This window comes from Malus sylvestris, chromosome 10 (genome assembly GCF_916048215.2).
Source record: "Malus sylvestris chromosome 10, drMalSylv7.2, whole genome shotgun sequence".
NCBI classification, from domain to species: Eukaryota; Viridiplantae; Streptophyta; class Magnoliopsida; order Rosales; family Rosaceae; genus Malus; species Malus sylvestris.
In genome coordinates this window covers 19,468,715-19,529,662 of record NC_062269.1, presented here as the reverse complement: position 1 = coordinate 19,529,662, position 60,948 = coordinate 19,468,715, and the positions used below count along the sequence as shown (strand labels likewise).

The following is a 60,948-nucleotide window of genomic DNA, read 5'->3' as shown; positions in this document are numbered from 1 at the left end:
TGTTCATTGATTGATGACAGTACTAGATGCCGGTGTTTGTTTCCATGAACAACAACATTACGGACAAATGGATATAATTTGTATAAATGATACTTGATTAATAGCTCATTCCTCATATCTAATTCTTTCTCTCTGTGTTAAGTGATCTCTTCATTTCTCTCTGATAAGTTATCTGTTTCTCTCTCTCTCTCTCTCTCTCTCTCTCTCTCTCGCTATTCATTTATCTAGCTTTCTAGAGATGGAGATGGCTGACCAGAGAGCAGAAAATAACGTCGTCTCCGGCCAACCCCAGAATAGTATTGCAGACTTTGCTCCCCCAAAGGAACCCAAGACAAAGAAGTTCGCTGTTGCCTGTGCCGTTTTGGCTTCAATGACGTCTATCTTATTGGGTTATGGTAATTGTTCCTTAAAACTGATGGATATTGTTAGTGGTTGTGGTTCTCTAATGATACACTCATTCTCCACTCTTGTTCTTATTTGATTAAAAATATTCTCCACTCCTGTTCTTTATTTACAAATATTGGTGTAATGAGCGGAGCGTCTCTCTTCATCAAAGAAAACTTCAATATCAGCGATGTTCAAGTCAAAGTTCTAGTGGTACCTTGAACATATACTCTCTCATTGGCTCCGCCTTGACCGGTAAAACCTCTGACTGGATTGGACGCCGGTACACCATAGTACTTGCCGGAACAATCTTCTTTATTGGAGCTCTCCTCATGGGTTTTGCCCTGAACTACGCCTTCCTCATGTTCGGTAGATTCATTGCCGGAGCTGGAGTTGGCTATGCTCTTATGATAGCTCCTATCTACACCGCCGAGATCTCTCCGGCCTCGTTTCGTGGCTTCCTCACATCTTTCCCCGAGGTTTGTTTCATTACCACATTATATTATCATATAATACAGTAACTATTTTTGTCATTAGCCAAGGTAATATGTGTTGGTTATATGTCAACAATCTGTGATAAATTTATATATGCTAACAAGTAAACAGTGTATGAACAATAAACTAATTTAAACAGAAATATTGAAGATCGAGGCTTACGTACCACAATGTCCTTGAAACAGAAATTTCGCCCCCAGTAATAATGCTATGGATTATAGAAGGAGATTTATGTTTTCTGTGTTCTAAATGCCATGCAGACGGATGTATATATAGAGGGATTATGCATGTTCGCAACAGGTATAAGAATGGGATGTGGCTGTTGGGAGACATCTCTTCAGATCGGGTGCAGTGCTCTCTGCATTTTTATTGACTTCAGACTTCATCTGAAAAAATGGGTCTGTTCACATAGAAATTAATTTAATTAAATTCAAAATTAATTAAAAATAATTAATTAAAAAATTTAATTTTTAGAGCCCAAGGCCCATCTTTTGATAATTAATTATATATATATATATATATATATATATATATATATTAATTATCAATTAATTAGTGTACCCCAAAGCCCAATCTCAAGGGTGAGCCCAATTTTATTCTCCAATGCCTCTTACTCCAATCACTTTCTATAAAGGACAAAGCCTTATAAAGTGATGAAATATTTTGGGAATGGCCAATGTGAGACAAAGAAATTTCTTCTCAAACTACTTAAATTTCGAACAATACCCCACATTTGAGTTGAAATTTCATGCAAACTTCCAACAATTACCCCACATTTGAATGCAAATGTATGACTAGGCTGCCTAAAACTGAGAGAGAATAGGCATGATATATTAAACTAAACATGGTAAATACCGATATTAAACTAAATATGGTAAATACCAAAAATATATATGACAATATTTGGGAATTTCTTATGTATTCATTAATCTCCAAAGTGGAGTATATATAGGAGTTACAATTGGTATTACATATGTACTTCACCAATGTGAGACAATAAACTACTATTTACACTTTAACTAATATATAACTCGCAACACTCCCCCTCAAGTTGGCGCATAGATGTCACGCATGCCCAACTTGTCAAGCGAGTTGGAAAACACACTATTAGACACAGCCTTAGTAAGAGCATCAGCAAGTTGATCTTCAAATCCCACAAACAGAAACATAATAATTCCAGCATCCAATTTTTCCTTAATGAAATGTCGATCAATCTCCACATGTTTTGTTCGATCATGTTGCACTGGATTATGAGCAATGTCAATAGCAGCCTTGTTATCATAATGAAGTTTTATAGCACATTTGGGTTTAAACCCAAGATTTCTCAACTATTTTTTCAACCACAACAACTCATATACACCATGAGACATACCACGAAACTCAGCTTCTGCACTTGATCTAGCCACCACTTTTTGTTTCTTGCTTCTCCAAGTAACTAAATTACCATCCATAAATGTAAAGTATCCAGATGTAGATCGCCGATCAGTGATAGAACCTGCCCAATCTGCATCTGTATACCCTTTGACATTTAAATGACCATTCTTAGAGAAAACCAAGCCTCTGCTAGGAGCCATCTTCAAGTACCTCAAAATGCGAGTTATTGCATCCATATGAGCTTCACTAGGTGAGTGAATAAACTGACTTACTACACTAACTGCATAAGCAATGTTAGAGCGAGTGTGAGACAAATAAATTAATCTCCCCACAAGCCTCTGATACCGTTCCTTATGAGTAGGAACTTGATCTGGAAATAAGCTTAGACGATGATTCTGCTCAATCGGAGTATCAACAAGTTTGCAATCTAACATACCTATTTCAGCTAACAAATCAAGAACATACTTCCGTTGAGACAGAAAAATACCATGCTTGGATCGTGCAATCTCGATTCCAAGAAAATACTTCAATTCACCCAATTCTTTCATCTCAAACTCAGTAGCTAGGTACTTTTGAAGGTGTTGTATCTCCTTCTAATCATCATCAGTCACTATCATGTCATCAACATAAATAATCAATGCAGTTAGCTTACCATTTTGTCGCTTTAGAAACAAAGTATGATCTGAATGACTATGGATATACCCAAACTTCTTCATTGAACTTGTAAACCTCCCAAATCATGCTCTAGGAGATTGTTTCAAACCATACAAAGCCTTTCGTAACCTACATACAACACCTTTTCTAGGAGATGTTCCAATACCAGGTGGGAGATCCATATACACTTCCTCATTAAGATCACAATGAAGGAAAACATTCTTAACATCAAACTGCAACAGAGGCCAATCCTGGTTTGCTGCTAAGGACAGAAGAACACGTACATTATTAAGTTTGGCAACAGGAGCAAAGGTCTCCTGATAGTCCACCCCATAGGTTTGAGTATAACCCTTAGCAACTAATATGGCTTTATACCAATCAATAGAACCATCTGCTTTGTGCTTAATAGTAAACACTTATCTACATCCAACAGTTTTCTTCCTGCTTGGTAAAGGAACCAAATCCCAAGTAGAATTCTTTTCCAAAGCTTCCATCTCAACTTTCATGGCATTAACCCACTTAGGGTCTGACAAAGCATCTTGCAATTTTGTTAGAATTGATACACTAGATAGCTGACATATATAAGATACATATGGTTTGGACAAACGATGAGTAGACACATAATTATTGATAGGATATTTGACTTTGGCATGCATATTAGGCTCATATTGTACTTTAGGTTTTCCACGATTAGCTCGTGAAGGCAACTGATAAGTAGAAGAATGGTCAGAATTTACCTCATGTATGCCACCATCTTGTACCAAACTATTAGAAGAATCATCATTAGACGAACCATCATCAGGCAACTTGTTAGACATATCAGTAGTAGGCAACCGATCATTAGAAGGTAATTCGTCAGACATACTAACAGGTAACTCGTTGGGCACATCTGATCTGTCATCAGTAGAAATAGTTCCAGGAATGACAAGCGACCGATCACTATCTGTAGCCGGCTGATTAGTATCACACAACATAATAGGTTCTGTTCCCAACTCTACCTGTAACACATCATCAATACCATCTATTCGAATCTGCACTTCACTCCCATTCTCCCCATGAAGTGGAGAGTCGGAAGAAGGCTTCATAAAATACGAAGCTTCCTCATGGAAGTTGACATCCATGGTAATATAAGTTTTTTGAGTCGGAGGATGATAACACTTATAGCCTTTTTTATTGTTAGCATACCCAATAAAGACACACTGGAGACCACAAACATCAAGTTTACTTCGCTGATAAGAGTAGACATGCACATACGCAATACACCCAAACACTTTCGGAGGAAGCTTTGATACAAAAACAAAAGAAACATTTTTTTGTAGCATATCAAACGGTGTCTGAAAATCAAGAACCCTACTTGGAACACGATTAATCAAATACATAGCAACCAAAATAGCACGACCCCACAAATGATTAGGAACACATATCCAACGTCAAGGAGCGAGGAACCTCCATTATTTGACGATTCTTCTATTCAGACACACCATTTTGTTGTGGTGTAAATGGAGTAGTCGTTTGGTGAATAATACCATGATCACGAAAAAAACATGCCAAAATGTGATTCACATATTCTCCTCCGTTATCAGACTTGAAGACCTTAACTTTGGACTGAAACTGAGTAGACACCATTGTACAAAATTCTTGAAGAAGTAACGGAACATCACTCTTATTCTTCATCAAGAACACCTAAGTTAACCGAGTACAATCATCAATAAAAGTAACAAACCAACGGATGAAGTGTCTTTTGGACTTGAACTTACCCTAGTGAAAACATATCAGGTTTACTTGGTACCGCAGTAGATGTGGAAGATCTTGAACTGTTCATCGTAGTAGTAAACCGAAACAGTATGCTACACACATATCATGTCTGCCACACATCAATTCATATGCTTGTGTTCATTTCGGCCCTGAACATATCCCATATTTCGTAGGAGCTTTAGCCATGTCAATTCCCATAAATACGGCCCTATTTACTCCTATATAGGTGACTATGGACAACGAAATTTCGGTAAATAAATCTTACCAACGCATTAAAGTTTTGATGTGTCACAGCATACATGGGATATGCCACATGTCACACAATTGTACACATGGCATGTGACTCAACAAATTGGAAGAAATACCCTTGGAGGATTAAACAAGTTTTTCTTCTCATTTTTGGGCAATGACAAGGCAAGCACACTTCAATCCATTATGGATAAAAACAAGTTTTTCTTCTCATTTTGGGCAATGACAAGGTAAGCACATTTCAATCCGTTACGGATCAAAACAAGTTTTTCTCATTTGGGCAATGACAAAGTAAGCACATTTCAAGTTTAAAATTGTATCATGTGGGAAAAGTAGGCCATAAGTTAGACCACTTCAAGTTTAAAATGGTATTAAGTGGGAAATTAGGCCATATGTTAGACCATTTCAATTTTGAATATTGCATTAAGTGGGAAAATTAGGCAATGGTGCTTAAGTGGGAAACTTTTGTGGTGGTAATTCATTCTCAAAGCCTATAAATAGGTTTCTCCATCAAGGTATCAATCATCCTAAAATTCACAAATACATTTCTCTACTCCTAAAAAAAATGGAAGAGAATACTCCTCACACATCCAAAATCCTTGAAGCTTTGAAACCCTAAAGCTCTCAAACAAATCCCGAAGGATCAAGAAAGCCCTCTTCATTCTTCGTCAAATCCTCCTTCAAGATCAAGCCCCAACAGCCCTTGAAGAACTTCCACCAATTCAAGATCAAGCCTCGACGGCCCTTAAAGAAAGTGTTCATCGTTCATTAACCATTCATCCTAAGATCAAGCCCCAACGGCCCTTTGGATCAACAACATCAACAAATCCGCACAATCATTCTTCAAGATCAAGCCTGAAAGCCCTTGAAGATCTGTTCATCCGTCAACCTTCAAGATTAAGCTCAAAAGCCTTTGAAGAAATCCGCATAACCGTTCTTCAAGATCAAGCCCAAAAGCCTTTCGCAATATTTTTTCTGCATAATGGGATTGTGTAAGGACATACCCTTCACAATTTCTCTTAATTTGAATTCCTAAAATAACATTGGCTTGACCTAAGTCTTTCATGTCAAAACTTGAATTCAACATTTTCTTTGTTTTGTTTATTACATCTTTATCACTTCCCATTATGAACATATCATCCACATACAAGCAAACAATGACGCAAGTTTTATCATTACTCTTAATGTAGACACATTTATCAGATTCATTTATTTTGAACCCATGTGTCAACAAAGTGATAGGAGCATATTTATGCGACTTAGTTGGCTTGTTCTTGTGCATTTATGTCGTGTTTCCTTAGTTATTTTAATGTTTAAAGTCATTTTTGTGTGTTTTCAGATTTTATGTACAAAGTATGCAAGAAGATGCATTTTGGAGGCCTTTGGAGCATGTTTCGGGCTTGGAATGGATAGCAAATGCATGGGCCAAAGTGGATGGACGAATTTGAGAACTAAAGAGGCCAAGAATGTGAAGAATTAGTGTCCAAAAGATAAAGAATTCAGCCCAAAAATTTGTCACTCCAAGTTGCACACTCCTTGCCATGCAAAACACATAGAATTCCCTTTGGATTCCCATGCCATGCTTGATCATTCTTGTCCCCTACATAATTTATGATTTTATGCTTTAATTCATTTAATTATTTCACTCAATTGCTTGATACCTCTTGTTCCCTTCACCCATTAGATTTTAGACAACCTTTACATCCATTACATGCACCAATTGATGCTCCATCATTCACATTTGGAATCCAATGGCATGTGTCACACTGTTGTTGCACCTTTGACCCATTTGTTGACACATTTTCACCTCCCTTTCCATCTCTATGCAATGTACACAATCATTCATGCCCCCTAGCTACAAGACCACTCCATTTTACCCTTCACACTTTGCATCATCACTTCATTTTCACCCTTGGACCATTGCACACCACACACACAAATTGCCATGCATTTCATCCTTAACCTAACCTGATTTTCTAAGGTTTTTGGGGCCTATAAATACATGTTTACACCCCTTGGCCAAAGAATAATCCCCCATATTCATCATTTTATAACAGAAATTCGTCCATACACACCCTAGGAAGCAAAACACCCTAAAAACACCATTCTAGTGCCTAGAAAACATAACAGCCACTCCACCTTCTTCCACCCTCTTTGCCTAGTTCTCCACCACATTCCAACCATCAAACACTCTTCCACACTCACCCTAAACCCCTCCATATCATTCCCCATCCATTCTACACCATAAATCCACCCAAAAATCTGTCCACAAGCTTCATGCCGCAACAAGGAGGAAGGGAGATCCATTGATGCACTTGCTTTCCAAGTTGGAGCATTTTAGGTGTTTTCTTTCCTTTGATTTTAATGTCTAATTTTATGTATCTTTGTATTGCAAGAATGAGGAACTAAACCCCCTTAGTTGGGGGGTGATTCGAAACCATGTACATGCTTGCAATATGATTTGATTACATTCAGTTGTTATTTCATAAGTTGCGGATTCAATTCGTTCATCTACTTGATTGATAACTTATTTGTGTATGTTGATTGAGAGTGCACGCTTAGTTTTCATGCATGAATATGATGCTAGATTATGAGGGAGTTTCACCTAATAGTTACAATCTTATAATCACAAGTAGTGAAGGTCGCTTGAAAACGATCGCGTTGAATGAATTCTTGGCACTAGTTTCATGCTCATCATAGTAACGAATGCCTCGTCAACACTTATAGTTCTCATTGTGCTTCATGATTCTTGATTGTATCTTTATTGTGCTCATCACGTAAGGAACCTTTGAGGAATGCTTTGAATTGTTGTATGCGCTTTTCCATCCAATTCATTAACTTAAGGAGAACTTGAAGGTTAATTTAAGCGTATCTAATTAACTTGGGGTGTTGAGTTTCATAATTTATTGAAAGAACAACTGAAAATCATTTTGTTTGCAAGTGTGTCATGTGTGGAGAAGAACCTCCTAACTAGCCTTTTATCCATCCTTTTCATCCAAAAACGTTTTACAATTTGTTTTGTTTTAAAGTTTCTGTTTTGTTTTCAATTTTCGTCCAAAACAAATCCCCCTTTATTTTGAAGTCTTAGATTAGTTAGAAAGTGTTTTGATTTGTGTTTCTAAGTGTTTTGATTCAAGTTTTCATCCAACTTCGTCCAAGTTCTTGTTAGGTTCTCAAAACTGCCCAGAAAGTGGTTTTTAGGCAGTTTTGAGTCATTAGGTTGCTGTTTTGAGTTTTATGTTTGTTTAAGTATTTTAAAGTATAGTTTTGCATTCTTTGAGTCTAGTTTAGTGTTTTAAATTTTGTTTTTAAGTCAGTTTCAAGTGTTTAGCAATCCCTCCTAATCCCCGGCCTAGAACGATCCCTACTTACATACTTTACTACAATTGATAAAAAGAGGGTTTAATTTGTGTGTTTAGTTATTTTACGCATCACAAAGTATGATCAAATTTCTCGTGCCATTGTTTTGGTGCTTGTTTAAGTCCATATAATGACTTAACTAATTTGCACACTTTTCTTTCTTGTCCTTTAAGCACGAACCCTTCAGGTTGTTCCATGTATATTTCTTCATCTAGTTCTCCATTTAAAAAATGATGTTTTTACATCCAGTTGATGTGTATCAAAGTTGTATACAGCCGCAATTGCTATTAACGTCCTAATTGATGTTATGCGAGAAACTAGAGAATAGGTGTCGAAATAATCCGACCCTTCTTTTTGGCGATAACCTTTGGCTACTAAACGTGCCTTGAACTTATCAATGGTTCCATCCGCCTTAAGTTTCTTCTTGAAAATCCATGTACGACCAATTGGTTTACTACTGGGAGGTAAATCAACCAATTCGCATGTGTTATTTTCCATAATGGATTCCATTTCACTTTTAATTGCTTCCTTCCATAAAGGAGCCTCGGAACAAGACATTGCTTCTTTAAAAGTTCTAGGTTCATTGTCAGACAAGAAAGCAATGAAATATGGTCCAAAGTTTATAGAAACTTTGATTCTTTACCTCTTCTTTGTTCCACATCATTTCCTTGGACACCAGAAGAAGAGGTTTCATCATGACTATGATCATGAACCCTCTTTGTATTAGAACTAGATTCCTTTTCTTTGTAAGGAAATATATCCTCAAAGAATTATGCATCCGTTGATTCTAATATAGTGTTGACATGTATGTCAGAAATCAAAGATTTTACAACAAGGAACCTATAAGCAGCACTACTATTTGCATATCCAATGAATACGCAATCAATAGTTTTAGGTCCTAGTTTCGTTATTTTTGGTAATGGAACTTGCACCTTTGCTAAGCAACCCCACACTTTTAGGGTTTTATAAGTGGGTTTATGTCCTTTCCATAGTTCATAAGGTGACTTGTCAATCTTCTTTAGAGGAACCTTATTCAATATGGTATTTGCAGTAAGTAAAGCTTCACCCCACAAACTGTGTGGAAGCCCTAAACTATTTAACATGGAATTAATCATATCTTTGAATGTTTTATTTTTTTCTTTCGGCAACACCATTTTGTTGTGGTATGTATGGAGCCGTTGTTTGATGTATAATTCCATGTTGTGCACAAAAATCTGAGAAGGCAGTAGACTCATACTCTCATCCTCTATCGGATCTAAGTGCTTTGATTTTTCTCTCAAGTTGATTTTCTACTTTGGCTTTATATGTCTTAAACTTATTCAAAGCTTTGTCCTTGCTATGAATCAAATAAACATAGCAATACTTACTGCAATCATCAAATAAACATATTCAAAGCTTCGTCCAAGTAATTCATTTGATCTTTCCAGAATTGACTTTCTCGTTTGCCTAGCAAATTTCGATTCTGTAAATGTTTCACACTTATGATTAAAATCAATTTTGAATTTAGGTAATAATTCTAATTTAACCATTCTTTGCATGGAACAAAAATTAACATGTCCTAATCTAGCATGCCAAATATTAGAAGATTCAATAATATAAGTAGAAGCATTTATTTTATTAGCATCATCAATGGCAATTACATTGAGTTTTACGAGGCCATCAGCCATATAACCCTTTCCAACAAACATCATACCCTTGGTAAGTACAAATTTGCTGCATTCCATTGCAAGTTTAAGGCCCTTAGCAATCAGAATAGGTTCATAAACCAAGTTCCTCCTTATTTCACGATCATGCATCACATTCAACAAGGTGAGACTCTTTCCAGATGTGAATTTGAGTACCACTTTGCCTTTGCCCTCCATCACAGATGAGGCAAAATTGCCATATACAGCTTTTCTCCATGGGCATCAGGATGGTATTCAGTGAATAGATTTCTGTCAGCACAGATGTGCTTAGTAGCACCAGTATCCAACAACCATTCACTCACATTTGAGACCATGTTGACCTCGGACACAACAACAGCTAATTCTTCATTGGTGGTTGCCATGTTAGCATGGTTGTTGTTGTTTCCATTGGCATGATTTCCATCCTTGTGATGATAACAATCTTGTGCTTTGTGACCAGATTTGCCACACACATAGCATGTACCCTTAATCTTCTTCAGATTCTTGCCTTTGGGAGCAAGGGCAGATTGTACAAACTGCTTGGTTTTCGGAGCCTTATTCTTCTTCGGCTTGGCCTTGGAGTTTCCTCTCTCAACATAATTTGCATGGCTTCAATGGTAGAAAACCCTCCAGAACAGTTTGCCTTTCTGTGGTCTTCTTCCACTCATAGGCTCAGGATCAAATCCTCCATATTCATCTCACGACGCTTGTGCTTGAGATAAATTTTGAAGTCAGTCCACGAAGTTGGCAATTTTTCAATTATTGCCCCAACTTGGAAATGCTCATTGATTTCACATCCCTCGGAGTGTAGTTCATAGATCAATTTCTGGATTTCTTCGACCTGAGAGACAACAGATTTTGAATCCACCATTGTATATTTGAGAAACTTATTGATAACAAATTTCTTTGAACCGGCATCATCAATCTTATACTTCTTCTCCAGGGATTCCCACAACTCATTTGCTGTCTTGCATAGAGAATAAATGTCGTAGAGATTGTCATCTAAACTATTAAGAATATAATTCCTCCAACAAAACTCATAATGATTCCAAGCTTCAATTGCCATGATAGTTTCTTTCGTCATTGGATTCTCATTAGACTTTGGAGCTTCTTTCTTGACAACATAAGTGAGATTCATTGTTGTCAGGAAGAACAACATCTTCTGTTGCCATCTCTTGAAGTCCAGCCCTTTGAACTTCTTAGGCTTTTCAGAGTATTTTGGCACAGCGCCATTCACATTTACATATTGTTGATCCATAAATTTTCTGTTTCAAGATTGTTGGATATGTGTCAACAATCTGTGATAAATTTATATATGCTAACAAATAAATAGTGTATGAATAATAAACTAATTTAAACAGAAATATTGAAGATTGAGGCTTGTGTACCGCAATGTCATTGAAATGAAAATTTCACCCCTACTCAATGCTTATAGTTCTCCGGACATCTGTTTCACCAGGATTCAATGATCAAGTTAGGATTCTAGAACCGGAAAACTTAACTTCTAGCGAATTTCTTTGTGGTACTTTCAGTAAAAATGCTATGGATTATAGAAGGAGATTTATGTTTTCTGTGTTCTAAATGTCATTCAGACGGATGTATATATAGAGGGATTATGCCTGTTCGCAACACGTATAAGAATTGGATGTGACTATTGGGAGATATCTCCTCACATGGGGTGCAGTGCTCTTTGCGTTTTTATTGACTTTAGACTTCATCTGAAAAGATAAGTCTGTTCAAATAAAAATTAATTAAAAATAATTAATTAAATAATTTAATAATATATATTATATATATTAACTATAATTAATTATATATTAATTATCAATTAATTAGTGCACAACAAAGCCCAACCCCAAGGGTGAGCCCAATTTTATTCTCCAAGGCCTATTACTCCAATCACTTTCTATAAAAGACAAAGCCATATAAAGTGATGAAATCTTTTGGGAATAGCCAATGTGGGACAAAGAAATTTCTACTCAAACTACTTAAATTTCCAACAATATGTTTACGTAAATATAAGCATCTAAGTATCTGAAAAAAGTTATGCTTGCGAGACCATATATTTATATCACATTTTTGCATCATCTCATGTGACACGTGGTGCATACAATGAACATTCAATAAGATAAATTCATTAATTGATGTGGCATTTAAACCATCACTTGCCACATCCGAAGGTATAAAAATATGGTAAAAAAAATGTGATATACTAACAATTTCCTCGTACAAAGTAGGGGAGTGCTATTCACATACGCCTTTTTACCTCCCACAGACTCTAGTTAATTTTTGTCTACTGATCTTCTTCTATTCATTTGATCCGACGGCCAAAAATTGAAAGAATGTGTGAGATGGTAAAAAAAATGTGTGAATAGCACCACCTAAAAAATAATGTTAGGGAAACCAGATATTCATAGCACATTAGTGTATCATCTCATGTGGCAAGTGACGTATACAACCAACATTCAATGAGAGAAATTCGTTAATTAATATGACATGTACACATCACTTGCCACATTAGATAGTGACGTGTACAACCAACATTCAATGAGATAAATTCATTAATTAATTGATCATTTTGAAAATATGTAGGGGTTTGTTAACGTTGGTATATTACTGGGGTACGTATCCAACTTTGCCTTTGCCAAGCTCCCAATCCACTTGAACTGGAGGATCATGCTCGGCATCGGTGCAATTCCCTCAGCTTTTCTAGCCCTCGGCGTTTTAGCCATGCCCGAGTCACCACGCTGGCTCGTCATGCAAGGGAGGCACGGAGACGCCAAGTGAGTACTAAATAAAACATCATCTCCTGAAGAGGAATCGTAGCTCAAACTAGACGAGATTAAAGAAGCTGTAGGAATGCCTATAAACTCAAAGGATGAGGTCGTTAAGGTTTCTAAACGCAGCCACGGTGAAGGTATACGGAAGGAATTGCTCCTCCACCCCACGCCGACCGTTCACCACATTTTAATAGCAGCCCTTGGTATCCACTTCTTTCAACAATTGTCGAGCACAGACTCTGTGGTTTTGTACAGCCCTAGGATCTTCGAGAAGGCAGGAATCACTTCTTACAATGACAAGCTACTTGCAACCGTGGCTGTTGGATTTGTTAAAACCATTGCAATTTTGGTGGCAACATTTCAAGTTGATCGGTTCAGACGCTGTATTTTGCTTTTGAGCAGTGTGGGTGGAATGGTAGTTTCTTTTACGCTGCTCGGTGTGGGTCTTACGGTCGTTGATCAATCCCACAGCAAGGTCCCGTGGGCTGTCGGGTTGTGCATCGTCATGGTACTATTCATCGTCGCTTTTTTCTCCATTGGGTTGGGACCCATCACGTGGGTTTATAGCTATGAGATCTTTCTATTGCAGTTGCGCGCGCAAGGGTGCAGTATGGGGGTGGCCGTAAACAGGGTGACGAGCGGGGTCATCTCGATGACTTTTATTTCATTGTATAAAGCCATCACGATTGGTGGGGCCTTCTTTCTTTACGTGGGAATTGTTGCGCTTAGTTGGGTCTTCTTTTATACGTTGTATCCAGAAACGCAGGGTCGATCCCTTGAAGATATGGAGGTTTTGTTTGGTAAATACCACAAGTGGAGAGAACCCAATGCCATGCTTAACAAGACTAAGCAAGCTGATCATGGTTTTGGTGACGACAACAAGGCTCAAATCCATTAGGAATAGAAGGCCCAAGCTTAATCAATGTTTAATGCACTTTATGATGATGATCAATTCCTTTATTTCATATATTTCAGTTATATGCAACTGTACTTACATCTATAAGAATAATTTTCATTAAAACCCAAAAACTTGTTTGGTACATAGTGAAGTTGAAAATTTTGAAAACTTTTGGCCTTCATCTTTAGTGAGACATAAAGATCTCGAGCAATCGCTCCAGCCATTATATTAAATTCTGAACTTTTAAGAATAATGCCAAGGAACCAAATTTTCAAACCAAATTTTGTAAACCAAATGATACAGTTGTTTATGGTTGGATTATTACTTAAGTGTTGATTAACATGCTTAACTCCTATTGATGATACATCATTTGGTTTGCAAAATTTGGTCTAAAAGTTTGCTACCTGGCATTATCCTTCTAAAAAAATCACTAAACACAGCTCATGAAAACCCCAGTCTACCTAGACATCCATTGACTTACCCGTAAACCCTCACCCTCGCTTATCGACTCTCCCTTTATTCTTCTCTCTGATCCTAGCGTCATTTCTAACATTTTCTAGTGGACACAAAATCTTCATCATCAAGATCGATCGAGCACACAAGTTCTGTGCTCACTCTCACCTTTTGGGAAGGTTCAAAGTCTCAGACATCTTATTTTCTTTGTTAAGTAACAAGATGTTTTATTGCTATGTTTGGTAGATGTGTTTAATATATAATTGTTTGTTCTTGTTAGAACATTTAGTTAATTTAGAATCTTCTCCGTAATTTCAAGAAGGTAAATTTTTATAGTAATTATTTTAGGAATTCGTCTCATATGGGTTTTGTCAAACCCTGTATATATATATATATATATATATATTATACACATTGTATCACACAAATCAGGGAATCATATTTCTATAAGGTATCAAAGCAGGTTGCTCCATGTATGAAGCTCGACGGCCAAACGTGCTCTACGTCACCTTATTTGTGTTGGAGTAAGGCCAGGAAAACTAAATTTATGGACAGTGTTTTGAAAACTAAAGGACATGAAAGTTGATGATTGGTTTATTACTTACACATTGCTAAACGTGCTTATTCTTATTGGTGACACATCATTTAGTTGATAAAATTAGTCTCCAAATTTGGTCTCCCTAGCATTACCCTTTGGGTTGTCCACGTGCTAGACATGAAAATTCAGTGATACACTCTGATCCCAGTAACATAAGTTATAAGGCCGTAATATGCTGGCCGCCACTAAATTGACCACATGAACCGATCATAAGATGACGTCACAAGACGACTTTGTGATGAAAGCCATCGTAAGATAATTATGATGTGAATGAATCTGAACCAAACTATTCTTTATTAATAATCAAAACAGTCTACCAAGCAAACCTCATCAACCTCCCCACTTGGGGGACACATGTTCGAGAATGTAATCTCATCCTTATCACATTACACCAAAGTTGATAGTACCCTTACAAAACAGTTAAATTTTTTTTTTCTAGCTAAGAAAAACACCTAATGTCTTTGCCAATAGTTGAAGACAGCGAAGGTCACCCAGGTGACCAACGATTGTATCACGATCAGATATGACTAGTGGCATAGCACTTTGGTCCACGACATTGGGCACGTCGTTTGAACCTTTTGCCCTATACGGTGGAAATCTTGGTGGGTCATGCCGAAGTGTCAAAAGGTAGAGATTCGCGATTGTTTATCGGTAAGTATCCAACTATTTTAGATTTGTTATATATATATATATATATATATATATATATATTATACTAATAAATTACGCAATATTTGATACTACGTTTATATTTGTTAAATTATAGACATACTACAATTTCGACAACATTAACGAGTCCATGGCCGCCCACTTAAAGAAGCTCTTCATTGACCTCTACAAGCAGTGTAAGAGTGAACTCCACAAATGAGTTAAGCTGTTTAATGATCCGGGGGTCGCTCCCTTAAAGGGTGTCCCGCTGGAGTTGGAGGAACGCCTAGAGGACTGGGTGTGGCACTGCTACCATTTTCAGGATGAGTCCTCTATGGTACGTCTGTTATTATGTCTTAATTAACAATTGTTTTTTTTAAAATTCTTATGTTAATTAATTTTTTTTATATTTTCTTCAAATATTACAACTAATACGTTCATTTTGTGTGTAAAAAAAGAAGGCGAAGGCCAACAAGATCAACCGAGACAAGAAGACTCGACCAGTCGGGATCGAGGCCCTTCTCAAATAGGATGGAGGCTCGACGGCAAGTAATAAAGCTTTTCATATTCCAATTTTTATATGTGACAAATATTTATTTCTTTTTTGCGCACTAACATTTTTCTTAACTTTTTATGTTCCAGGACGATTCAAAACTCCCCGAGATCAACCTCTTCAAGGACATTTATGTTCAACCCAGGGATAAGTTAACCGAGCAACTACATGTCAGTATAGCTAAATTCTTGTTACTCTCTTACACTTCCAACTATTTTAAAAACTAAATTAAATATTAAATATTAATATTTTTAATATTTCCTTTCTTTTTGTCACATCCAACGATGGTAGAGAAGAGCTAGTCTGCTCTTTAGGAGACAGCCTCCCAACTTCCCTTGGACACCAGGATTGAGGGAGTGGATCTGCTCGAGGATGCAGGGTTTCGAATCCTGACAGAGGCCTTGGATCACACGCTTGATCGAAGACCGAGGAAGTTTAGCTGGGAGATGGGGAATGCCCAAGAGCGAGACACTGGGCCTCTTCATCGACACGTTTAAAGGGCGAAGTCACAACATTGAGTAAGAAGTGGGCAACCTAAGAAGTGAACTCATGTACACCTAGAGTTAGATGTCGCTGATCGTACAAGCCCTAAGCTTGTCCCACTAGGTGTTTGCCCTATCCACCTCCGAGCCCCTCTACCAGGAACAGAGCTAGCACCACGATCAGTCAACCTCTAAGCCTTTCCAGCAGCCTGCCACCATCGACGCAGTAGACTTGTCAAACCTTTTTATTGTAGATTTTTTGTTTCCCTTACTTTTAAAGCTTCTAAAATTGTACGTACATTTTTCATCATATTATAAATAAAATAAATTTATTAATTATTGTTACAATTTAATTATAAAAAAATTGTAATTAACTTTTTTATAAATTATTGTTACAATTTAATTTAAAAAAAAATAAATTGTTGTTTTAATTTAAAAAATGTTTTCATAACCCAAAAGAAAAAAATATGTATATTAAACTGTACGCAACGAAACCTTTCGTCGCGTAACAGTAAATGCCACAACCATATTCGTCAGGTAACAGTAATATGCATACCACAAACTTGTGACAATTAAATAATGTTAAAAATACTCCAATTTTGTTGCATGAATGTTTACTAGACGAAACGCTTCGTCGTGCGATTGTTTACTAATGCAGCTTTTTCATCCCCATGAGTGGAATATGACAACAAACTTTTGCCTCGTTGTATTTCACACGACAAATTAAGCTCTTTGTTATGTTACATTTAATGTGACAAATCATTTTTTCAACGCACAGTCATTTGTTGCGCGACAAATTTCATTATTTTCTCTCGCAATTTTTTTTTCATGACCTTTGTGCAACGAAGATTTCTTCGCCTAATATCTTATGTGACAAAATATTACTTTCTGAGACCAACTGTCCTTCGTCGCGAAAACTGTAAAATGTAGAAGTGAATTTTGACCAAATTCACCCTATGAACTAGTTATTTTCTAAGGGCAAGGTTTCGCAGGACAACCCCAATTTTCTGATGGCGGGTGAGCTTGTAACATATATGGAACAATATCACACAGTTTTTGCGCATATATAGTTGCGTGCCTGAAATGACACTAAATATGGAACCATATTTCAGTTTTTTTATTTTGTTGCTTTGTTATATAAGAACTAATTAACTAAATTGTGTTCTAGAATTAAGATAATTCAAATCTGTTCATTGATTGATGACAGTACTGGATGACGGTGTTTGTTTCCATGAACAACAACATTTCGGACAAATGGATATAATTTGTATAAATGGTACTTGATTAATAGCTCATTCCTCATATCTAATTCTCTCTGATAAGTTATCTATTTCTCTCTCTCTCTCTCTCTCTCTCCCTCTCTATCTATTCATTTATCTAGCTTTATAGAGATGGAGATGGCTGACCAGAGGGCAGAAAATAACGTCGTCTCCGGCCAACCCCAGAATAGTATTGCAGACTTTGATCCCCCAAAGAAACCCAAGACAAAGAAGTTCGCTGTTGCCTGTGCTGTTTTGGCTTCAATGACGTCTATCTTACTGGGTTATGGTGATTGTTCCTTAAAACTGATGCATGTTGTTAGTGGTTGTGGTTCTCTAATGATACACTCATTCTCCACTCCTGTTCTTATTTGATTAAAAATATTATCTTACTATTGCAATCCGCCATTCTCCGTTCTATTCTTTTTGTTTTGGAAGATACTTCTCCACCTGCGACGCATGCTTATTTTAAATTTATTTACAGATATTGGTGTAATGAGTGGAGCGTCTCTCTTCATCAAAGAAAACCTCAATATCAGCGACGTTCAAGTCGAAGTTCTTAACGGTACCTTGAACATATACTCTCTCATTGGCTCCGCCTTGGCCGGTAAAACCTCTGACTGGATTGGACGCCGGTACACCATAGTACTTGCCGGAACAATCTTCTTTATTGGAGCTCTCCTCATGGGTTTTGCCCCGAACTACGCCTTCCTCATGTTCGGTAGATTCATTGCCGGAATTGGAGTTGGCTATGCTCTTATGATAGCTCCTGTCTACACGGCCGAGATCTCTCCGGCCTCATTTCGTGGCTTCCTCACATCTTTCCCCGAGGTTTGTTTCATTACCACGTTATATTATCATATAATATAGTAACTATTTTTGTTATTAGCCAAGGTAATATGTTTACATAAATATAAGCATCTAAGTATTTGAAAAAAGTTATGCTTTCGAGACCATATATTTATATCACATTTCTGTATCATCTCATGTGACACGTGGTGCATACAATGAACATTTAATAAGATAAATTCATTAACTGATGTGGCATTTAAACCATCACTTGCCACGTCCGATGGTATAAAAAATGGGTAAAAAAATGTGATATTCTAACAATTTCCTCGTAAAAAGTAGGGGAGTGCTATTCACACACCCCTTTTTACCTCTCACACACTCTTGTTAATTTCTGTCCACTAGTCTTCTTCAATTCATTCGATTCGATGGCCAAAATTTGAGAGAATGTGTGAGATGGTAAAAAAGAGTGAATAGCACCACCCAAAAAATAATGCTAGGGAGACCAAATATTCATAGCATATTAGTGTATAATCTCATGTGGCAAGTGACGTAGACAACCAAAAATCAATGAGATAAATTCATTAATTAATGTGACATGTACACATCACTTGCCACATTAGATAATGCAGAAATGTCTTATAAAAATGTGGTCACCCTAGAATTTTCCTGAAATATCTATTGGGTGGTGCTATGCACACCATGTTTTACTTTCCATACACCCTCTTAATTTTCGACCGCAAGATTAAATGAACTAAAGAATATCAAATGACCGAAATTAACAAGAGGTGTGTGAAAAATACTAATGGATGTGTAGATAGCACCACCCTATTTATTGTTTCGTAAACCTCTCACATGCATGCACGTGGAGTATATATTAATAGAATTGATCACTTTGAAAATATGTAGGTGTTTGTTAACGTTGGTATATTGCTGGGGTACGTATCCAACTTTGCCTTAGCCAAGCTCCCAATCCACTTGAACTGGAGGATCATGCTCGGCATCGGTGCAATTCCCTCAATTTTTCTTGCCCTCGGCGTTTTAGCCATGCCCGAGTCACCACGTTGGCTTGTCATGCAAGGGAGACTTGGAGACGCCAAGCGAGTACTAAATAAAACATCATCTTCTGAAGAGGAATCGCAGCTCAGACTAGACGAGATTAAAGAAGCTGCAGGAATCCCCAAAGACTCAAAGGATGAGGTCGTTCAGGTTTCTAAACGCAGCCAAGGTGAAGGTATATGGAAGGAATTACTCCTCCGCCCCACGCCGGCCGTTCGCCACATTTTAATAGCAGCCCTTGGTATCCACTTCTTTCAACAAGTGTCGGGCACAGACTCTGTGGTTTTGTACAGCCCCAGGATCTTCGAGAAGGCGGGAATCACTTCTTACAATGACAAGCTACTTGCAACCGTGGCTGTTGGATTTGTCAAGACCATTGCAATCTTGGTGGCAACATTTCAAGTTGATCGGTTTGGACGTCGTATTTTGCTTTTGAGCAGCGTGGGTGGAATGGTAGTTTCTTTTACGCTGCTTGGTATAGGTCTTACGGTCGTTGATCAATCCCACAGCAAGGTCCCGTGGGCCGTCGGGTTGTGCATCGCCATGGTACTATTCATCGTCGCTTTTTTCTCCATCGGGTTGGGACCCATCACATGGGTTTACAGCTCTGAGATCTTTCCGTTGCAGTTGCGTGCGCAAGGGTGCAGTATGGGGGTGGCCGTAAACAGGATGACGAGCGGGGTCATCTCGATGACTTTTATTTCATTGTATAAGGCCATCACGATTGGTGGGGCCTTCTTTCTTTACGCAGGAATTGCTGCGCTTAGCTGGGTCTTCTTTTATACATTGTATCCAGAGACGCAAGGTCGATCTCTTGAAGATATGGAGGTCTTGTTTGGTAAATACCACAAGTGGAAAGAAGCCAATGCCATGCTTAAAAAGACTAAGCAAGCTGATCATGGTTTTGGTGACGACAACAAGGCTCAAATCCATTAGGAATAGAAGGTCCAAGCTTAATCAATGTTTAATGCACTTTATGATGATGATCAATTCCTTTATCTCATATATTTCAGTTATATGCAACTGTACTTACATCTATAAGAATAATTTTCATTAAAACACAAAAACTAGTGAAGTTGAAAATTTTGAAAACTTTTGGTTTTCATCTTTAGTGAGACATATAGATCTCGAGCAATTGCTCCAGCCATTATATGAAATTCTGAACTTTTAAGATGAATAATGACAAGGAACCAAATTTTGTAAACCAAATAATACGGTTGTTTATGGTTGGATTATTACTAAAGTGTTGATTAATTTGCTTAACTCCTATTGATGATACATCATTTGGTTTGCAAAATTTGGTTTAAAAGTTTGCTACCTAGCATTATCCTTCTAAAAAAATTACTAAACACAGCACATGAAAACCCCAGTCTACCTAGACATCCATTGACTTACCCGTAAACCCTCACCCTCGCTTATCAACTCTCCGTTTATTCTTCTCTCTGATCCTAGCGTCATTTCTAACATTTTCTAGTGGACACAAAATCTTCATCATCAAGATCGATCGAGCAAACAAGTTTTGTGCTCACTCTCATCTTTTGGGAAGGTTCAGAGTCTCAGACATCTTATTTTCTTTGTTAAGTAAGAAGATGTTCTATCGATATGTTTGGTAGATGTGTTTAATATATAATTGTTTGTTCTTGTTAGAACATTTAGTTAATTTAGAATCTTCTCCGTAATTGCAAGAAAGTAAATTTTTATAGTAATTATTTTAGGAATTCATCTCATATGGGTTTTGTCAAACCATATATATATATAATCGTCTTTATTGTTCATTTATTTAATCATCTTTATTGTTCATTTTCCAGCTTTCAATTCAGTTTATCTTGTTTGTTTCACCTTCTAAGTTGTCTTGTTTAACTCTTAACCCAAACAGTAAGGCGTGTTAGAAACAGTAAGTTCATAGGATTTGCTTGAGCGGAGAGGGAGTGTAGCTAATACTCGAGGAATGTAAGCCGATAGCATTTCTGTTTTGTAAGTCTGTATTTTGAGCAATATGAGTAGATTATTTAGATCTAATTCAATCGCCAGCACTAGCTCTAGGTCCATTATAGGAACAATTCTAGATGTAGTAAATGAAGAACAAAAACTAGAATTTCAGACAGATGACACTGTCGACTTTGGAGATTGGAATATTCCCAAGGTTTCTAGTAAAAACATTTATAAAAAGAAATGGTCAGTAGCCTCTTTTAGAATTGAACACCATGTCAAAATAGTTGAAAACGCATATGCTCTTAGCAAAGAACATGAAACTTGCCAATTATTCAAGCCGAAACAAATCAGAACCCATAGAAAAGATGGTTACAATTACACTCACATAGACCTAGTCCAAATTGCAGTTAAACCATTAACAAGGAGATGTCTCAATACCTTTATCTTTCTATGTCTTCGAGATGCTAGATTCACTAATTTTAGTGATAGTATTCTTGGGATGATTGAGTCAAGTTTTTATAACGGACCAATTCATTTTGATTGTTTCCTATATCTCACAATAAGCCTTTCAGACCCTCAGATGCTGAAAGCACTCATGTTAAACATAAAAACTTTAGGGTACCAAGTCCTTGAAGGGGTCCAACCATTAGCTCTAATTTTTAGAGTCTATTACAAGGTTACAGGAACAAACATAAATTTCCAAGCCTTAGTCAAAAGTCCTAGAAACCATACACTCTTAATCCAAACAAACCAAGAATATGCTAACATCAAAATACCCAAAACCATTAGTCTACCTTCATATTGGTGTTTAATTAACGAAAGCAAACCAGTTAATATTCAAAATAGTCTAGTCAACATAGACAACATAGAACAATATTTTGATGTAACAGTTAAAATCAACTTTGATCGACCAGCCAGAAAATCAAATGCTCATCTACAAGAATTTCGCCAGTCACGGAAATGCTTAGCACCCAGTAGGAATTTTTTTTTTGATCCACATCTGCCAATATGATGGGTCAAGACCAAGATTTAATCAATTCATTAATTAACAAAAAATTAAAGGCAGTTGAAACAAGTTCGACTGTCACTCAGCAAGAATTAATCAATGACTTGATTAATATCAAGCTAAAATCAATGGAAACAACCTCTCAAGCCACTCATCCCGTTTATCAACCCAATACCCAAAATTAAGGAGTACAAACTTCTTCAACAGTTTCAGACTTTAAAGCAAGTCTAGTCAACCATCAATTACTAGTCTTAAATAAACCGTTCAAGATTCGATGGAAGAAACTCAATGATGACATCAAAGCTATAGAAAATATTCCCTGCAGGGACATTTTCTGTAATAAGTATAGAAAAGAACAAAAATTGGACATTTACAATAAGTGGACCAATTTCATGGAAAAGCAGAAATTTGAAGTATTTTTCTTCAACTTTGTTGAAAAGTATTATGAATTTGAAAACAAATTAGAGGTCATCACCAAAGAAAATTGGGTCAAAAAAGATAAAACCTTAATTTCCTCTAGTCATCCCCCATAAGAAACTATTTTAATTTCCACTGCAAAAACCCAAATACCATCTACTCCTTTCAATCTTCCTAAAGAAGATGCAAGAGTCAAGCCAGTCATCGAACAAAACAATTTCACAAACCAGAGTTTACACACCATAGGAAAACAATTAGACAAAATCGAAACAAAAATAGACAAACTTTCCCAACCAAAACCAACACATAGGGAAAAACCTTTACTCAACTTTCCAAAGTCTTCTTCTAACACAATCGCTTTGAAAACCATTTCCACAAGTAAAAAAATAAACCAAATGTTACAAGAATTAAAGCAAGAAAAAACAATCAGTGTTTTACAACATCTAGAACAGCCTCGTATAGAAACAATTTCTACAATATGGGATTCAAAAAATGAAATCGAAACAGACTCTATTAGGAGAGTAAGACAAGCTTTTCAAAACCTTGAACTCAAAAGGATCACAAATAAACGAGTCAACCCAAATACTCTTACCAAAATTTGGTATCCGAGACCAACACCTCCGGATATTCAATTTGAGGAACGAAACATCCAAAATCAATTCTTAGTTTTCGCTAATAAACTCTATGAATGAAATATAAATGGGTTATCAGAACAATAACTTTTAGATAAATTACAGCACATCTTTATGGTTGCTAATAGTTATATTACCAATCATAATCTCAGCCAAACCCAAGTTGTGTACCTTTTGGTCACTGGATTCACAGGAATGCTTCATTTCTGGTGGGAAAAACATCTCACTGAACAATCACGAAATGAAATTAAACATGCAGTTAAAAAGGATGAAGATGGAATACCTATCTTTGATGTGCATATAGGACAAGGAGTCCTAGATGCAATCAACACCTTACTCTTTACCATCATAGAACATTTCATAGGTACACCCAGTAATGTCACTTCCAAAATTCATGACCAACTAAGCAATCTAAGATGTCCAACCTTAAGCGATTTCAGGTGGTACAAAGACATTCTCATGTCTCGAGTCATGATTAGAAAAGATAGTAATAAACCATTTTGGAAAGAAAAATTCATCAATGGATTACCAAACCTTTTTGCCTACAAAATTAGGAATGTTTTAGTCAACGACGAAGGTATCATACCATATCATACCATTACTTATGGAAATATTATTATTATTATCCAGAAGGAAGGATTGAAAATGTGTATTGATATGAAAATTTCAAAACAAGTAAATAAAGACAAATCAATAGCCAAATATGAATTAGGAACATTTTGTGAACAATATGGATTACCTCATATTGCTCCATCCAGCAAAAACAAAAAATCAGAAGCCTACAATAGGTATCCAAACAGACACCCAAATAGGTATTCTAGTAGGAAACTTCCCAAATATAACAAATTCAAAAACAAGAATTTTGAAACAAATAAATTTTATGACACACCCAAGTCCAGCAAGTGGAAAAGGAAACCCTCAGGAAAATTCCACTCCAAAAATCAAGAACAAAAGGAAAATTGCTACAAGTGTGGCAAATTTGGTCATTATGCAAATAAATGTCGAGTCAAGAAAACAATCAGCTAGCTGAAAATCTTTGAAGAAGAGAAACTACAGCTAATTCAAGTCTTAGAAGTAAGGGACACAGACCATAGTCAATTCGAAGATGGTTTAAGTACTAATTCCTCTTCTTCCAACAATTCCTCAAATAGTCTTTCATCCCCCGACATTAAAATAGGATGCATCGACACTTGTTGTAAAAAGATTTCAATCCTTAATAAACAAGAATAACAAGAAAATCTTCTTAACGAATTAATCAGTAAAGTAGATGATCCAAAATTGAAATCGTTCTACTTACAGAAGCTTAAGAAATTAGTCTCCCAAGAAGAAGCCGATACAGAGTGTGGATGAAAATTTCTTCCTTTTTCATCTTGGACAAAGTTGCACCTACAAAACAATTAACACCTTAGGGTCAAGGCCAAGAGCCTCACACGTCCACGATGAATGGGGGGGCTTTGGCCGAAGAACCTCCGATGCCAAAGTTAGAATTTAGAGAGAAAAGTGTTTAGAAAGTATTGGGAATTTCGCAAGTGTGTTGGAATGATCTTTTGGTGAAAATGGGAGTCTATTTATAGGGAGAGGGTGTAACTTATGGTTTAATGTGTGATTTAATGGATTAATTAGGCAATTAATCCATTAATTGGTTAATCAACACATTTTTGGAATAAATATTTTGGGGGTTATGTAATTTATATGGGATGTTTTGAAGGTTATGAAATAATTACCTTGGGGAAAATATAGGATGACGATGGATGAAATAACTTTGAATTTGTTACCTATTTTGGGCACTTTTGATTTGATTGATGGATGATTGTCCGCTGCTCGTGCATAGGAATCCTGGTATGCCTCAAGGGTATTTTTGTCCTCTTTTACCCAAAAATCCACGTGTCGCCTTATGATTATTTTTGGCTTCACAAATGCCCCCACACTTGTTGGGCTGCTCACAGGAAAGGGCAGCAGGTGTAGAGATCTTCTTGCTTTATGAAACATAGGACTGCTTCCTTTTTTTATGTAGATTCCCTTTTTAATAGGAAATTAGATCTTTCTAGGAAAGGGAAATAAATTTCTCTCAAAGTCTATTTAAGTCCACCTTAAGTGGGTTATTAAATCAACTTTGGAGAGCAATTTACTCTACCCTAAAAGAGAGAGAGAGAAAGAGAGAGCTTAGAGGATACTTTTCCCCCTCCTCTAGCAATCTTCTACATCTTGCCCGTGCAAATGACCGTCTTTCATTGATTTCTTTGTCTTCTCTGTGCCGCACCGATGTAAGAAAAAATTAATTTTTCTTATCTTCTTCTTGGATAGTACTGTCTAGCCATCGGGGTGGTGTAACACGTTGGTTGGCAGGGGCTAGGAGTTGGCTTGGCATGGGCCGATGAGGTGTTGTGGCAAGGATCACTGCTTGGGCAACTCGGCTTGGCTAAAGCCAAGGGCAGCTCGTGCGGCTGGGGCCACGGATTGTGGCGCTAGGGCGCAGTACTAGGCGAGGCGGATGGCTCATGTCCTTTGGGTTCTCGGACCTGACTCGGGCCAGGCTAGCGACTGAGAGAAATGAGGAGGTCGTGGGTGCTCATGAGTTGCTGGAATGCTGGAATGCTGGGCATGCAAGCCTCCTGCCTGCTGGTGCGAAAATTAACTTAACATACAAATTAAACCCTTTTATTGACAATTGTAGTAAAGATGTAAGTAGGGATCCTTCTGGACCAGGGATTAGGAGGGATTGCTAATCTACTCTAAAACTTACTTTAAAACACAAAACTAGGCTTGAAAACACTTAACTAGACTTATATGACTCAAACAAGCTAAACAACTCAAAACAGCACAAAACAATCAAATAGACTCAAACTAGACACTAGAGAGTGATTTGGACGAAAATTGATTTAAACTTGACTCAAAACACTTAAAAACACAAATTAAGGCAAATTCTAACTAATTTGACACACTAAAGTAAAGGGGATTGGGTTTTGGACGAATTTTAAGTAAAACAAGTAAATAAGACTTAAGACAGATTTTGGACGAATTTGGGATAAATAGATGGGTGATAAGCTAGCTAGAGGGTTCTTCTCCACACATGACACACTTGCATACAAAACGATTTCCAATCGCTTTTCCAATAAACCATGAATCTCAACACCCCAGATTAACCATGAACAACACTAATTAACCCTCAGATTTTCCTTAAGTCATTGAATTGGATGGATAACGCATTGGCAACCCAAATTATTCTTCAAAAATTCCCTACATGAACAGCATAATAGAGATACAATCAAAGATCATTAAGCATTGTGAAAATCATAAGCATTGACAAAGCATTCGTAACTATGATGAGCATGATACTTCTGCTAAGAATCCACTTAACATAATTGTGACTAGCAACCTCCACTACTTATGAATACAAGTTCATAACGATTAAGTGAAACTCCCTTGTATTCTAGCATCAAATTCATGCATGCAAACTAAGTATGCATCCTTAATTCACAAACAAGAATAAGTTATCAATTAAACAGTTAAGTAAATTGCATTCACGATTCATAGAATCACAACTGGAAGTAATCAATTCATATTGCAAATATGTTCATGGCTTTGAATTTCCTCTAGCTAAAACGCGTTTAGCCTCTCATGTTCACAAAACAAAGATACATAAATTTAGACATTGAAAACAAAAGATTGAAAACACCTAAAAACGTTCTAGCAATCCAACTTGAATGGCAAGCATCTTCAAGGGTCGTCCTTCTTCTCTTTGTTGTGGCACAAGGGTTGGGTGAAGGTTTGAGTGGTGGTTTGTATGGGAGAATGGCTGAAAGTATGTATGGTGGCGAATAGGTGAGTTGATGGCTGCGACAAAAAGTGTTTTTATTGTATTTTTGATGATGAATGGTGGATGGTATGATGATAATCCCCAAGGCTGCGACAAGGACTTAAATAACTCCCCAAATTATGTCAAAACCCTGGGTAATTAAGGCTAAGGTGCGACATAATTAAAGGGAAAGAGAAATGAAAGTTTTAATTGTTTTAGAAGGATTTTAACTCTAAGTCCACAAGGAAAAAGGGTAAGTCAAAACAAAATCCAAGGGGACAAGGGAAAGAGGATATGCGGCAAGGGTAGGAAAAGAGAAAAGAATGATCCCTTGCACGACAAGAGAAAAATGGAAAGGGAAGAAAGGTGCAGCACCCTTTGTGGCAGGAATTAGGTCTTCTAGAAAAATGTAATTAAGTGTCCTAAAGTATTTAGGACACCTTTTTGCAGCTGGAACTTAGGTGAATTAGGATTAGGAAAGGTTAGGACCAAATAAGGTAACTTTGGCTAACATTCCTTCTTTATTGTTGCATCCTTTACTTCCTTTTCTTGAATTAATTTCTTCATAACTTCAACATTATCCTAGCCTCTTTTGATCTTCAAATTTGTCCATCCTCCTTGCTCCAAGCATGTGCTATCCATTCCAAGCCCCAAAATGCTTCAAAACGCACCAAATTGCACTTTCTTGATACTTTAGCCCATTGGACGTACAAACACACAAAAATAGCTTAAAATACTAAAATAACTAGGAACTAATAACAGAACTGCAAGAAAATAAGCTAACTTAGTCGCATAAATATGCTCCTATCAACTTCCCCCACACTTAACTTTTGCTAGTCCTCGAGCAAAACAAAACAAAACAAAACAAAACAAATCATAACCTAGACCTTCCAACATTTGTCTTAGGGATTTCCAATGAAACATGACATGCCAAAGATCACCACTCACATAGATTTAAGCAATCCTTACCCTCGAGCATACTTAATCATAGTCACCACTTACTAGCTCGCATTTAATCAATTAAAACAACATTTTGAATGTAGTAACATGCCTTAGAGAATTCCCTCAAGTCTTCACCGGATTCTCTCTTATTTTCACATAAGATTTTCTGACTACACTCCCTATACTAGGTATATGTGAGAAGATTGATGTAAACATGAAAACTAGTACTCACATATGTTTACAACAAAGAAAGCAATTTCTGGAATTATTAATGCATGTATATATATATGATCTCATAAACGGAATGCTACTACTTAGAAGCAAGAACCAGGGATTCCATATGCTCATACCAATTCCAAATCCATAGATTGAAACACATAACACCCAAGATAGAAGTCAAAGGGTTGTAACGGGGCTCAGGTATTGGCTAACAAGAAAAGGTAAGGGTAGACAAACGTTCTTAAAGCAATAGTGAGCAAAGTAATGAAATTGACACTTAGAATTCACTTTTGAATGCAAAATCCACTTTAAACACAAAGGGAAGATTCACAAAACACTTAGAGCCAGATTCACACTTTTGGACCCTTTCTTCAACAACTAACACTTGTGAGCTCATTCTCACTTATTTTCAACTCTTTTTATTTCTTTTCTACACACTTTTTCTTTTCTTTTTCTTTTTCCACGCTTTTTTTTCTTTTTGTTTCTTTTTTTTTCTTTCTTCTTTCTTTCAAACCTGTGCCCTATTTCTTTGGCACACAGAACACACACTTTGAAAACCCTTCCCCCACACTTGTTTTTCTGCATAATGTTCATCAAAAGGAATTCCTTCTAAGTTATACTCCACTATACTTTAAGAACAAGGGTATGGATAGTCCTATTCTAGGCTTGGTAGGGATAATGTGGTTAACAAAGAAAATAGGCTAAACAAGGTTCAAAGGGGTTAAACTTACAAAACAAATGCATGGGATGAAGGCTTTTTTTGGCTTTGGTGGTAACTACTAAACAACTTCATCTTGTTATGTGTTATGCACTCAATTTTAAGCTTTGAATGAAACGGGCATGAGTTCTAGTATTTGGAACTATAATGATGAAAACGCATTCTAAGTAGCACAAACAAAGAAATAATGAGATCATGCAACGACTTAGAAAATAAGAATGCACAAATTAATAACTCTCCAAATAACGTTTAGAAATAATGAGATCATGCAACGACTTAGAAAATAAGCATGTTACAAAAGCTGATTTTTCTTTAGTGATTACATGTGAATTCGTAAACATCAACTCAAACCAAGTATTAACCAGAGAGCATATCAAACTTCTACCCATGTTTATAGCTTTCTTTAACAGTCATATAATTAAAAACCAAATCCTCATCATTGTGTTGGAAGGTACCCTAAGACACAAACACACAAAAACGACTCTTTTTTGTTTGATTTTCATCAAATTTTCAAATTTCTTTTCAAAACATACTAAAACAGCTCAAAACACATTAAAAACACTTAAAAACTGTGAAAAACAACTCTAGAGGGGATAGGTGATAAAAACCCATGAATTTTTAATAAAAACACTTTGTTTACCCCCCCAACACTTAAATCAAACATTGTCCTCAATGTTTCAAACATAAACTCACACAAAAGCAAACAAACAAACAACGAACAAACATAGCAAAATAAAGCAGTAAAGAGAAGGGTTTAGGAATGCAAATCTGATTTTGGAGTGAGAATTTCATCGTTCCTTAGTTGAATGCATGGGTTGCCTCCCAAGAAGCGCTTGCTTTAACGTCTTGTAGCCAGACGAATCTCCTTCAAACTTCATTGGAGCCCACGACATGGAGGGGTAGTTCCTCCACCACATGCTCCTAAAAAAGGTCGTAGTAAGGCTTCAAACGATGCCCATTCACTTTGAATTCTTAAGGCATGGAACCAATCTTGCACTCCACCCTGAAATGTCGTGGCGAAAACCTTTCACATAAAAACGTCATTGGTGCTATAAATAATCATCGTGATATGGTAGTATTTCAGGTGCCAGTTTGGATCTTCATCTCTCTTGAAAACGGTGAAATGTGGTAGGCTAAACTTTCGTGTTAGCTCTGTCTTTTCAATCTTGTTAGTAAATGATGACCTGCTTATGTTAGCCACTTCTTTTAGAAGGGCATCGTTTGTAGTCTTAATGCACTGAAATCCACATGGTTACTCTACTACAAACCTTTGTACTTACTCCTGGATTTTCCTCTGGTGGGGTAGCAGAGCCTCCGACTACCCCTAGTGTTGACTTGCTAGTTTGTGTTGCTCTTCTACATGTCTTGCTCATCTATGCCACGGTCATGTGCACGTGGTTCATCCTAGGCTGCTCGTTATCGCGCTTGGCAGGGGCTGCTAATGGAACTCAAGCTGGACTGCTCTTGTGCTCTCCTCGGTCTATCATGTGGCTACCTACTTCCATGCCTCGTAGGAGGATCTCCTTATGGGCGTAGCCTTGTTTGACGCTTCGCCTAGAATGTCCGTAATGGTCATCGGAGTATGGACCCAACCTCGAATGCACACTGATTTACGAGCCAAGTAAAAAATGAACACTACTTGAGCACTGAGGTGAGAGAAAACATTTTCCTCGAGGGCCCAAATGAGAATGCACACTACCCGAACACACGGTTCATATTAGGCTAAGCGGTTGTTTGCCTGGACATCGCTAGAATGAGCCATGATCATCTGCTCGTTTCCTACTTCGAGACACTTTGTCTGTGATGTGATGCATCTTGATGCGCTCAAGGAGCTGGTTCACCAAGATGGTCTGTTATGCGAGGGCGTTGGTCAAGCTAGCAATCTGCTGGGGCTGGTGATGTTTGCCATTTGGATTGGAAGAGTTTGGATAATGGGCATCTCCATGTGTGGTGGAAGTGTAGTGGATTGCAAGTATAAAGCTTGGGCCCAAAAAGAGCATTCTTGCAAAAAAATGGGATGGAAATATCCCTGGGTAGATCGTCGAGCTGGTGGTTGGAATCGAGATTGCATAGATTGGACTTGAATTGGATTGGGCCTCAAGTCGATGGGCGGGCCAACCTGCCTAGGTGGTCGAAGCGTGCGCAGGGATGCGTATAGGCTCGTTGGCACTGGGCAACGGCTTACTCCTCTTGAGCTTGGCTTGTGGCTGCTTGGGTTGCTAATTGGGCTCTAGCTACTATGACTTGGGCTGCCTAGCTGGTGGCTTAAGCTGCTTCTCTATAGAACTAGCCCTCCTGCCCATGGGCTAGTGGATGAACCTAGGCTCTTGCCCAGGGTTTTGGTGGTCCGTACGCTACAAGGTCAGCAGTGCAAAAATTTGGGTTGTGGCCTGGTAGCCTTGCCTTGGCTGCTGGGTTAGGACGGCGGTGATGGTGCAACTTCGCGATGATAGGGCTTCTCCCGCCGTTACATTGAGCCTTTTGGATCACTGTCTTGGGGCTACATCCTCGTCTCCACTCTTCGATCGAAATCCTTGTACGTATAGGGTTCCATTCATCGTAATTTCTGAATTTCCTATCATTGTATCCTCTCTCTAATGATTGATCAAGAAATGTTTTTAGGAAAAATTAATTGATACGACATGTGAGAAATTCAACGTAACTAATAGGATTAAATGCACACCACAAAGTAGCACACAAATGTCCTATTGATTTTCCTTATTAGCACTAAGTTTTGTCAATTGTAGCATATGAAAATAAGGGTCTTTCCCGCATAAGATTGTTTAATCTAACTATTTATAATGTCACAAAAACTGGGCTACTATCCCTACTGACCATCCACTGAAAAATAATTATTAGACCGACATACACTTATCTAAAGTCTACAAAATTTTATATTCAAACACTAGACACACAGAGCTACACTCACACAAATTTTGGGGATTTTTAGTGTTGATTTTCTATTTAAATTAAATCAAACAAAAACAAGACAGAAACAGATTTTAAGTAGTTCACAAATTAAGAAAAACGAGTTAGGGGAATTGCTATCCACCACCGAATAATCATGCAAACATGTTATGTTTCATTCAAATTCCTTTTATTTCCGGATTAAGATGCTCAAGTTGGCTCAATATCAAAACTCAACCTATTACTCTTTCTTATGTAGTATGTTAAGAGAATGACATTTTCAACTTAACTTAGTCCCTAGCATGCAATCTAAAATGGTGTGTTCATAGATTTAACAAGTAGAAATCATTAAGAACGAAAAGAGTTTGAGTCATCACAAGGCATCGTAAGTATTGGTGTTGTCTTACTTATCCTAGAAATTAGTTCACATGTTAATCGCAATTAACAAGTTCTACTCTAGAACATATGTAGGTCCTCATTCAACAAGGGTAGGCACAAACATATTCATAGCATTAGAATCCTAGATATGCTTACTAAGTATGCATCCATAGAAAACAAATAAAGAAGTCATCACTGACATAAGTAGTGAACTAATTTTCATCCATTCATAAAAGTAATTCAAATGAAATATCATAACAATCTTGCAATCATATTCGGGGCTTCAAGTAACTACTAAAAATTTAGTTACATACAATCCTTAAATAAGAACAAAAGATAGACATGAGCTTGAGAAGATAGAACCGAAAGAAATCGATCGAGGCCTCCTCCTTCCTTCCTTCCCCAACGCTGCTTTTAAACCAATTCTTGCTGCATCATTTTTTTCTCCTTAACTCACCCACTAATAGCCATTTAGTGATGACAACAAGTGAGAGGAAATGGTAAAACAATTGTAACTCTTTGGGTAGCCTTTATGCCAATTACTCCCTCTTAATCCTCATCTTTAATTCCATTCCCTTTTATATTTGAATAAGTGTCAGCTGACTTGTTCTTGGCTGCATCAGTTTTGGCTTTTAGATTTATTGGGTTTATTGCTTTCATTGCAGTTACAAACTGCTCAGCCTCTTGGTAACCTTTCAGTGTTAAAACAACTATAACTTCTTATAGAAAAATGATATTAATAATCTGCGAAATGCTACAGAAAATAGACATATGTAGCTTTCTAACAATATAAGGTTCATTCTTTAATTCATTATGAGCTGTTCGCAACATGCTTCCAAAGTCAGCTGATCTGCACAGGCAGTTTTGACGAATTTGTTACTTAAAATCTCACTTGTGCTATTTTTCTTTTCATTGCTTGACAAATCCTACAAAACACAAAAATAAAGTAAATAGCTCAAAAATTTAAGGAACTAACTAAGAAAAGAGAAGTGAATTTGATGTAAAATATATATAAATATGAGCTTATCAGTAACAGAAAATTCAAGAAACTAAATGTGAGATGCTTCTTCGAGTATTTGATTTAGCTCTCAATGAAAGCATCAATTTGTCAATGCAAATTTTTGCCGTCTGTAGCTTTGACGAAAATGCACCTGCAAAACAACCAACACCTTTGATCAATGACCTAAGCCTCATATGCCCACGAGTTAGGGGGGTTAGGCCAATGGATCTCCGATGCCTAAGTTAGTTTCCCTGAAAAAAAGAGTAAGTGTTTAAGGCTTTTTAGGTTGTAAAAGCTTACCGAAATTTGGTAGAGATGAAGATATTTATAGGGGAGTGGCCAACCATGGTGCTTGGGTTTTACGCTACACATGGTGGCATCCTATTGGCTAAGGTTTATGGAGAAATATTCTCAAGATATCAAATAGGAAACAATATCTTGAGATAATGGAGTAAATATCCCTAATTGATTTAAATAGGTATTACGTACTTGAATTGAGTCAGTATTCAATTGGGAATGTATTAAAGATAGGATTTGGGTAATTAATCCGTATCTTTAATGTTTTGACATTTCCTTTCTAAGGGCAGGTGAGCTGTGGCAGTCATATTCAGCTGATTGGACCTTCAGGGGTGCTGAGCTGCGCGTGGGAGAATCTGAGAAGCATGCCCATTTAATAAGGGCAATCTTGTCTTTCTTGAGAAAAAGTCCATGTGTCGCCTCTAGGATTTTTGGGATTATTTTTGGCTTTACAGATGATAGATTACATTGTTAAGGTATTTAGTAATGGAGGGAGGGTGAGGAGAATTGGTGACTATGACCCCAACGGGGTGATTTTCTTCCCATTGATTACTAGGACTAATATAGATGTGAATTAAAATAGAGCATTTGATATATAATGTGTTTGGAAGTATTTTTTAAATGACTAGAAGTGCTTTTGATGAAATTATTCTTGGAGCACTTGGTTTCAAAAGCATACATTTAAAAATCCCCATCATCATATCGTAGTTTCAATTGGTCATATTATATTGTATTTTCATGTGCATCAAATCTTCACAACCAAGTACAATTCTCGCTCAACTTCTTTAACAATTTATTGTATTTCTCAGGGTTTATGGATAGCTCTTCGTCCATATTAAGTGACGCATTACGGAAAGCATCATTCAATATCTCCATCACATTGTCGTCATCAACACGGCTAGATATAGAGGGTGCATGCCAAAATGTCCCATTGCCGGAAGACATTGATGTTGTAACGGGAAATTTTGCATGATAAATCCAATTGGAATAACTGTGCACCATCCCTTTCGAATACAAGTGATATCAGTCTTTGTCCAATGCCATCCAAACGCAATTATTATGTTTCATGCAAGGACACCTAATACGATTATGAGCACTGACATGGTTGCTTGCAAATTGAAAAAAATTGTCGATCCCATCCAAATATTGGTCCAACTTCTATCTTGCAACTTGATCTACTCCTTGTCCATTGCACCTGTATTCAGAGAATTTACTCATCATAATGATTTAAAACACACTTCATTGCCCCCTTATGCCTCCGGTAATGATCCTATCTCATTCGAAAGTGCACTTTCTATGTTGTGGTTTGCGAGGCAAGCAACTATTTATGATCGTAAAAAATTTGGCAGCATCTCCCCAGGGTTTCCCAAGTGCACGACGTAGATATTACATATAAATATCTAGTATGAACTCAAAGAACATTAGGGGGATACAATGGAATTTTCCACGAACTGACCTAAATGGTGAAGTAGGGTTTGCCCGACGAAAATCCTCTACGGCCATCGTCGCTCAATCGTCGAGCAAACGTGTTTTGCTCGTTTGTAAACACATTAGCATGGTCCTTTACTAGGTGAATTGAAACTGTTAGTTGAGGGAACCGTCCGTCCGACAAACTGAACTTAGTCGACTAACCAATGTTCCGTCCCACAATCCTCAATGAATTGTGCGCCAAATATTTTCCTTGGTGCCAAAATCTTGCCCTACGACGTTTCGTCTGCTAAAATTTTTGAGTAAACCCTTAATATTGACCAAATTCGCCCTATGAACTGGTTAATTCCTCAGATAAAATGTTTGTTAGCCGATGAATTTTTTTCCATTGGGCAAGGTTTCGTAGGGTAACCCCATTTTCTTGTAGTGGGTGAGCTTTTAACTTTATGGAACAATATCTCATAGTTTTTGCGCGTATATAGTTGCGTGCCTGAAATGGCATTAATTATGGAACCATATTTCACAGTTTTTTAGTTTGTTGCTTTGGTAGATAAGAACTAATTAACTAAATTGTGTTATAGAATTAAGACAAATCCAAATCTGTTTATTGATTGATGAGAGTACTGGATAACGGTGTTTGTTTCCATGAGCAGCAACATTTCGGACAAATGGATATAATCTGTTTAAATAGTACTTGATTAATAGCTCATTTTTCATATCTAATTCTCTCTCTCTCTCTCTCTCGCTCTCTCTCTCTGTGTTAAGTGATCTCTTCATTTCTCTTTGATAAGTTATCTTTTGTCTCTCTATCCTATCTATTTATCCATTTATCTAGCTCTACAGACATGGAGATGGCTGACCAGAGAGCAGAAAATAACGTCTCCAGCCAACCCCAGAATAGTATTGCAGACTTCGATCCCCCAAAGAAACCCAAGACAAAAAAGTTCGTTGTTGCCTGTGCTGTTTTTGCTTCAATGACGTCTATCTTACTGGGTTATGGTAATTGTTCCTTAAAACTCATGGATATCGTTAGTGGTTGTGATTCTCTAATGATAAACTCATTCTCCACTTCTGTTCTTATTTGATTTTTAATATTATCTTACTATTGCAATCCTCCATTCTCCGTTCCTACTCTTTTTGTTTGGAAGAAACTTCTCCACGTGTGATGTATGTTAATTTCAATTTTATTTACAGATATTGGTGTAATGAGTGGAACATCTCTATTCATCAGAGAAAACCTCAAGATCAGCGACGTTCAAGTTGAAGTTCTTAACGGTACTTTGAATATATACTCTCTCATTGGCTCCACCTTGGCCGGTAAAACCTAATAACTGATATAACTGTAATGACAGTTGGCACTATTTTAGTGAAATAGTTTGTTAGTATAGTTGTGGTTAGTTGTGGGTTTTAGAAGGGTATTGTAGTAATTGTGACATGTAATGGTTTGGCTATATAAGGAATTGGTGCCTTTACTGTAAGATCAGGTTGTAATATATTCAATTAATAGAATTAGTTCCTCTTTCTTTTGCTCTCCTTTCTTCACTCTTAAGTTTTACCTTCAACTGTTAATATGGTATCATCACCAGTGCTAGCTTGTCGTCGACTCCGATCCTAAATGGGCATTCTCCACTATCTTGTCTCTGACTTCGAATCTATGAATGTGCGTTTCTATGTGCTTTTTTGCAATCTTGAAGCTGTGATCATTGATATTGATTTGATATGTTAAAGATGGTTCGTATGAGTTGAAGATTTGGGAATTTTTTTATTAGAAATTGAATTCAAGAAAGTGTTATTCTTTCTGGGTTTCTTTTTGTCTTGGAGTATCATTCTCTAGGATTTGTGAATTTGTTTATAATTACATTATGTTGATTCGTACAGAAAGTGTCATTCTTTCTGGGGGGGGGGGGGTTTATGCTGAAATTTAAAGATTGTTGATGGGTATAGAAAGTGTCATTCTTTCTGGTGATTTTTGTTGAAGATTGAAGTTTGTTGATTGAAAAAGAAAGTGTCATTCTTTCTAGGAGTAGTAGTGATATTTCTGAATGTTTTGTTGAATCTTGAAGTATTATTCTCTCAAGACTGTTTGTGTGAACTCAAGATTTGGGAGTTTAATTGTTTTCGATGGCATCTTCATCATTCAAAGTAGAGAACTTGTTAGGTATGCTTACTATAAAACTACGAGATGATAATTTTGCTACGTGGGCGTTTCAGTTTCAATCTGTCCTTAAGGGATACAAATTGTTTGGTCATTTTGATGGTACCATTGTGTGTCCACCTAAATTTGTTGTTACTACTGAAGCTGGTATTACAAAGGAAATTACATCTGAGTATCTTGAATGGGAATCTACTAATATGGCTCTTATTAGTTTGTTGCTAGCTACACTAACAGATGAAGCAATGGAGTATGTTATAGCGTGTAGAATAACTTTCGAGGCTTGGTCCAATCTCATTGAAAGATATGCCTCAGTTTCTATGTCTCAAGTGAATCACCTAAACACTAAGTTGCATACAATTCAGAAGGGTACGGATAATATTAATAAGTATTTGCTGCGATTGAAAAACATTAAGGATCAATTAACTGCTGGAGGGGAAGTAATTTGTGAGACTAATATCATGATTGCTAGTTTGGCTGGTTTACCAAAGGAGTATGCTATCATTAGAACTGTAATACTGTCAACGGAATCATCTATTACCATAAGGGAATTTCATGCTCAACTACTGGGTGATGAAAAGGAAATTGAAGGAGAAATGAAATTGTTGTCTCAAAGTATGTCTACTCTCTATGTTCAAGGTGTTGATTCCAGTACCACTACTGGTATGGGTTATGGTTCTAATATGTACAGTCAAGGGTCATCATCTGGTGCACCTTCTTCTAATCCTCAAGGACATAATCACATTCCTACTACCACAGGGGGAATTATTGTACAACAGCCATATAATTCTTAAGCATTCTGTCCGAATACATTGTTACCTCATGTTCCAGGTCAAAATGCTCAATCTTTTGGCTATGGTCTTGTAGGTCATTCAAATTCTGGAAATCAACAAGGTTTTAGATCTCAGTCTTCTGCTAATGGATATAGATCTTATAATAGGGGTCAATACAGAGGTAATGGAAGCACATATAGAAACAATAATGGCTTTGGAGGAAGGGGATACAACAATGGTAATTCTTACTACTCCGGATGGAAATGGTTCTTGGACAAGCAACACGGAAACAAGAACACCTATTGTAATTGAATGCCAAATCTACAATAAGAAAGGTCACACAACTTCTAATTGCTTCCACAAGAATACAAATACTCCCACAGCTAGATTTGTGGTTGAATGCCAGATTTGTGGCAAGAGGGGACACTTATATGTTGGAAGTATGCCCACAAAGCCACTCATTTGATGTAATAGCTTTTTGGAATACTTAATGTATTAAACTTTTATATGTTTAATGAAGGCCAAAGCTTATTGTTAATCACTATTTATTGTATCATGTGTTTAAGCAATAAGGGAATCCTAGGGATGTATTTGATCTAAGAGACAAGTGATCTAAATGAGTTAGATTATCGAGACCATTCTCTTATGTTCATTCCTAAAACGTTCCTAGCCATAGGATTGCCAATTGGGTATTGACAATCCGCTAAGGTTAGTATGTGTTATGTTGACTCAAGCGTGAGTATGACTAGTCTCAAGTCATTTGGTGTTGGACACTAAGACAAACACATAGGTGCTCGAAAGAGTAATCGAGTACACTGAACAACGATCAAAAAGGAGTTTGAACATACATGTCATGTAAGTACTCGAAAGTTGCAATATGCAAAGTAGTCCTTTGACCTGAGGCATCATAGATGTCTAATGGTTAGGTCCTTGATCTTTGATCATGTCAACGGCATTCCATCGGAGTGTCCACGGCATTGTTGGGGTCAAGCTATCTAGTCGTGTAGGCATATGAATGCACAACAAGGGATCTCTAACCTTCCATGGTGGAAGGAGAATACTCTAAGATATGATTCTAAAGTCTTTGGCCAAAGCATATGAATATGACTTAGGAAGATTATTCCAAATCATATTCAAGGGAATCATATAGATAAGTATCACATTGGATAGTAGACATGAAACAAACTATCACTTAAACAATGTGATTAAGGCCTCGTTTGACAGCTCGGACTGTACTGACTATTTCTGTCGGATAGGATAAATAGTCATCGGATAGTACTGACTAAATTAGTCGGGCGTTTGGTGCAGTATCGGACTAATGACCGTATTATTTATACTGTGTTTGGTTTTCTACCGGATAGGCTAAATCAAACTTAAAATTAAATTAAAATATCTGAAACCATCCCTTCTTCTTCCCCGTTCTCTCCGCCGCACCCCTCAAACGTCCTCCCTCTCTCTCCCTTCTTCTTCCCCGCCTGCCTGCACATCTGGTGAGCAACCATGAGTCATCAGATCCACATCAACCCAAATCAAGAGTGCATGCTTCTTCGCAAGACCCAGTTGCAGGGGAGGACGACGACGGCGACGGGGAGGACGCCAATGGTGAAAGAAGGTAACCGGGGGGGGGGAGGACGACGACGCCTATAGAGAGAGAGAGAGAGAGAGGGCCGACTAATAATCCCGGCCTTTTGGTTGGTTTTATTAGTCCGGTGTATACCGTGCTAAATAAGCACACCGGTTAATTTAATCCGGCGCTTATTTAGTACGAGTGAACGCCAAATACCCGCGTCCGTATAATTAGTCCTATCCGATCCTCTATCCGATCTGCCAAACAGGGCCTAAGAGTATTGTATTAGAGAATGACCGTATTGCATTGTAGTTGTAACTGGATAGGTTCTCCAACCACTTCTACTTAGCTTGGGTAACCATGACATACTGCTAGGTGTCACTCATGGTTTGTGGAAGCCTTGAAGATTAGCCAACACTAATCAAAGGGAGAATTGAAATGTGGTTTCAATTCACAATCGATCGTTAAGAGTAACAATCGCCCACTGCCTCGCTAATTGGAACTTAATGGATCGTACACCGAGTAAGGGTGAAAGTGAAGAAATATAAATGAGATGGATAAGCAATTAAATGGTTTAATTGAGAATGGTCAAGATTAATTAATTAGTTAATTAATTTTACGAAAGGTTCGTATTGGGGTTTTAAGTTGGTTTTGGGCTTCGGGGCTCAAAAACGTTTTGGTCCACAAGGCCCATTATGTTTAAGTTGTATGACAACTAAAACAAAATGGGCAATTAGCCCAATAACAAAGGTAAGGCCGGCCATAAGGGTGAGGGTAGCAAACTTGGATTAATTACAAGTTTGCCACTCACTTGTAATGAAGTATAAAATCAACATTATAACTTTATTTCTCATTAGGGTTTTTCTTGGTGAAATGAGGTGAAACACTTTCTCTCATTTTCTCTAAAGAGGCCGGCCACTTAGAGAGATTAATCTTGCAATCTTTTCTTCTCTAAGTCATCCATTTCATCTTCACACTTAACCCTTGGTGTGGAGACTTAGAGACACCAAATCTTTGGTGTTTTTTGGAGATCCTTTCCTTACATCCTCAAGGACCAAAGGAGCACAAAAGGAGAAGGAAATCACAAGCAATATCCAAGGAGCTTGGAGGTGACTTGAAGGCCCTCCACTTGGGTGAATCCCTTGTGTAAACAAGGATGAGCTTTAAGGGTAAAGAAACTCTAAATCTTTACTTCTCTTTAATGTTGTTAAAGAGTTTATTGGTTCACCATATACTAGGCTTTGAAAGTCATGGGTTTTATGAATTGTTTTTGAATTCATGCCTTCTTTAAAGTGTTAATAGTTTACATATGTATTCAAATGTTCTTTCTTGCTCTTAGCTAGGACAAAATTTTTCCTTCAAGTGGTATCAGAGCCTAGGCCTAGTTTATGGTGAATCCTTTTGGGTTTTGTGATTTTCATGATTTATGATTTAAATGTTGTAAATGTTACAAGCTTTGTTCTTGCTTTTGAATATATAAATTTTACTAGAAAATTTAGCATCTCAAATGTTGTAGATGTATTTCATTTAAGCATGAATATTGGAACTAAAATTTGGTGCCATGTATTTTGGGAAATTCGGCCAAATCCTTAGGGTGATTTTTTTGGTTCATGTTTGTCTTGTTAAAATGGTTTTAAGGTAGCTTTTGGAACCCCTAAGTACCCTAGGATATTAGCCCTCTTTTGAGTGGTGAAAATTTGAGTTTTGGTGAGTGAAAACATTCGTGGAGCTATTATGAGTTTTCATGGTGTTCTTCAATGTTCTTGAAGTTCTTGCCAAGAACAAAAAGGTTTTGAAGTTTTGATTCAAAAGTTTTATGTTTTTCCATAAAATTTTGGTTTAATTTTGATGGGTGATAGTTATTGGTGAAGCATTAATATTGTCTTTAATGTTTGACAAAACTCTTTAATGTTTTACAAAACATTTTCTTACAAACCATCAATTTCACCTTTACCTCACCCACCAAAATCAAGTTGCATAAAATCCCTTTCACACTCTTTCACACTCCAAAAACCGGCCACCCCTAGTGGGGGTACTTTTGGGGCCTTTTAAGCAATTACATAAAGTTTTGATACTTTTGTGTATTTGCACTTTGGCCCAAAAGTTTACGTTTTTACGTTAAGGCCCAAAAACTCTAAAGGACGAATTGTTTTGATCCTTTAATGATGTTTTTACATTATTAAAATTTTGGGTTCTAGTTGAAATTACATGAAGTTGTGGACTTTTGTGTTTTTTCAAAGTGACCCCAAAAGTTTTTGTATTTGCATTGTGGCCCAATTGTTGTGGTCATAGTTTCCTTTTGGCCCAAATAAAATGAGAACAAAATTGTTTTGTCTCTTTAATGAGAATTGGATTTTCATTTCATTTAGTTCCATTTAAATCAATTCTATGGATCCAAAAACCAATTGTTTAAGTTGCTTTCTTAGTTAATGTGATTAATTGAGAAAAGGGTGATTATGAACCAAAGGCCTCGATAATTGAGCTATGTGATTGGCCGCTTTACATTATGAATGTTTGGGTTTGGTAGTGTAGATTTGAATGTAATTTGATTAATTCAATTTGTTGTAAATGGACATAAGTCCATCATTTGTGTTGTAAAAGGGCATAAGCCCTTCTTATTATTTCATGTATTCCTTTTTGTTTATATGTATGCAAAATGGAATAGTTGGGTCCAACGCCCAATAGGAAATAACGGTTTAATTGGATTAAACGCGTAACTAAAATCAACAACTATCTACCTTAAACCCAAGGTCCAACACAAGGCTCGTGTTGGATCAAATTAATCGGTTCATAATCATCCTAAGACCTAATATGACTATATAGTCCATATGAGGATGCCATGCATTCGTTAGTAGTTCCATATAGTCTCACTTATTTCTTCGAAATAGTGGGAGTATTATAAACTACTAAATTCATATTAACTTGGACCAATAGTTGTGATAGGCCCATGTTCTTTTAATATGATTAAAATGATTTTGATGTAGCCCAAAACTACTCCCTCGACAAACGAATATTAAGTTGATAAGCGAGAGATGTTTTGAACATCTCTTCGTAGTCCTTCCACCGTGGTGGTCTCCAATCGTTTGTGACCCATGCACCGGCTTCACCCTATCATGGGGGAGTTCAAAGTATGTGCTTACATCTAGGAGGAGTCCATAAACATATGATGAGGTGAGTGTAGGCAACGAGGATAGCCGACATCGTATCATCGTGAGGCTATTCTTGAACCCATTCACAAACTAAGCATGGTGGGAATAACTTAAACTAAGTGCAATGGAGCCGACATCGTATCATCGTGAGGCAACATTCTCTAGAGGCCAAACAGATGGGTAATTACAAAAGGTTATAAATGAATAATGCGTTATTCTCTCATCATTATTTTTGCTAACCGACATCGTATCATCGTGAGGTGGGCTTGGTAATGGTGAGTCTCCCATACCCCGCTAAGAGTTCAATATAACTCTCGAATTCTATTGAGGGATGTGGAATTTGCCAAAAATAGTGGGTGGTACTATTTGATTCAAAGACCCAATCAAATAGTTTTAAATAAACAATTTAATACGATTTCTGTTATGTTATGTAGTTAACGACATGCCTAAAATTATACCCACCATTATACTTGACAAAAAGGGCCTTAAGGGCCAACGTTTCCTTGCTTGGTATCGCCACATTGAGAATGTCTCAAAGGTGAAAGACATATTGTATGTGCTTAAGCAATCCCCTCCTCATGTACCTCCTACGAAACTAGCTTCAAAGGAGGAGTGTCAAAATTATGTTAGACACTATGAGGATGATTTACAAGCCAAATGCTTAATCCTTACTTCACTTAGTGAGGAGCTTATGAAGCTACATAAGCACATGGACACTTCTTGTGCCATGGTTGAAAGTTTGCATAAGATGCATGACATTGAGACTAGTAATGTACGATTCTCAAATGTTTGTAGTCTAATGAATGCCAAAATGGCAAAGGGGACATCGGTCCATAAACATGGACAAAAGATGGAAAAGATATTTAAAGATCTTAAAAGTTTAGGAACTTCCATCGATGGGAAAATGGCCCAAGACTTTTTCCTTGCATCTCTCTCGGATGATTTCACTAAGTTTATTGTAAACTATAAAGTTTATAGATTTGATCATTCTTTAAACGAGATGATTGACATGTGCTGTAAATTTGAAAAAGGTTTCAAAATGGACAGTGGGAGTGAGAATGCAAACACAAGGAAAAGGTTGCATAAGAATAAGGCAAAGAAATCCAAAGGAACATGCTTTCATTGTGGAAATGATGAACGTTGGAAGAAGAAATACAGGGTGCGCATTGCGAGCCTTATGACACGAACTTTTGAAGAGACTATTTCTGTCATAGAGAGTGCTTTTACAGTGAGCTCCAATTCCTGGATATTTGATTCAGGCGCTAGTCAACATATCTGTAATACGATGCAGGGACTAGCGGGGAGCAAATCACTGCGCAATGGGGAGATGGTTGTGCGCGTTGGGAACGGCACTAAAATCTCTGCAAAAGCAATAGGCACCTACATGCTTAACCTACCCTCTGGGGAAGTCCTGGAACTTAAAAATTGTTTATATTTTCCTTCATGTATAAAGAATTTGATTTCCATCTCTAAGCTTTTACGAGATGGGCACTTAGTATTGTTTGACAAAATGAGTTGCACTTTATACTTGAACGGTCGTATTATCTCTCATGGTAATTTGATAGAGGGACTTTTTCACCTAGAGACGAATAGTGGGATGCACTGTATTGCAAGCGAGAATACCTCAAAACCCAAAAGGGCTAGAGAAGAAGTTAACCAAGAAAAGATGTGGCATCTTAAACTTGGACATGTGAACCTAGATAAGATTCACAAGATGTCGAAAGACGGATATATCCGCCCATTAGGTAATGACCAGATGGGTACTTGTGAATGTTGCTTGAAAGGGAAGATGACCAAATCTCCATTTACTGGAAAAGGAGAGCGTGCCACTGAAATTCTAGGGTTAATCCACACTGACGTATGTGGACCTATGTCTACTACGTCGAGATGAGGCTTCTCATACTATATCACATTCACCGACGATCACTCTCGATTTAGCTATGTGTATCTTATGAAGTACAAGTCAGAATCCTTTGATAGGTTCAAGGAATTCTAGAATGAAGTTGAGAAGCAAACTGGGAAACAGATAAAGATCCTAAGATCGGATCGAGGGGGTGAATATCTGAGTAATGAGTTCCTAGATTATCTCAAAGGGTGTGGAATAATATCACAGTGGACTCCACCGAGAACTCCACAACTTAATGGAGTTTCTGAAAGGAGAAATCGAACATTGATGAACATACTTCGTTCTATGATGAGTTCTGCTGATCTACCAGTAACATTCTGGGGATACGTTCTATATACAGCAGCTTACTTGCTTAATAGAGTACCTTCCAAATCAGTTTCACAAACGCCCTATGAGATATGGCATGGAAGAAAGCCAAGTCTTAATCATGTTAAGATTTGGGGTTGTGAAGCATATGTCAAGAAGCTTGAAGCTACTAAGCTTGAAGCGAGATCAATAAGATGCTATTTTGTGGGATATCCTAGAGAAACTATAGGATACGAGTTCTACCATCCTGACGACCAGAAAGTCTTTGTCGCAAGAACTGCTAAGTTTCTAGAGGACGAATTCGTTCTCAAATGAACTATAAGCAAAGAGATGGAAATTAATGAGATTAATAATGAACCACAAACAAGCACTCGACATATTGACAACCCTGTTCCTGAACCCCTAGCTCCACGTAGATCTGAACGGGTTAGTAAGCCACCTAAGAGGTATGGCTTAGACAATGACTTTGCGGAATTGCACCTTCTAGGTGACAATGACACAAAGGAGGACCCTAGGGACTACACTGAAGCAATGTCCGACATTGATTCAAAGAGATGGCAAGAGGCCATGAAATCTGAGATGGATTCCATGTATCAAAATCAGGTCTGGACTCTTGTAGACCATCCAGAAAGTATTGTACCTGTTGGAAACAAATGGGTCTTCAAGAGGAAGATAGGCGTTGATGGGAACGTGGAGACTTATAAGGCTAGACTAGTAGCCAAGGGTTACAGGCAAAGAGAAGGGATTGACTATGATGAAATTTTCTCTCCTATAACCATGATTAAGTCTATTCGGATTTTGCTTGCTATAGCTGCGTACCATGATTATGAAATCTGGCAAATGGACGTGAAGACGGCCTTTCTGAACGGCTACCTAGAGGAAGAGCTCTATATGACTCAACCCGAAGGTTTCGTGTCCAAGTCTGAAAAGACTAAGGTATGCAAGCTTCAAAGGTCCATTTATGGACTTAAGCAAGCCTCTAGGAGCTGGAACATTCGTTTCGACACTGAAATCAAAACGTTTGGTTTCACTCAAAACGAAGACGACAATTGTGTTTATCAAAAGGTCGTTGGGGAAGCAGTAGTATTCCTAGTGTTATATGTAGATGACATATTACTATTCGGGAATGACACTGCAATACTTTCTTCTGTAAAAGTGTGGTTGTCTAAAACCTTCCACATGAAAGATTTAGGAGATGCATCTTATGTACTTGGGATAAAGCTCTATCGTGATAGATCCAGAAAATTAATTGGATTATCCCAATCTATGTACATTGATAAGGTGCTAAGTAGGTTCCAGATGGAACAATCTAAGAAAGGTTTTCTTCCTGTTAGACATGGAATTCACCTTTCTATGTCCATGGAACCTAAGACTCATGAAGAGATACGGCAAATGAATAGTATTCCTTATGCTTCTGCTATAGGGAGTCTCATGTATGCCATGATATGTACAAGGCCTGATATCGCATATGCTGTGAGCATTACTAGTCGATATCAATCTAACCCAGGACCAGAACACTGGGCAACTGTCAAGACGGTCCTTAAGTACTTAAGAAGAACTAAGGACATGTTCCTCGTATATGGAAGAGCGGCAGAGTTGTGAGTGGAAGCCTATACAGACGCAGATTTCCAATCTGACGTCGATGATAGAAGTTCCAACACCGATATGTATTCACTCTGAATGGTGGGGCTGTCAGTTGGAAGAGCAAGAAACAAAGTGTAATTGCTGATTCCACAACAGAGGCTGAATATGTCACTGCAGCTGAAGCCGGTAAAGAAGCGTTCTGGATGAAGAAGTTCATCACTGAACTTGGAGTGGTTCTAACCATTACATCACTAGTAACTTTGTACTGTGATAATAGTGGGGCGATAACTCAAGCCAAGGAACCCAGGGCTCATCAAAAGAACAAGCATTTTGATAGGCGCTTTAATATCATTAGAAGATATGCTGCCGAGGGGAAAGTCAACATCCTCAAAGTTGCCTTAGCCGATAACATAGCAGATCCACTAACAAAGCCAATGTCTCAAATCCAGCTTGACCGTCATATGGAAAATATGGGTATTAGATACATGGGAGGATGACTTTGAGTGCAAGTGGGAGATTGTTGGAAGTATGCCCACAAAGCCACTCATTTGATGTAATAGCTTTTTGGAATACTTAATGTATAAAACTTTTATATGTTTAATGAAGGCCAAAGCTTATTGTTAATCACTATTTATTGTATCATGTGTTTAAGCAATAAGGGAATCCTAGGGATGTATTTGATCTAAGAGATAAGTGATCTAAATGAGTTAGATTATCGAGACCATTCTCTTATGTTCATTCCTAAAACGTTCCTAGCCATAGGATTGCCAATTGGGTATTGACAATCCGCTAAGGTTAGTATGTGTTATGTTGACTCAAGCGTGAGTATGACTAGTCTCAAGTCATTTGGTGTTGGACACTAAGACAAACACATAGGTGCTCGAAAGAGTAATCAAGTACACTGAACAACGATCAAAAAGGAGTTCGAACATACATGTCATGTAAGAACTCGAAAGTTGCAATATGCAAAGTAGTCATTTGACCTGAGGCATCATAGATGTCTAATGGTTAGGTCCTTGATCTTTAATCATGTCAACGGCATTCCATCGGAGTGTCCACGACATTGTTGGGGTCAAGCTATCTAGTCGTGTAGGCATATGAATGCACAACATGGGATCTTTAACCTACCATGGTGGAAGGACAATACTCTAAGATATGATTCTAAAGTCTTTGGCCAAAGCATATGAATATGACTTAGGAAGACTGTTCCAAATCATATTCAAGGGAATCATATAGATAAGTATCACATTGGATAGTAGACATGAAACAAACTATCACTTAAACAATGTGATTAAGAGTATTGTATTAGAGAAGGACCGTATTGCATTGTAGTTGTAACTGGATAGGTTCTCCAACCACTTCTACTTAGCTTGGGTAACCATGACATACTGCTAGGTGTCACTCATGGTTTGTGGAAGCCTTGAAGATTAGCCAACACTAATCAAAGGGAGAATTGAAATGTGGTTTCAATTCACAATCAATCGTTAAGAGTTACAATCGCCCACTGCCTCGCTAATTGGAACCTAATGGATCTTACACCGAGTAAGGGTGAAAGTGAAGAAATATAAATGAGATGGATAAGCAATTAAATGGTTTAATTGAGAATGGTCAAGATTAATTAATTAGTTAATTAATTTTACGAAAGGTTCGTATTGGGCTTTTAAGTTGGTTTGGGCTTCGGGGCTCAAAAACGTTTTGGTCCACAAGGCCCATTATGTTTAAGTTGTATGACAACTAAAACAAAATGGGCAATTAGCCCAATAACAAAGGTAAGGCCGGCCATAAGGGTGAGGGTAGCAAACTTGGATTAATTACAAGTTTGCCACTCACTTGTAATGAAGTATAAAATCAACATTATAACTTTATTTCTCATTAGGGTTTTTCTTGGTGAAATGAGGTGAAACACTTTCTCTCATTTTCTCTAAAGAGGCCGGCCACTTAGAGAGATTAATGTAGCAATCTTTTCTTCTCCAAGTCATCCATTTCATCTTCACACTTAACCCTTGGTGTGGAGACTTAGAGACACCAAATCTTTGGTGTTTTTTGGAGATCATTTCCTTACATCCTCAAGGACCAAAGGAGCACAAAAGGAGAAGGAAATCACAAGCAATATCCAAGGAGCTTGGAGGTGACTTGAAGGCCCTCCACTTGGGTGAATCCCTTGTGTAAACAAGGATGAGCTTCAAGGGTAAAGAAACTCTAAATCTTTACTTCTCTTTATTGTTGTTAAAGAGTTTATTGGTTCACCATATACTAGGCTTTGAAAGTCATGGGTTTTATGAATTGTTTTTTAATGCATGCCTACTTTAAAGTGTTAATAGTTTACATATGTATTCAAATGTTCTTTCTTGTTCTTAGCTAGGACAAAAATTTTCCTTCATTATAGAGGGAATTACTCTTTCCAAGGATAGCCACCGTCACCATCCTTATCAGTTATGAATGCACAACAAGCAACTCAATTTGTTCCCCAGGACTAATGGATTGTAGATTCTGATGCCTCATATCATATGACTGCTAATATATTTGCTTTGACTCAAGTTGCTCATTTCCAAGGGGCTGAGAAAATAACCATTGGTAATGGTTCCAGTTTACCAATTCAACATACTGGTTCAACTATAATTCAAATTGATCATCATTTTCTTAGTCTTAACAAAGTTCTTCATGTTCCACATAATGTGATAAGCCTTCTTTCAGTTAAACAACTGTGTGCAGATAATCACAATTGGTTTATATGTGATGAATCTAATTTTTATGTGTAGGAGAAGAAGACAAGGGAGGTAGTGTATCACCAAAAGAGTAAGCCAAAAGAATTGTTTCATATACATGTGGTTCACAAGTCAGGAGGTGTACAATTTGTTACAAAGGATCATGTTGCTTGCTTGGGAAAAATGGTGAAATTAAGTTTTTGGCATCAAAGGTTGTGGCATCCTGCTCATGATACTATTTTTATAATGTTGAAACAGTCTAGGGTAATACATAGTTTAGATGATAAACACACTACTTGTACTTCTTGTATTCAAGGGAAAATGTCAAGAATTCCATTTCCTGTTAGAAATGACAAATGCTTAGTTCATTTTGAGAAGGTACACACTGATATTTGGGGTCTATCTCCTGCAGAATCCTTAGAAGGATATCGATACTATGTACTTTTTGTGGATGAATATACAAGATTTATTTGGATATTTCCCATGTCCAATAACTCAAATGTGTATGCAATCTTTGTTAAATTCCATAATTTGTTCATACTCAATTTGGAACGACAATCAAAGGACTTCAAACAGATGGTGGAAGTGAATACACCAACAAGTGTTTTACATCTTTTTTGGCTGCTAAGGGTATCATGCATTTTATTTCTTGTCCCTACACTCCTCAACAGAATAGAGTACTTGAGACGAAACAGAGACACACAGTAGAGACTGCACTGACTCTTCTCAACGTTGCAAGTCTATCCACTGAGTTTTGGTATTTTGCTTTGTTGGAAGTATGCCCACAAAGCCACTCATTTGATGTAATAGCTTTTGGAATACTTAATGTATTAAACTTTTATATGTTTAATGAAGGGCAAAGCTTATTGTTAATCACTATTTATTGTATCTTGTGTTTAAGCAATAAGGGAATCCAATGAATGTATTTGATCTAAGAGATAAGTGATTTAAGTAGGTTAGATTAACGAGACCTTTCTCTTATGTTCATTCCTAAAACGTTCCTAGCCATAGGATTGCCAATTGGGCATTGACAATCCGCTAAGGTTAGTATGTGTTATGTCGACTCAAGCGCGAGTATGACAAGTCTCAAGTCATTTAGTGTTGGACACTAAGACAAACACATAGGTGCTCGAAAGAGTAATCGAGTACATTGAACAACGATCAAAAGAGAGTTCAAACATACATGTCATGTAAGAACTCGATAGTTGCAATATGCAAAGTAGTCCTTTGAGCTGAGGCATCATAGATGTCTAATGGTTAGGTTCTTGATCTTTGATCATGTTAAATGGCATTCCATTGGAGTGTCCACGGCATTATTGGGATCAAGCTATCTAGTCATGTAGGCATATGAATGTACAACAAGGGATTTCTAACCTTCCATGGTGGAAGGAGAATACTCTAAGATATGATTCGGGAGTCTTTGGCCAAAGCGTATGAATATGACTTAGGAAGTTTGTTCCAAATCATGTTCAAATGAATCATATAGAGAAGTATCACATTGGATAGTAGACATGAAACAAACTATCACTTAAACAATGTGATTAAGAGTATTGTATTAGAGAATGACCGTATTGCATTGTAGTTGTAACTGGATAGGTTCTCCAACCAATTCTACTTAGCTTGGGTAACCATGACATACTGCTAGGTGTCACTCATGGTTTGTGGAAGCCCCAATGATTAGCAAACACTAATTTTAAGGGAGAATTGAAATGTGGTTTCAATTCACAATCGATCGTTAAGAGTAATAATCGCCCACTACCTCGCTGAATCGAACCTAATGGATCGTACACCGAGTAAGGATGATAGTGAAGAAATAAATAAGATGGATATGCAATTAAATTGTTTAATTGAAAAATGGTCAACATTAATTAATTAGTTAATTAATTATACGAAATGTTCGTATTAGGCTTTTAAGTTGGTTTTGGGCTTCGGGGCCTAAAAGTGTTTTGGTCCACAAGGCCCATTATTTTTAAGTTGTATGACAACTAAAACAAAATGGGCAAATTAGCCCAATAACAAGGTAAGGCCGGCCATAGGGTGAGGGGTGGAAAATTTGGATTAATTTCAAGTTTGCCACTCACTTGAAATGAAGTATAAAATCAACTTTATAGCTTTATTTCTCATTAGGGTTTTTCTTGGTGAAATAAGGTGAAACACTTTCTCTCATTTTCTCAAAAGAGGCCGGCCACTTAGAGGGGATTTAGCTAGCAATCTTTTCTTCTCTAAGTCATCCATTTTCATCTTCACACTTCATCTTTGGTGTGAAGACTTAGAGACATCAAGCTTTTGATGTTTTGGAGAACTAATCCTCAAATCCTCAAAGAAGAAAAGGAGCACTAAAAGGAGGAAAATCACAAGGAAGATCCAAGGAGCATGGAGGTGACTTGAAGGCCCTCCACTTGGGTGAATCCCTTGTGTAAACAAGGATGAACTTCAAGGGTAAAGAATCTCTAAATTCTTAATACTCTTTAATGTTGTTAAAGAGTCTTTTGGTTCACCATATACTAGGCTTTGAAAGTCATGGGTTTTATGAATTCTTTTTGAATGCATGCCTACTTTAATGTGTTAATAGTTTGCATATGTATTCAAATGTTCTTACTTGTTCTTAGTCAGGACAAAATTTTTCCTTCAAGTGCCTGTGAGATATGGCATGGAAGAAAGCCAAGTCTTAATCATATTAAGATTTGGGGTTGTGAAGCATATGTCAAGAAGCTTGAAGCTACTAAGCTTGAAACGAGATCAGTAAGATGCTATTTTGTGGGATATCCTAGAGAAACTATGGGATATGAGTTCTACCATCCAGACGACCAGAAAGTCTTTGTCGCCAGAACTGCTAAGTTTCTAGAGGAAGAATTTGTTCTCAAAGGAACTATAAGCAAAGAGATGGAAATTAATGAGATTAATGATGAACCACAAACAAGCACACGACAAGTTGACAACCCTGTTCCTGAACCCCTAGCTTCACGGAGATCTGAACGGGTTAGTAAGCCACCTAAGAGGTATGGCTTAGACAATGACTTTGCGGAATTGCACCTTCTAGGTGACAATGACATAAAGGAGGACCCTAGGGACTACACTGAAGCAATGTCCGACATTGATTCAAAGAGATGGCAAGAAGCCATGAAATCCGAGATGGATTCTATGTATCAAAATCAGGTCTGGACTCTCGTAGCCCCTCCAGAAGGTATAGTACCTGTTGGAAACAAATGGGTTTTCAAGAGGAAGATAGGCGTTGATGGGAACGTGGAGACTTATAAGGCTAGACTCGTAGCCAAGGGTTACAGGCAAAGAGAAGGGATTGACTATGAAGAAACCTTTTCCCCTGTAGCCATGATTAAGTCCATTCGGATTTTTGCTTGCTATAGTTGCGTACCATGATTATGAGATATGGCAAATGGACGTGAAGACGGCCTTTCTGAATGGCTACCTAGAGGAAGAGCTCTGTATGACTCAACCCGAAGGTTTCGTGTCCAAGTCTGAAAAGACTAAGGTATGCAAGCTTCAAAGGTCCATTTATGGACTTAAGCAAGCCTCCAGGAGCTGGAACATTCGTTTCGACACTGAAATCAAAACGTTTGGTTTTACTCAAAATGAAGACGACAATTGTGTTTATCAAAAGGTCGTTGGGGATGCAGTTGTATTCCTAGTGTTATATGTAGATGAAATATTACTATTCGGGAATGACACTGCAGTACTTTCTTTTGTAAAAGTGTGGTTGTCCAAAACCTTCCACATGAAAGATTTAGGAGACGCATCTTATGTACTTGGGATAAAGCTCTATTGTGATAGATCCAGAAGATTAATTGGACTACCCCAATCTATGTACATTGATAAAGTGCTAAGTAGGTTCCAGATGGAACAATCTAAGAAAGGTTTTCTTCCTGTTAGACATGGAATTCACCTTTCTAAGTCCATGGAACCTAAGACTCCTGAAGAGATACGGCAAATGAATACTATTCCTTATGCTTCCGCCATAGGAAGTCTCATATATGCCATGATATGCACAAGGCCTGATATTGCATATGCTGTGAGCATTACTAGTCGATATCAATCTAACCCAGGTTCAGAACACTGGGCAGCTGTCAAGACGGTCATTAAGTACTTAAGAAAAACTAAGGACATGTTCCTCGTTTATGGAGGAGCGACAGAGTTGCGAGTGAAAGCCTATACAGACGCAGATTTCCCATCTGACGTCGATGATAGAAGTTCCAACTCCGGATATGTATTCATTCTGAATGGTGGGGTTGTTAGTTGGAAAAGCAAGAAACAAAGTGTAATTGCTGATTCCACGACGGAGGCAGAATATGTCGCTGCAGCTGAAGCCAGCAAAGAAGCGTTCTGGATGAAGAAGTTCATTATTGAACTTGGAGTGGTTCCAACCATTACATCACCAATAACTTTGTACTGTGATAATAGTGGGGCGATAGCTCAAGCCAAGGAACCCAGGGCTCATCAAAAGAACAAGCATTTTGACAGGCGCTTTATTATCATTAGAAGATATGCTGCTGAGGGGAAAGTCAATATTGTCAAAGTTGCCTCAGCCGATAACGTAGCAGATCCACTAACGAAGCCAATGTCTCAAATCCAACTTGACCGCCATATGGAAAATATGGGTATTAGATACATGGGAGGATGGCTTTGAGTGCAATTGGGAGATTGTTGGAAGTATGCCCACAAAGCCACTAATTTGATGTAATAGCTTTTGGAATACTTAATGTATTAAACTTTTATATGTTTAATGAAGGGCAAAGCTTATTGTTAATCACTATTTATTGTATCTTGTGTTTAAGCAATAAGGGAATCCAAGGAATGTATTTGATCTAAGAGATAAGTGATTTAAGTAAGTTAGATTAACGAGACCTTTCTCTTATGTTCATTCCTAAAACGTTCCTAGCCATAGGATTGCCAATTGGGCATTGACAATCCGCTAAGGTTAGTATGTGTTATGTCGACTCAAGCACGAGTATGACAAGTCTCAAGTTATTTAGTGTTGGACACTAAGACAAACACATAGGTGCTCGAAAGAGTAATCGAGTACACTGAACAACGATCAAAAGAGAGTTCAAACATACATGTCATGTAAGAACTCGATAGTTGCAATATGCAAAGTAGTCCTTTGACCTGGGGCATCATAGATGTCTAATGGTTAGGTCCTTGATCTTTGATCATGTTAAATGGCATTCCATTGGAGTGTCCACGGCATTGTTGGGATCAAGCTATCTAGTCATGTAGGCATATGAATGTACAACAAGGGATCTCTAAACAAACTATCACTTAAACAATGTGATTAAGAATGTGATTAAGAGTATTGTATTAGAGAATGACCGTATTGCATTGTACTTGTAACTGGATAGGTTTTCTAACCAATTCTACTTAGCTTGGGTAACCATGACATACTGCTAGGTGTCACTCATGGTTTGTGGAAGTCCCAATGATTAGCAAACACTAATTTTAAGGGAGAATTGAAATGTGGTTTCAATTCACAATCGATCATTAAGAGTAACAATCGCCCACTACCTCGCTGAATCGAACCTAATGGATCGTACACCGAGTAAGGATGATAGTGAAGAAATAAATAAGATGGATATGAAATTAAATTGTTTAATTGAAAAATGGTCAACATTAACTAATTAGTTAATTAATTATACGAAATGTTCGTATTAGGCTTTTAAGTTGGTTTTGGGCTTCGGGGCCCAAAAGCGTTTTGGTCCACAAGGCCCATTATGTTTAAGTTGTATGACAACTTAAACAAAATGGGCAAATTAGCCCAATAACAAGGTAAGGCCGGCCATAGGGTGAGGGGTTGCAAATTTGGATTAATTACAAGTTTGCCACTCACTTGAAATGAAGTATAAAATCAACTTTATAGCTTTATTTCTCATTAGGGTTTTTCTTGGTGAAATGAGGTGAAACACTTTCTCTCATTTTCTCAAAAGAGGCCGGCCACTTAGAGGGGATTTAGCTAGCAATATTTTCTTCTCTAAGTCATCCATTTTCATCTTCACACTTCATCCTTGATGTGGAGACTTAGAGACATCAAGCTTTTGATGTTTTGGAGAACTAATCCTCAAATCCTCAAAGAAGAAAAGGAGCACTAAAAGGAGGAAAATCACAAGGAAGATCCAAGGAGCAGGGAGGTGACTTGAAGGCCCTCCACTTGGGTGAATCCCTTGTGTAAACAAGGATGAGCTTCAAGGGTCAAGAATCTCTAAATTCTTAATACTCTTTAATGTTGTTAAAGAGTCTTTTGGTTCACCATATACTAGGCTTTGAAAGTCATGGGTTTTATGAATTCTTTTTGAATGCATGCCTACTTTAATGTGTTAATAGTTTGCATATGTATTCAAATGTTCTTACTTGTTCTTAGTTAGGACAAAAATTTTCCTTCATGCTTGTACTCATGCGGTGTTTCTAATCAATAAAATGCCATGTAAAACTCTGTTATTTAAGTCCCCATATATGATGTTATATGTCAAGGTTCCTAAGTTGCAATCCTTGAAGATTTTTGGAACAGTAGTTTTTCCTTGGATAAGACCTTATAATGCCAATAAGCTACAGTTCAGATCTAAAATGTGTATTTTCTTAGGCTATGAAATGGGATACAAGGGAGTCATATGTTATGATATACAGACTAAGAAATGTATTATATCAAGGCATGTTATATTTGAAGAATCATTGTTTCCTGCAAAATTGGGTTTATCTCATAGAAGTGATCAATCTGTGAATGATGGTTCTCAATCTTCACATGTTATTGTGCCAGTTCTAATACCATTCCCAAATTCGAGTCATTAACCTAGAATATAAATAGTGGAGCCTCACATTCAGATGCAATTCATACCACTATTTATAGAACATCACTGAATGATACATCATCTATAAACTCTACTTTCAGCATACAACATAGTCTCAAAGCTCTAATTCTTCATCAACATCAGCAAATGGTCTTACTCTTTCCTTTTCCAGTGATACACCTCATTTTCCTCATGACCTCAATCCAGCATAACTCCAGGTAATCCTCTCATTCTCTTAATCATCTCCTGGATCTGACTCTCCTACTATTCCAGTGCATCATAATAGGCAACATGGTATCCAAACTCGATTACAAACAGGAGTAATTTCCAGGAAAAATTATGCAGCGTATCTTACTACATTACCTGAGTTGAGTTCATTACAACTTATGGACAATTTTTCTAGTGAAATTTGTTGTGATGCCTGGTGGATTCTCATTTATAGCTAATATACAAGATGTTGAGAAACCAAAATCATTTCGAGCTGCATCAACCAAACCTGAGTGGTAGTTAGCCATGCAAGAAGAATATAATGCTTTAAAAACTCAAGGGACATGGGTTTTGGTTCCACCTCCATCTCACAGAACTATAATTGGAAGCAAATAGGTATACAAGGTAAAGAAAAACCCTGATGGCTTAATTTCGAGATATAAAGCAAAGTTAGTTGCATAAGGCTACACACAAGAACAAGGATTAGATTATTCTGAAACATTCAATCTGGTTATAGGACACACTTCAGTGAGGATTATTCTAACTCTTGCTATTCAATATGGATGGAACCTGTGATAGTTGGATGTTACGAATGCCTTTTTATATGGCAATCTTGAGGAAGAAATATATATGATGCAACCTCAAGAAATTGTGAATCCTTCTTGCCCAGAATATGTGTGTAAGCTTGTCAAGTCTCGCTATGGGCTAAAACAAGCCCTAAGAGCATGGAATTAGAAATTTACTAGCTATCTTCCCATCTATGGGGTTAAAAAATCATTGCCTGATACTAGCCTGTTTGTGAAAGTTAATGAATGTGATATTATCCTCCTTTTATTGTATGTTGATGATAATACTCACATGGTCTAGTTCTACAAAAATTCAAGCAGTTATACCAGATCTTATAGCAGTTTTTGATCTCAAAGATATGGGCAGATTAACTTTCTTCCTTGGTCTGCATATTCAATACAGAGAAGATGGCTCACTAATAATCAATCAGTCTAAATATGCCAAAGAGTTATTGAAAAAAGCAGGAATTGAGACTTGTAAGCCCACATCCACACCATCCAAACCTCATACGCAGCTATTTAAGAAAGAGGGTACTCCACTCTCAGATCCTAGCCACTACAGAAGCTTGGTGAAGGCTCTTCAATATCTGACCTTTACTAGGCCTGATATTGCACATGTTGTTAACATGGCATGCCAATTCATGACATTTCCAACTGATCTTCATATGCATCTTGTCAAACGCATATTAAGATACCTAAAAGGCAAACTTAACTATGGACTACATTATAAAAAGAGTTCAGAGTTCAATCTTACAACCTATTCTGACTCGGATTGGGCTGCAGATATTAATACTTTAAGGTCGGTTACTGGATTTGTGATCTAATTGGGATGTAATCCTATCTCATGGAAATCTAAAAAGTAGTCTACAGTTTCACGCAGTTCCACAGAGGCTGAGTATAAAGCCTTAGCACACTCTGCTGGTGATTTTTTTTTATTCAAAATTTGTTTAAAGACATGAATCAGGTAATTTCAGTTTTCCAGTGTTACACTATGACAATTTGAGTGCCTTAGCATTAAGCTCCACTCCTGTTTTCCACTATAAGATCAAACACCTTGACACTAATTATCATTTTGTCTGAGAGAAAGTGCAAAGAATCGATCTTGTTGTTCAATATATAACTACTGAGGATCAAGTGGCGGATGTGTTTACAAAAAAGGCTCCATAGTCCAATCTTCTTGAGACATTGCAGTAATCTTGGCCTTGGCATTTCAAAATAGCTTCAAGACCATGGTTGATTCAAACTTCACTTGGTATTGCTCCAAGCTCAGTTTGAGGGGGGAGTAATAACTGATAACTGTAATGACACTTGGTACTGTTTTAGTGAAATAGTTTGTTAATATAATTGTGGTTAGTTGTGGTGTTAGAAGGGTATTGTAGTAATTATGACATGTAATGGTTTGGCTATATAAGGAATTGGTGCCTTTGCTATAAGATCAAGTTGTAATACATTCAATTAATAGAATCAGTTCCTTTTTCTTCTCCTCTCCTTTCTTTGCTCTTAAGTTTTACCTTTATATATTACAAAAATGTGGTATCCATAACATTTTCCTTTGTAAAGAATAATGCTCAATAAAAGATTGAGTATTGGTAGGCCGACTACATATTTATGTCACATTTGTGTATCATCTTATGTGGCAAATGATGTATGCAACTAACATCCAATGTGATAAATTCATTTATTGACGTAGCATGTATACATCACTTATCACATCAGATAGTACACAAATGTGATACAAAAATATTCTCCCTAGAATTTTCCTAAAATATTTATTGTTTCGTAAACCTCTCACATGCATGCATGTGGAGTTTATATTAATAGAATTGATCATTTTGAAAAATGTGTAGGTGTTTGTTAATGTTGGTATATTACTGGGGTATGTATCCAATTTTGCCTTAGCCAAGCTCCCAATCCACTTGAACTGAAGGATCATGCTTGGCATCGGCATAATTCCATCAGTTTTCCTAGCCCTCGGCATTTTAGCCATGCCCGAGTCACCACGCTGGCTCGTCATGCAAGGCAGACTTAGAAACGCCAAGTGAGTACTAAATAAAACTGTTGTGATGCTGCATCTACTGATGTTGCATATGACTGATGCTGCATATGATTGATGCTACATCTACTGATGCTATATATAGAGTCTACTACCAATGTGACCCCTAGGGTAAATCTCTAGGGTAAGGCTCATTGTAATCTTTGAGGTAAAGGTATGTAAATCACCTTTCCCTTGATTTAAAAGAGAAGACTGATTAAGGTAATGTCTTTGTGTAAGGTTTAGATTAGGTATGCAACATGCCTTCTTCTTTCTTGTCAGCTGCTTCCTGCAACCATTCTTCCCATCTCTTTTCTTTTCCCTTTCTCTTCTCATATATACCCGGACTCACTTTTGTACAAACACACATGAAATATACATTGAAACTTTAAACCAGAAAATCTACATGGTATCAAAGCAGATGCCTCTGGCCATTTTTTCCGTTGCATCTTTCCTTTAATCTTAAGCCATGGCTGAAAAAGATTCAGTAAACATAAAGGGTGAAATCTCGCATACCTCTCCTTCAAATTTCTCAAACGTTGAGGCTAACACCAATCAACGTTTATGTTCAATTATCTTGAACGAGTTTAATTATCTCCCTTAGTCTCGAGCTGTGTCTCTTGCTCTCGGAGGCAAAGGGAAATTAGGGTTTCTAAATGGAAGTGTGGAAGCTCCATACATCTCTTCCTCTACATATGATGCATGGCTTTGTAAGGATCAACTTGTCATGTCCTTACTACTCAGCACCATGGAGAAACATGTTGCTGAGATTTTTAGCTACTACAATTCTTCATGTGAGCTTTAGAAAGCCTTGCAGGATATGTATGGAAATCAAAACAACTATGCACGTGTCTTTCAACTTAAGAAGGACATTGCCAGTGCCTGACAAGAAGGGAAAACATTTGTTCAACACCTTGGACACAGCAAGGCTATGTGGAATGAGTTGGATGTATACCTTCCACATACCACAGATCCTGCCATTCTTGTAGCCGAGGAAGAAAAAATCTACTAGCTGTTGGGGAGTTTGAATTCCGAGTACGAGGATCTAAGGAGTCACGTCTTGATGAGTCAAGAGCTTCCCACTTTCAACAATGTCTGTGCAATTATCCAACGAGAAGAAGCAAGGAAGAAAGTGATGAATGCTGAGCACAACTTGAGATTGATTGAGACTCGAGCATATGCCTCAAATTATAAGACCTCAGAGGATAAGGTGTACAAGGGTAGAAATCCACACCTGAAATGCAAATATTGCAATGGTGTTGGTCATGTGGAAGACAAGTATTAGGAACTTCATCCTGAACTCAAGCTTAAGTTCAATAAAGATGAAAAAATGATACCAAGGTCCTCACAATAATTTCAACCTTAGTACAAGGCCCAACTTGCTAATGCTTATCCCTCTATTGTCTCACAAGGATCCATGGAGTTCACTGCCAATCCATTGTTTCTTATCAATGAGTTTGTAGCTTATCTTTAAAGCAAGGGACACAGAGGGGGTTCGCAAGCTTAAGGAAATGAAGAGAACAATCATGCAACCATGTTGGGACAGTTTGCTGACTTTCTTGCTGGAAATGAGAAAGTTTCACGAGATGAAGCACCAGGTATACTCAAAGCATTCACTACTGCCTTGTTAACTAGTACTGAAAATGATTGTTGGATAATTGATTCAGGAGCCACATATCATATGACAAACAAAATCACAAAATTGCATCATTTTAAAGGTTTTTCAAATCCCTCACATGTGTCTATTGCAAATGGAAAAACTGTTTTAGTTTTGGGAAAAGGAGAAATAAACTTACTCTCACACAAAACACCTTTCACTGCCTTATATGTACCAACCTTTCCTTTCTAACTTCTTTCAATTGGAAAGATCACAAACACCCTAAACTGCCATGCCATTTTCTCACCAAATAACGTGATGTTTCAGGATGTCCTCACCATGAAGATGATTGGTGAAAGGGTCTTCATAAATGGACTTTACTACCTATGCAAGAACGCCTGTTTTACTCAGGCTTTTCAAGCTCAATCGAAGTCCATAGATGAAAACCAACTTTGGCATAAGAGATTAGCTCACCCCTCTAAAGTTA

General features: G+C 37.4%; 1 protein-coding gene and 1 pseudogene across 1 annotated transcript; both read left to right on the top strand.

Annotated features, from left to right (window-relative positions):
• Positions 1-238: 238 nt before the first annotated feature.
• On the top strand, positions 239-13,613 carry LOC126586950 (putative polyol transporter 1; annotated as a pseudogene).
• A 4,125-nt stretch (positions 13,614-17,738) lies between these two features.
• Positions 17,739-20,390, top strand: LOC126587373 (putative polyol transporter 1). Its single transcript, XM_050252411.1, has 3 exons — positions 17,739-17,895; positions 18,091-18,437; positions 19,305-20,390. Exons 1-3 carry the CDS (start codon positions 17,739-17,741, stop codon positions 20,388-20,390), a joined length of 1,590 nt encoding a protein of 529 aa, XP_050108368.1.
• The last annotated feature ends 40,558 nt before the right edge of the window (positions 20,391-60,948 follow it).

Excerpts from the sequence above, each read along its gene's own strand:
- LOC126587373 (XM_050252411.1), top strand. The coding sequence starts at position 17,739 with ATGGAGATGGCTGACCAGAGGGCAGAAAATAACGTCGTCTCCGGCCAA. Across the intron at positions 17,896-18,090 it reads GTCTATCTTACTGGGTTATG|ATATTGGTGTAATGAGTGGA; the intron begins GTGATTGTTCCT and ends ATTTATTTACAG. Across the intron at positions 18,438-19,304 it reads TCCTCACATCTTTCCCCGAG|GTGTTTGTTAACGTTGGTAT; the intron begins GTTTGTTTCATT and ends GAAAATATGTAG.